Source organism: Musa acuminata, unplaced genomic scaffold (assembly GCF_036884655.1).
Source record: "Musa acuminata AAA Group cultivar baxijiao unplaced genomic scaffold, Cavendish_Baxijiao_AAA HiC_scaffold_1138, whole genome shotgun sequence".
In the NCBI taxonomy this organism is placed as follows: domain Eukaryota; kingdom Viridiplantae; phylum Streptophyta; class Magnoliopsida; order Zingiberales; family Musaceae; genus Musa; species Musa acuminata.
The window spans coordinates 2618845-2690933 of NW_027021350.1; the positions used below are offsets into that span (position 1 = coordinate 2618845).

Below are 72089 nucleotides of genomic sequence, written 5' to 3' on the forward strand. Positions count from 1 at the left end.
CATAAATGCACAAGTCTGCTCTCTGGAGTTTTTCAAACATAGATGAGCAATATCATGAGTGAAGTCCAATGCTAGGTACAAATAAAACTCACCGTTAAAGGGATATTGGTATAAAACATTTCCTAGACCATCCACAATGGTCTTAAAGTTGAGCTCACTTACGGTTGAATTGAGTGCATCATCAAAGAAATTCCTAAGAGCTGGGACAATTGGAGATACATCTACATCACATGTTAGAAAATTCAATGCATAGTAATCACGAGCCATGGCATCATAATCCCGATTAACCATGTGAACTACATGACCAATAATAGCAGATCTTGCTTCCTCTGGTGTTTCGCTCATCATACCAAAATCAATAAAAGCAAGTTTTCCCTCTGGTGTTGCTAGGAGATTACCAGGATGAGGGTCAGCATGAAAGAACCCATATTCAAGCAATTGCCTTAAGCTACATTGGACACCAACATTAACCAAGTCCAACATCTTCAAACCTTGCTTCTCGATGGCTTCTTGCTCACTAAGCTTAACCCCATTCACCCAATCCATCGTCAGCACCTTTGCACTAGTGTAATCCCAATATATATCTGGCACAAGGACTTCTTTCTTGTCAGCATATAACTTCTTAAATCTCCGTGCATTCTGGCCTTCCTGTATAAAACACTACTGTAAAACATTGAGGCATATAGAGTTTCTTATCGACTGGATACACATATTGTAATGGACTCATGAGTTATGTACCTGAACATAATTAAGCTCCTGGTAAACCCTTTTGGCAAACTCATCGATTAGAGCAACGACATTGGTGGAGATGAAATCAACGTACTTATTTATCAGAAAACCTATACCTCTCAGAAGATAAAAATCCAACCCAATTGCTTCTTCAATCCCTGGCCTTTGCACCTTAATGGCGACAACCTGGCCTGAGCACTTAAGCTGAGCCTTGTAGACCTGGCCTAGACTCGCAGCCGCAATCGGCTCTGCCGATATGGCCGAGTAAAGGGAATCGAGAGGCATACCTAGCTCCCTCTCGATGCAAGCAAATGCTTCCTCATTCGGAAACGTCGGGAGCGCATCCTGCTCCAGGTCAATCAAGAACGAACCAGCCGAGAAATTGATTAACGATTACTATCAAGAACAAAGGGGCAATCAGTTAGACCGAGCAGGAGACCTGTAATTCGGCGAGCTCCTCCAGATATTCGGGTGGGCAGATATCCGGTCGGGTGGACAGGCCCTGCCCAATCTTCACGAATGTCGGTCCCAATCGCGTCAGGGTTTTCGTCAGTTCCACCGCCCTCTGCCGCTTCCGCTGGTCGAGCTGCCCTCGCCGCTGGTCCACGGATAGCTTCAACGCGAAGGTTCCCAACGCCGTGATGATCTCCATCATCCTCAATAGCACCTACCACCGACATTACCAACATCAAGAAGCCGGGGGCAGAGGGAAGAAACCCTCGAATTGAGACTTACCTTGAGGGGCCGAGATGCATATTTGGCTGCGAGGACCTGGGGGCTATAGACGGTGGCATTGGCGGCGCGTGCCAAGGCTCGCACCTCAGCTTGCATGTCAACGGTGCGATCTGTGGAAATGATGGAGAGAGGAGCGGCGGGCGCCTGCGTCTCCACCGGGAGCTCCATGGCGTAATGCCCTCTTCCTGCGCTGCCCCCGCCCTTAGTCTTGGCCGCGGGGACGGGCCGGGCCTCGATGAGTGCTGAGCGGAGTCTCTGCCGAGAGGTCCGTTGCGGCCCCGGCAGCGGCCTGCGCCGACGTGCCGGGGACGGGGGTAAGGGGAGGGACAGGGCGACGGCCATTTCGGTGGGCAACGGCCCGAGAGCGGAGGAAGGAGGCAACACCGCGACGTGCTCGATGATATGTCCTATTGTTTTAAATGAAGAGATGAAGAGATTGCCGTCTCAACCCGCCGACTGGTCGACCGGCGAAGTGGGAGGGATGCGTTCTCGGGGCCCCCTCCTCCTTCCGTGGCCGCTGCACGTGAAGTGCACGTGGACCTGGACTCAAGATAGAAGCGATAAGAACCACAACTATTGTAAATATTTTTGCATAATTATAATTCAATAAAGACACCGCACGAATATTTGGGCACTTAACTTTAAATAATACTGTTTTTTAAATATGGGTCAATGCATAGTTATAATATTTTTATAATATATTATAATATTTTTAATAATACTAAAAAATATTATAAAATAAAAAAATATTATGTTACAATATTTTTATACTATATTTATAATATTTTTAGTCATATTAAAAATAAAATATTATAACATATTTTTGAAAATACTATAACATAGTGTATAAACACTAAACACAAAATGTTTATAAAATTTATTAAAAACACTACATTTTTATATTTTTATATGATGTTATAATGCTTTTTTTTATATTGCTGAAAATCCTAAGATAGTATAAAAACATTGTAATTGGATCGATAATGTTGTTTGAAATTTTTATCGATTGTATTGACTCATACGATTGAAAACCTATTGAATAGAATGAGATAAATTTGTCGAAATATGAGTATCATAATATATGATGATTCACGCAAAACTTGCGTTTAATCAAAATGACATCTTTGTTACATTCATCAACGTATGAGTGCAACTTAGAATAATTAACGAGTCTCTACAAGCTTTATCCATCAGTCATATGAAAGGAAGCTCGTAGATAATTTTCTAAAACGGATTGTCACAAAATAAAAACTAAAATCAGAGATCTTTCGAGACAAATCACCTTTAAATACTTGGTATAAGTATTAATATTATTTTTTTTATTTTTAGAAATATTTGATCTATATTTAAAATTTACTTAAATAATTACTTTTTAATTCAAATCGATCACAAATCCATGTAAAAAATTACTCGTACTGTACAATAAGTGTTTCGTATTCCGCGATGCGTTTGGTTTAGAGCCTATGAGATTTATTAAACTCTTAATCTTTTACTTTGATGTTATATTTTTAGAGCAAATGTTTTAAAAAAACTTCTATCTTATAGAGTGTCTTTGATTGTCTAAAAATACTATTTTACCTCTATATCATCAACCTCTATTATGACTGTCATTGTCTTATTTTACCATACTAACATAAGTAAGGGTGTAAACGGTGATAGGATATAAAGTGAAATAAACTTTTGTATATGAATAAATACTAGCGGGCTATAACACACACAAAAATTAAATGAAATCACAATCACATAACACCAAGATATACGTGAAAATCCCTTTCAATATGAAGGGTAAAAATCATGGGACAAACTAGAGATAATCCACTATAAAAATAATGAATATAGAAATCTCAATATCTTACCCAAAACCCTAACAACAATCACAAGAGAATAATTGGGATGGGATACAAGGATCACGTCACTATGCATAATATTTAAATCCTCCATAATTCTCCCCAAGTAAGCATAGTAAAAATCTATTATAGATCTGATCTAACTTGAGATGAAAACACTATTAGATGATTGAGAACAGTCTCTCTGTGTTGTCCTTGTCTTCTTCCCTTTTTTTCTCTTCCTTTTCTGCCTAGTTCTCCTCCTTTTTCTGTCTCTTTTTATAGCCACCACATCCCCCTAATATAAATTAGGGTTAGATTAAGAGGGGGTGAGCTGTGGACTGATAAAGCCCACCTTGGGCTTAATATGGGTTGTCAGCCCAACAACCTCTCCCTTCAGCAATAAGGGAGGCTGTCCTATGACTCCTCAATGTGAAGCCATACCGACCAGCTATCAGCATATTTTCTATCTTTCTTTTGGTAAGATCTTTGTCAACATGTCTGCTCCGTTGTCATTTGTTTGAATTTTCTGAAGCTGCAACTGCTTCCCGTCAAATACATTTCGAATTCAATGGTATCTGACATCTATATGCTTTGACTTGGAATGAAACATTGGGTTCTTACACAAATGGATGTCACTCTGGTTGTCACAATATACCACATAATTTTTCTGTTTCAGCCCTAATTCTTGTAAGAATTTTTTCATCCATAACATTTCTTTGCAAACATATGTAGCAGCAATATATTCTGCCTCTGTGGTGGAGAGAGCAATACACCTTTACAATCTGGATTGTCATGATACAGCTCCCCCTACAAAAGTAAGAACATAACCTGATGTGGACTTCCTCATATATATATCTCTTGCTATATCTACATCTGTGTAACCTGTCAACACAGATGATCCACCTCCAAAGCTTAAACAAATCTTAGAGCTCCCTCTGAGATATCTAAAAATCCACATCACTGTTGTCCAGTGTTCTTTGCCTAGATTTGCAAGAAATCTGCTAGTAACACTAACTGCATATGCGATGTCCGGCCTTGTACATACCATTGGATACATTAAACTTCCGACTGCTGAAGCATAAGGAACCTTTTGCAGTTTCTCCTTCTCCTCATCACTTGATGGACTCTGTTCTGAGCACAACTTGAAGTGACCTGCAAGTGGAGAACCAACTGGTTTTGCATTGCTTATACTGAATTTTTCCAATACCTTCTCGATGTATTTCTCCTATGACAACCAAATCTTCTTATTTTTCCTATCATGAAAAATCTGCATAGCTAGTATTTGCTTTGCTGGCCCCATATCCTTCATTGCAAAAGACTTACTCAGTTCTTTCTTTGACCTGTCAATTATAGACATATCTTTCCTAAGAATAAGCATGTCATCAACATTAAGTAAGAGAATAATAAAATTCTCATCAAACCATTTGATGTACACACAATGATCTGAAGTCACTTTTATATCCATTTTTTGTCATAAATGAATCAAACTTTTTGTATCATTGTCTTGGAGCTTGCTTTAGCCCATACAAACTCTTATTTAACTTATAGACAAAGTTCTATTTATCTTTAACTTTGAAGCCTTCTAGTTGCTCCATATAAATTTCATCCTCCAAATCACCATGAAGAAAAGTTGTCTTTATATCTAACAGCTCAACCTCCAAGTCCTGGCTAGCAGCAATACTAAAAGCAACACGAATAGAAGACATTTTAACAATAAGAGAAAATATCTCTTCAAAGTCAATACCTTTCTTTCAACTAAAGCTGTTTACAACCAATCTAGCTTTGTACTTTGGTTGAAAACAATATTCTTGAGTCTTCAACCTAAAAACACACTTATTCTTCAAGGCCTTCATTTCATTTGGTAGTAGTACCAAATCATAAGTGTAGTTTTTTTGAAGAGCATCCATCTCTTCCTGCATGGCAACTAACCACTTCTCTTTCTGCTCACTTTCAATTGCTTCCTGGTAACTCTCTGGTTCACCTGCATCAGTAAGCATCACAGACTCATATGTAGACTATCTTTTGGAAGGTTAATGTTGTCTAAAAGATCTTCTCAACTGAGGTTCTACGGGAAGTTGCTCTCCAACTTCTTCTTGCTCAATATTTCCTGCAGGTAGATCAACATCATGCTCTACACCATCTTCCTGCACATCTTGTTGAATCTTGTATTTTGATAATGAAACCAATTGATATGTGTTTATGTTTTAATCTGTGTTTTGAGTGACATAGGATGCTTCGATCGGGATGAGATAATTAAAGTAGGAAAAATCATATTGGGCCGGAGGAACATGTCAGAAGATTGGACGTCGGGCCGGTGGATCAGTCGACATATCGACACAAGGCTTCGGGCTAAGAAGAGCAGACATTGCGCCAAGGATATTGAAGTTGTGGAGTCAACTGGCCGATTGGGCAATGAGCCGCAAGAGAGGACGATGCACGAAGAATCACACGAAACGTCGAGGGACCAATGACATGCTTGACAACTTGATTAATGCTTAGTATTAATTGTCTATATCGAAGTATATTTTATATATGCAGGATTAACTATGATAAAAATAAGACATGAAGCAAAATGAATTCCCGAAGTCAAGATCAAGATCATGTTGGGAGTTAGAGAGTTCATTGGAAGTCCGGACGTTTGTCGGAAGTTCTGGAGGAACTAGTCGAGAAGTCTCGGAGCTTGCTAGAGAAGCTCATTGGAACTCGCCAAGAAGATCGTCATGAAGTCCAGGAGCTTGCCGGGAGTCTGTCGGAACATTGCCGAGAGATCGTTGGAAGTTCGCTAGAAGAATAGACATAGGGACTTGTTTAGCTTAGCAAATGTCTTAGGATTTCGTAGTTAGCATGTAATTGGGCTTGAATTTAGGCTAACCCAATTAGGGGCCAGTAGGCCCATATAAGAACTATGTTGGGCCCAACAAGATGCCCAAATAGTGACCCAAGAAGTCTCATCATTGTGGCATAGTCTTCGAGACTATGTCAAGTGGTGGTACCGCTAGTTTGGGCGATTGTACTACCCCTGGCAGGGTGCCAAGCAGTGGTACCACCAGACCTGGGCGGTGGTACCGCCCGTGCCCGGGGAACCCGGGATGAGAAAGTTTTAGGCTCCAAGTTTGAATCAACTTGAAGCCTATCAATACCCCTCTTATCCCTGGTTAAAACATACAAGCACAGAGAGATTAAAAGAGAGAAAACTTTGTTGCAATCTTTAGAAATTCCCTCCATCTCTTAAACTTAGAATTCTGTTTAGAGAGGAGTGTGAGTGATTGTAAGGGTTATCTCCTAAACCCAGTAAAAAGAGAAGACGGGTATAAAAGGTGATTGGCCTTCGCCTATTGAAGGAAGGCCTCTAATAGACGCTGGTGACCTCGTCGAAGGAGGAAGCCGAAAGTGGATGTAGGTCATGTTGACTGAACCATTCTAAAACTCTGGTTTGCATTTCCTTTGTGTAATTTATCTTTACTGCAAACCTCTTTAATAACTTACTACCTTCAATACATTTGCGAACACGTGTTTTAAGTTAAGCATTTCCGAGTTCGGATTTTATCGTATGAAAGGTTTTTTTTTTTTCGAAAAATGACGTTTTTATCCGTTGCACTAATTCACCCCCCCTCTTAGTGCCGACCCTGATCCTAACACATCTACCTCATCACCCTAATATACTAGAGGAGTAATTGAGTCACAATATGCTAATCCTTCTGCATAAGTCTTGGCCGATGTCTTCTTCTTCAAATCTTCAAAGGTTTGATCGTCAAAGAAGACTACATCTCTACTTCTGAACACCTTATGCTTTTCTAGATCCCAACGCCTGTAACCAAACTGATCATGTGAGTAACCATAAAAAATATATTCTTTAGTCTTACCATCCAGCTTGGACCTTTCATTGTCTGGAACATGTGCAAATGCACAACAACCAAACACTCTCAAATGCCTGTAGGAAACATTTTTCCCTGACCATACATGCTCTATAACATTACCATCTAGGGCTGTGAATGGTGACAAGTTGATCATATTAATTGCAGTCCTTAAAGCCTCATCCCAAAACCTTTTGGGTAGCTTAGCCCGTGAAAGCATATATCTGATCTTTTCCATTATGGTGTTGTTCATCCTCTCTGTAATTTGCATTATGGTGAGGTGTACCAAGAACTATCATCTCATGTTGGATCTCATGTGACCTGCAATAATCATTAAATAATCCTATGTACTCACCACCATTATATGATCTTATGCATTTCAATTGCCTTTCTATCTCCCTTTCAACCCTAGCATCAAACTCTTTGAAAACATTAATCACCTGATCTTTGGTCTTCAAAGCATAGGCCCAAACTTTCCTGAAAAAATCATCTATAAAAGTGATAAAATAAAGTGCACCACTTGTACTAGGAATATCAACAAATCCACAAGGAGTTTTTATCCTCAAAGGACCATATAATCTGTATAAACACGGTCTGAGGCATGCATTTTTCTAGACAAAGCAGGACTAGCAAATGAAACTCTTGTTGTTTACTAGCCAAATAATCAATACAAAGGTTCAAATGTGTACCTCTGAGGTCTGGCAATACCTCTATCTTGGAAAGAGCTTGTAACCCCTTCTCTCTCATGTGTCCCAGTTGCTCCATGCTAAAGTCTTTCTTTGTAGCATTTAACTGCTCACTATAAGCTTTAGCCTACAACCTGTATAACGTGTGACATTTCTTTCCACTAGCTATAATAAGAGAACCCTTACCGAGCTTCCATTGCCCTTTGTGAAATCTACTATTATAGTTTTCATTATCTAGTCTTCCAATTGAAATTAAATTCAATCTCAAGTCAACCACATGCCTTATATCTTTAAGCACAAACTTGCGGTTGGTCTTTAAATGGATATCACCCATGATGTCTGCCGTGTCATAGTTGCCCATCTTGACAACACTAAAATTTTTAGACCTATAGGTAGCAAAAAACTTCCTCTGTGGTGTAGCATGATAAGAAGCACCTGTGTCAATCACTCACTCAAGATCCTGACACACACAAGAAAAAATATCATCATCAGAAAGAGACAAAATCAAATAATCACCACCTTGACTCATTCAACAAACTTCTTGTTATTTGACTCATAGTGACAACACTATCTAGCGTAGAATTACTGAGGGAAACCACTAGTGTCTCCTAACTTTCTGGTAATGAATTGGGAAGTAACAATGCATGCAACTCATCATCAAGAGATATTTTCATAGAGGATAACTGGTTAGTAATACTCTATATTTCATTCAAATGCTTAGCAATAGAAGCACCCTCTCTATATTTTAGGTTCACATGTTTTCTGATAAAAAAAGCTTTGTTACCAACTGTTTTTCTTTCATAGAGACATTCCAATTTTTTCCAAAGAGAATATGCAGAACTTTCAGTAGAAACATGGTGAAAGATACTATTATCAAGCTACTGTCAAATAAACCCAACTATTTTTTGATCTAACGTCTTCCACTTATCATATGTCATAGTTGTAGGTTTTGTATTATCCTCTGCAAAGGTTTATACAAATCTTTGCAATACAAAAGATCTTCTATTCTTGGTTTCGATATCATCTAATTATTTCTATTTAAACTAATCATGCGAGAAATATTACTGACCTCTATGGTCAAATACACAAATTAAATCATCACAATCCTGCTTTTATACTAGTTTATGGGGTATAAAGTGAAATAAACTTTTGTATATGAACAAATACTAGCAGACTATAACACGCAGCGGAATTAAATGGAATCACAATCAAATATAATACCAAGATATACGTGGAAAACATCTTCAATGTGAAAGGTAAAAATCACGGGATAAACTAGAGATAATATACTATAAGATAATGAATATATAAATTTCAATCTCCTGCTAAAACCCTAGCAACAATTACAAAAGAATAATTGGGATACAAGGATCACATCACTGTGTACAATATCTAAATCCTCCGTAATTTTTCCTGAATAATCCATAATTCTTTCTTTTCTGTCTTATTCTGTCCAAAATTATCTCGTTATTTACTTTTCACTTAACTATAAATTACCGCGTTATCTTGGTTATTAAAGTTCTTCTGGTTTGTATCTGATTGCCGTATGATATGGGAAACCTTACACGAACTGGAGATAAACCACCCACAGACACTTCTTACTTGTTTTCGTACTACTATTCGTTTGTTGCAGTGGATCCCACAGTTATATTCTATTGTCGTAAGGGTAGATTATGCCGGTGACACGGAATCGGCCGGAAAGCACTGCGGACTTAGGGGTACCATTGGATCCGTGAACTCCCTTTAAACCCTCCCCTTCCACGATCCCCACCCGCGAACTCGTCATTGGTGGGCGGCACTGCGGTTAATCGTTCATCCCTCGTTTCTTCGATCACCACCGCCGCTGATCTCTTCTTCTCCTAGGGTTCGTTTTCTTCCTTTTGTCATCTTCTTTCCGCCGTTGATCTTTTCTCTGTGTGCTATCTTGTAATCCCTTTCTCGATTCGAATCTAGTTTTTCTGCTAGATTTTCTCCTCAAAATTATTGTGTTTTAGTTCACCTCATAACACGGACTAAAGATATCCAGAACTCGTCGATCTTTGGATTGTGATATGTGACAACAAACAATGAATAGTGGGGAAGGCTCGTCGCATTGGCGATGCTTCCTTTGATCTTGCGGATCCATGAATAAACGGTCGGTCGAGTCGAGGGCTTCCTTACGACGATCGTTGAAGATTATGTTTTCTGTTATATATAGACGTTTCATGAATTTAGGAGTGTCGATTTAACACAGAGATGCTTCCTAAACGATGGTACGAGTATAATAGGAACTAGGAGCTACCTTAATGAAGTGGCGTGCAGTTTCATAGAAATCTGTTTTTCTTGATTTGGTTAACATCTAGCATATAACGATAATTGATATAGAAATATGTCACAGAACTAATAAAGACATTGCATTTAGGGCTGATAGTATTCTCGAGTACTTTAGCATATATGATGGGAACAGTAAGTACATATAATTACAGGAAGGAAGCAAGAGGTGAAGGCATGTGATGTGTTCCTGTTGCGACAAGGTGGTCTATGTTTTTATATGATTTTAGTAGTAGGGTCGGGCCAACTTCTGATGATGGTTGTAGTGAGGAATCGGATGACCAGTTTGTCTGATGTTCCATTGTTAGTTGCTGCCTTGTTATATATGATTACAATTGGATTAATATGCTCCAGATGCCAGAATTCTTTAGTTTAAGTGGGATTTGCTTTTTAATTTTGCATCCAAAGTAGTAGTTTCTCATATCATGCTGCATATTCAATTTTTTTTCAACACCTGATAGTTCTTTGTTATAGTAAATGCTTATGCTTTAACATAGCAATATCCTTGACTCCTGTTATGTCTGCATAATAATCCACAATGTTATCTGCCCTTGCTAATAAAAGCTTTTATATCAGTGTCATTATCTGCATTTGTTACAGAGGTAAGTAAAGATGAAAGTAAAATTTTTGATGCAAATGGTATTTGTTCTATTATACAAGTTGTATGCCTTTTCTCAATTTATTTGATTCTTGTAACTTTATAACTAGTCTGAACCTTTCCTTTTCTTTTGCATTTTTTGCAATTTGATTTACTTTTCTCCATCACACATGACTTACATGTGATTATTTGACATCTATTAGCACATAAATCACAAATTATGAGACTTTCATTTTCTAAATATACCGTGACTTCTGTAGTAAATATCCAATGATTCTCTCCGGTGGTCTTTTTAGAAGTGCTTTTGGATAACTTGATTTTTGTATCTGAACCAGTACTTACTTTTGGTTTCTGAAGATCAGCTTATTTGTTTACACTCATATCATTTTCTCTCTAATGATTATCTTGCTTTGCATCGCCATGCTATTGCCAAATTGTTATGTGACATTTGGTGATGTATCTGTGGCATTTCCTTTTTTGGCAGGTTTGTTTTATATCTAATAAACATGGGTATCCTTGAGAGAATCAAGGAGATCGAGGCTGAGATGGCCAGGACTCAAAAGAATAAGGCTACAGGTTCTTTTCTTTCTTGTTGCATGTAAATACCCATAGATTTTTCCACCATACATATTCAACTTGTACTAAAGTAAACACGAATGCTATCAGTTTCACTATTTGTTTAAATCATGATAGTTCTTTGTTGTAGTAAATATGAATGCTATAAGTTTTGCATGTAAATGTTAATCTCTTTTTCTTTCTCATATAGAGTACCACCTTGGGCAGCTAAAGGCAAAGCTAGCAAAATTAAGAACCCAACTTTTAGAGCCTCCCAAGGTTTGTATGTTTTCTCATCCCTCCTATCTACATGTAATTTGTATATGCATGTAAAATTTGAGCATTGTTGATTCATGATTTCTCTGCATAGGCTAGTGCAATGTTCACTTAGGTAAATTTGACATACAATGGACCTTATGTTCACTTAGCCGACCATATGTTCAGTTTGGTTTTGTAAGCCAAGCCTAACTTTTGGGAAAAATAGTCAAAGCTCACAAAGGGATCTTGTTGGGTCAACTTTAGGCCTAGGCTAATTTGATTGAGTTGCTGTTATATATATATATATATATATATATATATATATATATATATATATATATATATATATATACATATACATATATACATACATATACATACATACATACATATACATACATACATACATATACATACATACATACATACATATATATATATATTGGAGGGTCCATGTAGCTAAAGTAAGATATATATATATATATATATATATATATATATATATATATATATATATATATATATATATATATATATATATATATATATATATATATATATATATTGGAGGGTCCATGTAGCTAAAGTAAGATAACTACCACTGGATGGAGTTTTATGTTTTAGTTATGTCAGTGGTTTAAATAGGTGCCCCGGTGCTTGCCTTGGCGCTTGGGTGAGGCAAGGCGAGGCCTGAGTGCCTTAAAGATTGACCAATCGGCGCGCTTCAATGAAGTGCCGTCTGGGTGCTCGCTTGAACCTGGGCACCGGGCGCCTGTAGCGAGCGCCTGGTTGAAACGAAGCAACTGAACTAGACTATCATTGGTTCTATTGAACAGTGGCTTAGTTGGTTCAATTGAACCAACTAAGCTATATGTTACTAAACTAAACACCCTCCCTCGACGTGACCCCGAGCCATAAACCCTAGCGCGGCCGTTGCCTTCGTCATTGACACTTCCTCTACCACTACCTCTACTGCTGATGCATAGGATCGATGCTTCCTTCGTCGTTGTTGCTTCCGTATGTAGCTCCTTCCACTGTCGAGGGAGAGGACCGTAGCTTCCTTTGCCATCGACGAACACGTCTGAAGCTTCCTTCGCCCATGACGTTGTTGTCTATAGTTTCTGCCATCGTCGTTGCCGTCGTCTAAAGCTTTCGCCATCACTGTTGTTGTCGTCCGAAGGTTCCTTCGCCGTTGTTGTTGTCGTCTGCAACTTTTGCCGTTGCTATCGTTGTTGTATGAAAGTTCCTCTGTCACTGTCGCCCTCTCCTTCCCCACTTTCCCACCATCGGTCACTTTTTCTCTCCTCTAACTACTGTTAATAGTAGATTAAATACTGTTAACAGTAGATTATTAACCAAGGATTGAAATATCGTACTGTACCGGAGTTTCGATATTCATTCGGTATGGTACAGTACTGTATACCGAGCGGTATACCGTTCGGTGTATATATATATATATATATATATATATATATATAAGTAAGAAAATAAAATAAATATAAATATATATTTATATATAAAATATTATATATATATTTATAAAAGCGACGTCGCCCCGCATTGTCACGGACTTAGCTGGTTTTGCCTAAGTCGTGCGGCACCCTTGCGTGTCCGTCCGCAAAGGTCAGCCTCCCCGAAGTCTCCAATGTCCCTTAGGACCCACGAAAGAGAGAATGGGTTAGAGAAAACGCCTCAATCGGGATCCACAAGCAAACATCTCCGAAAAACACTTCATAGACAATGCAAATTACAAACATACTTTACAAGCTCTGAACAGTTGCTCAACAAAGGGGTAAAATGGTCCATTACAGACCGAAGATCTCTCGCACGTGTCCACATGACACAACCTTTATTTACAAGCCTAAAGAGGCCACCAACCCAACTAAAATGGGACTATTAAGCCTTCGGCCGTCCCTCTACATGCTGTACAAGGCATGAACATGCCAAAAGACACGGACATACATAAGCATTACATCAAACATCCTGTTTCGAAGTTTGTCCGTGACAGCATGGGAGGAGGGAAAGGCGACGTCGTCGAGGCGATACGATGTCGCCTTTTATAAATAAATAAATAAATAAATAAATAAATAAATAAATAATATATATATATATATATATATATATATATATATATATATATACTGTTCGGTAACATCGGTCTGTTGATGGATCGGTACGTATCGCCCGGTACGGGCGGTATTATTCGAAATTGAAGACCTTGTTATTAACTACAATTATCATATAATAGTCCCCATTTAGATTTTAGCACTGTTAATATATAATTATTTAAAATTATTATTAGGGTTTCACGATTAATGACAAGTGTACAAAGCAATTCAAAAGATTCATAAAAAAATTTAAGGATTCTGTATGGAAATATAATTATCTAAAGGATTCTAATTATTCTAATGCAGTTACTTGCATCTTCTGCGAAAAGATTACTAGAGGTGATATTTTTCATGCAAACAAGTAGGGAACTACAAGAATGTATCATCATGTAAGAAGTATTCACTTGATGTAAAAAAAGAGTTGGCTTATATGACTGAAAAAAATGCAAAGGAATGAATCTTATGAGATTTTACCCGTGGATACTTCTAAGCATATTAGTGATGATGAAGAAGATTATTCAAAAAGTGTCAATGCAAATGAGAAAAAAGTATATGACAGAAAAGGAAAAGAAACCATAGTTATTAAGAAGGGTAAAAAGAGACTAATGGACTTATATATGTATCAAGGATCACAGAAGCAACAAGGTTAAGTAGGAGCAAAATTAAGACAAACAAATATAAGTGATGCTTGTGATAAGGAAATAAAGGAAAGAACGATTTAGCACATTGTTCACTTCTTCTATTAGACTAGCCTTTCTCTTAATACTTGTTGTTTGGATAGTTTTAAAGAGACGATTGAAGTAATTGGAAGATATGGAAAGGGATTAAAACCTCTAAGTTATTATGAGTTGCGAGTTTCATTATTGAAAAAAAAGTTAGATTATATAAATGATTTATTAAAGGGTCACAAAAAACCATGGGTAAAGCATGATTGCTTAATTATGTCAGATGCTTGGGTCAATAGGAGAAATAGGAGTATAATTAATTTTATGGTCATCTTTTATTTGTGAAGTCCATAAATGCATCATCTTTTATGAAATTTAGATAAAAGATATAAGTTGCTTGACAAGTTTGTGGAAGAAATTGGTGAACAAAACATCATCCAAGTTATAACCGACAATGGAAACAATTATGTGTTAGCTAGTTTGATTTATCTTTTTAATTTTTTTTATCTTTTAATTACTCTATGTCTCCAATTTAAATAGAAGAATTTTATGACTCCTAAGTCTTATCAATTTTATTATCTTTTGTTTTAGGTAAATTACTTGAAGCAAAAAGATCATATATATTGGACTCCTTGTGTGGCACATTGCATTGATTTAATGTTAGAGGATGTTGGAAATATTTCTGACATCAAGAAGGCTTTAGAAATGATAATCTTTATTGTTGGATTTCTTTATAATTATATTGGGGCTTTGAATATAATAAGAAAATTCATAGGCAACAAAGAATTGGTGAGATATGGTGTCATCCAATTTGTTACTTCTTTTTTGATATTACAAAGCGTGTAGCGTAAAAAATATAACATGAGAAACATGTTGACCTTGGAGAAATGAGTGATAAGCAAATGGGCAAAATAAGCGAAATGCAAGAGGGCCGATGATATTATCTTAATGCTATCATTTTAAAATTTTATAGTTTATACATTAAAGGTAATCGATCCTCTTGTTCAAGTCCTTTGGTTGACAGATAATAAAAAGAAGCCTACAATGAGATACATTTATGAGGTTATGGATAGAACAAAAGAGACAACTTAAAAGTCTTTTGATGGAATTAAAGAAAAGTATTAGAACATATTTGCAATCATTGATGAAAGATGAAATTGTCAACTTCATTGTCTATTACATGCAGCAGAATATTATTTTAACCCAGAATTCTTTTATAAGAATACTTCCATTGAGTTTGATGCAGAAGTTGTAAATTGGTTATATAAGTGTATTGCAAAATTAGTTTTAAGCCTTGAGGTATAGGATAAGATCATACGTGAATTGTTTTTATATAAGAATACTCACGATCTTTTTGGAATTTCAATGGTAGTTCGATCTAGGACAACTACATCCCTAAGTATTTATAAATTTATGTAATTAATTTCATTTATAGTATGTTATTGTTAATAATAAAGTAAAATTTGCAACTAAATGATGGAGTCTATTTGGAAATTCTATCTTGAACTTGTATTAATTAGTTATCGAAATTCTTAGTTTGACTTGTAGTGCTATGGGTTGTGAGCGAAATTCGAGTGTCTTTGAGCATGTAAGGATCATAAAATATTTTTATTTCAATTAATCTATTCTTTTTTAGATAGATGCATTAATATATTTTTAAATTATGTGATATGATAAATTTACACAAAGAGAAGAAATCAGTTAGAACATCAACGATTACATGATCTAGTTTATATAAAGTATAATTAAGCACTGAAGTTTCATTATGATTTGTGAAATAATATTGATCCAATTTTATTATAAGACATTTATGACTCAAATGAGTGGTTGGTGGGGTAAATGGGTGCGAACTTGTAAGATGCCGAAAATGAGCTTGTATTTGAAGATGACAGCTTGACATGGAGAGATGTGGCAAGAGTCTTAGTTGTTAGAGAATTACGGATATATACAAGACATATGATGAAAGCAAAATGAGTGCAAAAGCCTCAAATTCATCGTTTGCCATTCTTGAAGAGGAAGAAACATATTTTGATGAAGATGGACGAGAGGAAGAGAAAAATGATGAAATGTTTAAAAATGATGATGTTGGTTATGATGATGATTGAATTTGATGTAAACTTTATTGTTTTGAGTCTTTTGACATTTTTGTTTTTAGAAGATGGATAATGCGACTTGGTACTTTAGGTCTTTTTAATTTAATGTCATATTTTTATTTATATAATCATATTTATCAATTATATTATTTTTTATATTTTAATATTTCAGAGAACCTCGCTTCGCTTGGGTGAGCGCCTAGTGCCTCGGGCATTTTGGGACCTTGGTGCCTTTAGGTGCATAGCGCTTTTTAAATCACCGAGTTATATAAATGACATGGATGATATTATTAGGATGTCATGAGAGAGGACTTGGTTTCTTTTTGTAACATGTGATAGGTGGCTGCCTGATGGTCTATAACCCTTCGGACTTGTGCAAAAAATACCTTGACTTATATCTGCACAATGGTGGTTCTTTTAGCTGTGCATAACTTAGTAATAAGTTATTTTTCCTTTTGCGAGAAGTTGTTGCATGAAATCAGTCCTGAACTTTCCTATTCTGCACGAACTCTTTCAGTAGAAAATTACAAATTACTGAAGAAGCCTATATAACCGATAATCCCGTTCTAAAGAGAGCTCATTGTTGTAGTACCTAGCAATAGTTGTGCGCTTTCTTGTTTTTCCTCTTTGTTGGCAAATAGGGAAAGTAATTTTTTGTTAAATCATAATGTCACTATTTTTTGAAGCAACTAACTTGACAAACTCCGCCTGTGCATGCTTATTGTTAAATATTTTCGACTGTGGTCCCAAACCTTAAAAAAGGAGGGACATGTTAATCTGTTGATGACCAATAATTTTCTTTATTCTTATAAACATGGGGGGAATAAGATCCATGAAATTGACCCCAAACAAGTTGGGACAATACAACTTGTTCAATCAGTTAATATCTCTTACATATCTCTTATTCTGTTAGGATCTATTTGTGATAAATGCTTTGGGAATGTTGTAATGTAGTGAAACTGCTCTTTAGGAAGGTGGCCACAAGCTTGCTTCTGGTTTTGCTATATGTGGTTCATGATATTGTAGTCTAAATGTTTTTTCTTCTTATTGTCATTTTATGGATTTTTATAGCCTCAACTGTATTACAAATAGGGTTCTAGTGGAGCTGGAGAGGGTTTTGAAGTTACAAAGTTTGGTCATGGTCGTGTTGCACTGATCGGTTTCCCGAGGTTTTTTCTATCTCCTGTAACTTCTATTTTTCTTTTGATTTTCTTATTGTGAGAAACAATTTTAACTGAACCATGCATGTAAAACTCATTGTTGTTGCTTTGCCTAAGTACCTGAGTGACAACAATATCGGACTAGTTTGCTGTGTCGAGTTATATTTGGATATGCCAATACATACATTGAAAATATGGACTTTTGCTCTCAGAATATGCATGGAAGAAACAATACATATTAACAAAGGTGTATCCAAAAGTGCATACAGACTATAATCATCATATAGTTAGTGGATAGACCTCTCTAGACCAACCTCGGCGACAATGTTAGAGAGAAGGATGATATCGAGGTGATAACTACTAATGACAAAAAGAGGATATGATGGAAGTGAAGAAGAAGCTATTAGCAAAAAGCCCAAGGTAAACAAAATAAGGGCTAATGAATTCATATATATTATTAAATTATATAAATTAACAAATACCTTGAGATTTAGTAGCCTTTGATCGAATTTTCATAGAAATTCTAAAATGGCCCTTGGTATTCTTATATAAAGGTAGTTCATTTGTTTCTTGCAATGTACTATAATAACCCAAATATAACTTCTATAGAGTTCTTATAAAAGAATTTTGGGTTCAAATTGTGCCTCGCTATATGTAATGGATGATGAAGCGATATTTTTATCTTTTATCTATGATTGTAAATTGTAAAGATGTCCTTATGCTTTCTCTTTCCTACCAAAAGATTTTTAGATTTTTTTCTTTGGCTCTATCAATAGCCTAATACCGTACGCTTGAACGTACCGCTTGGTATACTCGTACCGTACCGTACCGTACCGAGCTGAACTCGATAGTCTGGTATGGTATGAAATTATGAACCTTGATACAGAATGTATTTTAAGTTTCTTGCATATGATTCATCTGAGCTACTACCTACAGTTGTCATAATTCAGGTCCCTAAAACTATAGTAATAATCCAAAATACTAGGAGTGACAAATTCAATAGTTAACACATTCAGTTATTAACAAGTGTTAACTTTTATTAACAATAATTAATGAACAAGAGCACCAAAGGAGGTTAGTGGGGTCCTAAGTCCTAACAACAATAGAAGAGGGAGAATGAGGGGGTAGGGTGGTGGCTGTCAGAAGATTTTGAGTCGAGAGAAGAGGGAGAGCAAGAGTCGGAGGTGTCTCGCGAAAGTTGGGAGAAAAAAGAAGAGCGGTGGGAGTGGGGGCTGCACCATCAGGAGAGAGGGAGAGAGAGAGAGAGAGGAAAGTGTCAAAGGGATATAGAGAAGCCAGCCAGCACCACTACTGCAAGGGAGAGCGAGCAAGAAGAGGGGGAGATACTGCTGTCTGTGAGAAGGGAGACATTTTTGAAGAGGGGGGTTGTCTGGTGCACGAATGTTGTTCATAGGTCGGTGCGATGCTTAGGTTTCCTGCGAAGAAGGGTCGCACATCAAGGGGTTGTTGGGGTGGTGGTGAGGTTTAGGGTTTGATTTGATCAGACCAAGTGGCTTGAACCAAGATATAGATTATCCATTGCTAAGACCTAGGTGCTTCGCCTGGTTTATCTTGAGGTGCTTGGGTCTTTAATGCTTAGGTGAGCAGCCATTAACTTCACTTCTTTGTCGCCACTATTGTTGCCTCCTCCGTTGCCTCTGGTGTCGTCATCATCCTCCGGCACTGCCAACTCCTCCCCTCTTCTTCTCCGTTGCTTCCTCCCCACCTCTTCTCTCTGCCGCTGCCTCCCCCTTGTATCGTCGTACAAAATGTACTCAAGGAAAAGTGATTTTTTAGTTGCACTTGTGGCCATGTTAAAAATCTTGATCTTCCTGGTAATTTCAGTCATAACTTGTTGGGAAGAAACTTTAATTCATGGTATAAATGTTAGTATACATACCGATCTGTTTGCAGATGCAAACCGATAAATTCCCTCTAATCTCATTAAAGAACATTGTTTTTATACTTTGGCTTGGGCCCAAACACCCTAAAGTCATTCTTGATGGTTTTGGTTTGTAATAAATGTCACGACTTGTAGCTCGTGAGGCCTCCTCTATTATATCTCTATCAAAGACAGTGAAGGAAGAAGAGGACAATAGAAGAAGAGAAGAGATGAGGGGGCAAGGTCTTAGTGGTGCATCTTTTAAAAACCCTAGATAGCACCGCCAACTGGAGACAAGAGAAAGTGCTCTCTCCCTCTAAGATTTTATCCTGTTTTGCTTGTATTTTTATTATTTTGGTTTTTTCCCTTGATTGTTACCAGATGCTATGCTGTCTAGTATGGTTGGTGCTGATTTTATAAGTGACCTATAGATTCCAGGATTGAGATATAAATTCTTGGTTGTTATTATATTCAATGTGTTTAGGTCTTTTACTACAAGTAGCTTATTTATTATTTCTATGTGGCAGTGTGGGGAAGTCTACACTTCTAACTTTGTTGACTGGAACACATTCAGAAGCTGCATCCTATGAGTTCACAACCCTTACTTGCATACCAGGAATTATCAACTATAATGATGCCAAAATCCAACTTCTAGATCTTCCAGGAATCATTGAAGGTGCTTCAGAAGGAAAGGGGCGTGGTAGGCAGGTGTAGTTACTCACTATAGATTAAATTGCCACTTATTGTTATGTTATCTGTCAAACTGAACTTATTCCTGCATTTGTATGGTTTCCGTACTTATGAACCCAGGAGAATTTTTTTTCCTTTATAGACTGTTTCATCAGGATAAGATTATTTGCACTTGTATCAAAGTTGCATTTTGTTACATGATGGACTATGGGGAATGATAGGCTACATTTCATACTGTTATGCAGCTTGTTTGTTCTATGACTTATTACCGTGTCCTTTTTGTTGGCATGGAATTAATTTTTGAATATGAATCGTATAGTGTTGTTGAATCTTTTAGACCTAAAATTTGCTGTAAACCTACAAAAGGAGATGTCCTAAAGCGTATTCTTATTATAATCAAGAATTGTTGTCATAAAAGCGAAGACCATTTTGTCAGGGTATGATACAATATGATGCTGGTCACAATGCCCCTATGATCAGTAGCATGTGCTAAGAATTAGTCTGGCCACTTCCTACACAGTCAACTTGACATGTGCCAATAATACCTTTTGACTCGTGTTGTTCTGTGCTGCTCAGCACAACAATGCTTGATTAGAATTGCTTGGACCACTATATATATGAGATTGATAATTAAAACAAATTCTGTTTATTTGGGTCATTGATTTTTTTACATCTTTTGGAGCAAACTAACCATCATTGGAGCTAAAGGCTGTTGATTTGAAGTTTTGACCTCTGTTTGCACCTTTTATAGATTTCTTGAGCTGCAAAATGACATGCCATGTGTAGTTGGGTAAAATGAAATTTGACTTTGGTTTTCTTTGTTTCCAGGTTATTGCTGTTGCCAAGTCATCAGACATTGTGTTGATGGTTCTTGATGCCTCAAAAGTAAGTCGGTTTATGTTTTCTTTAGAGCCTCTTTTGTTGGAGGAACTGCCCTTTTATTAATGTTGAATAAAGCATTTCATTGCATGCTTTCATTTGCCTAGTCCTGTTAATAAGTTATTCAGATCTCTTTCGTCCTATTTCCTTGTATTTCATCATATGATAAATAGACATTTCAAATGAGTTAAGCATTGTTGGGTTTGTCTGCCATCAATATATTGAACAAAGTCTTGACTAAGAGATCACTAGCTTTCCAACATGTTGGCTTATTCTTCTGGCAGTTGTTGAAGCATCACTCACTTAAATTCTTAGATAGGGTTTCCTGTACCAATGGCTACTTCATTGAGGAGGCTTTACTGCTAGTAATGAGACACATGTCTTCATTGTTAGATGAATCATCTCAACCTGGGTTGGACTGCTGATATCAAATCACCTACTCAATATCGTAATATTTGATGCCTTCAGTCTCTTCCGTAGCTCTCTTTTAATAATTCTGTAGGCTTCATTCTGGTCTTTAGTTCCTAGCTAATGTCATTCTGTTATAGTAGTTTCTTCTACAATATGGTACAAATTTCATGCCATCATATATATATATATATAGATATATTCCTATGGCTTTGTATAACTCATCTATACTCTATATGCTACATTCTGATCTGTAGTTCCTAGCACATGCAATCTTCCTACACTGCTGGTTTCATCCTACGATAAATTATCAAGCTCGAGGACATGATCCATTTGTAGAATAGCAGCGCGATGACTGTTTGGCGCTGGTTAAGTACTGATATTGACAAGCGGTTGGTTTAGTATGGTACTGTTTGGCGCGATGACTCGGTATTGTATTCATTATCACTCAGACCATCATGAGAGAGAGAGAGAAGAGGGGAGGAACAGGAGAAGGCAGAAATACAGACAAGGCAGCAACACAAATGAGGAGGCAGCAGTTTAGGAGGATGCAAAAGCAGCAGCAATGTGAAGGAGGCATTGGTGGAGGGGGCATAAGACGCGGAGGCAGAGTAAGAGGAGGAGTTGAAGAGGAAAAGACGAAGGCTGTCAATAGTTGTCACAGAGTATAATAACATAAAAAAATAAAAAAAGAATTCTGATGCCAATTGGCTGTCGGACCATCATGGACCTATCACAGGGAAAGAAAATTATAGAAAATGTTTTACTTCTCCAAGGTAATATGAAATGAACTTCTGGTAAATGACTTACATTCCACCTTTATAATTGAGAGTAAAACTCATTTAGTAATAGGAAATGAACCAAACCAAGGATTACTATGGCAATCAGCACAGTTTGAACTTTGAAATATATCAAATGCCAAAAGGGCATCAATAGTTGAGATACTAACCTATGTCGGAGGTGTTGATACATGGCATGACATTTTTTGGCTTGTGTTGGCCAACACGACACTTTATTGTATTGTGCTTGATAAGTATTGACACAGTCTACACGAAATAGCAACCCTTATTGTTGGCGATTATGATGCACACTCACACTTTAAAATGCTTGTCATGTCCATATCATGTTTGTGTGAACATCAATACAGTCAGACATTTAAATTTGTGTCTTCTGTACATGCTTTTTTCGGTGTATATTTAAGGCTTATGAAATGTTGAGTATTGGTGATTTGAATGCAATTTGGACTTTTGACCTGCCCTTTAAAATTTTTTAAAAATACATTTGAAGTATTCTTGTGAAACTTTGCAGTTTAGATGAATAGTTATCTTACAAATTTCATGTCATGGTCATAGATTATTGAACTTGCACAAAATATGAAATTTCAAAATTTATACTCTCATTTCATCATGTTTTCTTGTATTTGTTGCCATCCATCCTATCCTCTAAATGTGTGCATCATTTAAGATGATCTCAGAGTGAGGGGCATCGTCAAATATTAACAAAAGAACTGGAAGCTGTTGGTTTGCGTTTGAACAAGAGACCACCTCAGGTATGTTCTTTGTTTGAGTTTCCTAAGTACTTTGTGTCTTGGCATTTTGATACCTGCATATTTTAAATGTACGCTACTTGTTGGACCTAAAAGGTCTTTTTTTGTGTTGCTCAAGATGCTCTGAGAATTATTTTGCATTACCACCTATTCCTGCTCTGAGAATGATCATGCTTTTACTTTGCATCTGGATCTTGTAGCCTTAAGTTTCTTTTTATTTCTGTTTCAGAAAAAGCACTACAGAGCATAGATTTATCCAGTTTGTTCTAATAATATTTTAGTTGAATTATATTATCTATTTGTCTTTTTAATTTTCTATTGGTTGAATGCCCATTTATAACTTCATCTCTTGCCTTGTTAGACTGTTTGGCTCTTGGGTCATCTTTGACCTTCCATCACCATAGTTGAGTCTTTGATGAAAGAAGACTGCAATTCAAATCAGCCTACGTGCAATATGTTGAGTGAATAGTTATAATCAGCCATGAAGACAGTTGTGTATAGTAATTCTCATTCTTTAACTTTGTTGATCATTTTTATTTCTCATCCGTTAATTGGTAGGCTACTATTCTCCATTGAATATGGATCTGAACCCTGGATTTTCCCATTTGATTTTTTGGTTAACACAGAAGTGACTTCATTAGCACGGAAGAACATTTGGCAGTGAGAATTCTGGGCTGTGGTTGTCCAAAAAAGAAACCGTCTCTTGCTACCGCAATTAACAACTCTATTATAAAATACCATAATTGGAATAGCAGTATAATCTTATATCTGATATGCTGCTGGAACTTTAGGGACTTTAATTGATTTAGAGGTTCCTAATATGTAAAATATCCTTGTAATTGTCTCACCATCTGCTAAGTGTGCACATTATCTAATATTTAACAAGCATAATCAGATTGCCTCCATTCATTGATGTACTTAATTGAAACTTTTCTCTTTGTTCCTGTAGAAATGAAAATAGCTTTTAGCATTTTAATTAATATTTTTATTCTTTACACATGCATGGCCCTTTACATGGAGCTCTTGAAATTTTACTCTCTTAGGAATAAATGAGTGTCCTGGTGTTAAATTACATTTTCTAATGGTTGTAGATATATTTTAAAAAGAAAAAGACTGGAGGCATTTCTTTCAATAGTACGTGTGCTTTGACTCATATTGATGAGAAGCTATGCTATCAAATCCTACACGAGTACAAGATACACAATGCAGAGGTATGATCTTCAAATTACTCTTTGTTTCTTAGTTTCCGAGCACTTATGTACTGGAATTTTTCTTGGAACTTTCAATTGACCTTCTGGAAATGTATCTATATATATGGAATTTACACCAAAATTTCATACTGTAGTTGTTTTACCTTTAGAAATATGAAAGTCATAGTTTTGTTTCATTTTTCTGTTTGTCAAATGATCCACGACATTGAGCAATCTTTTCATTAGTTTGCAAGCTTAAATTTACAGATTTCTCAACAATCTGAATTGTCCCCAGTGCAAAGTTGTGAACAAATATATTTCAATTTATATATGCTTTTACTGCAGATAATTCTTGTATTCATCAATTTTGCAAAGCTTTATCTAATGAAGGATTGCTATAACACCTCAAAATGTATTATTTGAGGGATACATGTAGCATCCCTGTGAACTGTTTCATTCAATGACATCAAGAGGCACTTAGGTGAGGCGGTAAAAATTCCAAGCACCTCAATGGACCTTTGGCAAGGTTCTGGATGTTCCAGGTGCTCATCTGGGTTAGCCCCTAATCTAGTCCAAATCCAAATCTTGCAGCCCTTGCCAGATCAGGATCCAATTCCCTTCCCCCCTCTCGCAAACTCGATTCAGAACTGCACCGAACCGTCTAACATTTGAATGACTCTAAACTTATCTGTTTTATATGCCCAGTATCTTCAGTGTTATTTCTGAACGTAATTTCTTTTTGAAGCGAAGATCTTCATATTTTTATCCGAGGCAGAAATAATGATGTAATGACTATCATGGGTCCTGCCTTCTTTTCATCAACAATATTTTGAAATGATTGATTAGAGTGTTTCTGAAGGTATTAGTGTAATTTTCTTGTTGAGGTAGGAAGCTCTGCAGCTTCTTAACTTGACTCTTTTTAAGCAATGTGTATTTGTTTAGATATTTTCTCCAATTTTTCATAGGAAAAAAAGGGATATTCAGATTCATATATCTTTTGATCAAACGAGTTATCGTCTCCACTGCTGCTTGGTAGTTCAACACTGCATCTTCCCAAGCTTCTATGCTGGGTTATGTTCCTGTTCATTTCATCTTGTCCAGCCATTTCTCCTTGAAGTAGGCATAATAAGATTATTCTAATTTTCACACATAATATGCCATCGAATTTAGCTTAACAAACACCACATGCATAATTCCTGATTTGTTGGACCCCTTAAGTGAAATGGACAAACTCCATGGGTATTGTGGAGCTGTTTGATATTTGTTAGCTTTCTGAAGTCACAAACTCAGGTTAGAGTTTGGCTGTTATAAAACAACTTCTTTTTCACCTCTTCACTTGGTGTTATCTTTATGCTATGAGCTTCCAACATCCAGACAGGGCCTTGCATTTCAACTTAAATTTTAACTGTACGATTCATTTGGAAACCTAGCTCCCATGGATAACTCACAGCCTGTCCATTTTGTCAAGAAGAGGATCCTAATTATGTTCATTCACTCTTATCTGCGGACATGAGCTTCAGATCTTCTGTTCGGTTTTCTTTATTGGTCAGGTCAGTTATCAGATATCATGTGCAACTGCTTTAGGCCATGGTGAAGAACTGTAAAACAGGAACAATAATGCCAAAACTGAGCCATAACCGAGTAGTTTAGACCACCGTATATGAAGGCTATGATTTCTTCCTTGTGGTTAGCAAGGAGATGAATGTATGTTCGAGGGGTCAATTGAGCAGCTGCTACAGCTTGTTGTACTGAGTGCCTTTCATTGATACAAACATCACTTTGTAAGCATTGCTGATTATTCCATATGGTTCTCTTTTGTTTATGGATCTAATTAGACCCAACTTTTTCTTTCTTGTTGAGTTTTCTAATATCGATTTGTGTCCCCGAGCATTATTATGAAATGTTAGTTTATAGCTATTTCTACATGATATATTAATATGCCAACTTCATGGTGTATTTGTTTTTAGGTGCTATTCCGTGAGGATGCTACTGTCGATGACCTTATTGATGTTATCGAGGGGAATCGGAAATACATGAAGTGTGTATATGTCTACAACAAGATTGATGTCATTGGTATTGATGATGTGGACAGACTAGCCCGCCAACCGAATTCAGTAGTCATAAGCTGTAACTTAAAGGCAAGTTCAAATTCAGATTTGATGTGTCATCCTCTATTTATACTTGTTGGCACATATAACACCAAGCAACATGGATATTTTCAACATAATTTTACACTCTTAATTGATTACCATGAGAACTCCATTTCTTTTCGCTAAAACGTTGGTCCTCTTCTCGTACTTCCATTATACAGCTGAACTTGGACAGATTGCTGGCAAGGATGTGGGAAGAAATGGGTCTCGTAAGAGTTTATTCAAAGCCTCAGGGACAACAGCCTGATTTTACAGATCCTTTTGTCCTTTCTACTGTAAGTTGCATTTTTTTTTTAATGCTTTGGAACTACAATGGAACACTTGTTCGTTGAAGTGCCACTGATTCATGATCTAATTATGTGGCTCTCTCAGGATAGAGGTGGATGCACTGTGGAAGACTTCTGTAATCATATACATCGTAGCATAATTAAAGATTTAAAATATGTTCTTGTTTGGGGAACTAGTGCACGGCACTACCCACAACATTGTGGTCTCTCGCACAATCTCCATGACGAGGACGTTGTCCAGATAGTGAAGAAGAAGGTATACCTGCTCTCTGTTTGTGTTCTATCTGGATAATTTATCGTCAATTGTTTGTTTACCATGCTCTTTTTGGCTTGACACGAAAAACACATTCTTCCTTGTTAAGACGAACACTTTATGGTATTTTAGAAGTTTTGGCATTCTTGTCTGACTTTGCTTTTTCTCGACTCTCAGGAAAAGGAGGAAGGGGGGAGAGGTCGGTTTAAATCACATACAACTGGTCCTGCTCGCATATCCGATAGAGAGAAGAAGGCTCCATTGAAGACATGATCATGTTTGTCGCATCTGTCTGGTGATTTGTGTCATATCTAATTATCTGGATACCGAGGAGAGAGTCCATGAGTAGAAGATATGCTCTTCGGACAAAATCATCCTTGAGAAGCTGGATTCTGAAGCATCCACAGTTAGATCATCTCTCAACTAGTTGAATCATCATGAACCTTAATTGTCAACTTTATTTTAAGTTTTGACACACATCATAAAATAATTTATTTACGAGTTTGTGAATCATTTTGGATGAAGATCATGAAAGTTTTAGCATATTTCAAAATAATGCAGGATAAACTCTCATTGATTTCCCACTTAAATCTTAAAGTAAGGTTTACGTATTTTACAAAGCCTTGTAATATTGGATAATTTATCGAGAAAACCCCCTCATTGGAAAAATATCATATGGTTTTGCTTGTTTCATTAATGGTCAAATATGATATTGGTCGAGTGGTTAAGTTGATGTAAACTAAATCTAATGATTTTTTCTCATTAAATTGAACAAAGTATGGTTTGGGTTAATGAATAGATTGGAGTCAAAATTCTTATCTAGCTTTTCTCCTCTTCCGTCACTGTCTTTCCCTACTCTTTCACCACTTCTTTTCCCTCTTCATCTGCCATTACTTCATCTTTCATCTACATGTCTCCTCATCCCTTCCTACCTTAAGATATTTACCACAAGGTAATTTTGACAACCCAACAAGACAATAAAACAAAAAGAATAAAAGCGAGACAACAATACTAGATATACGTGGTTCGATTAATTGACCTACATCCATGGACGAAGGAGGAGCAAATCACTACTGCAAAAGAGGGACAATTACAAATGCCTTAGGAAGATGTTCCTAGGTCATAAAACACCTGAAAATACTAAACAAGAAAAACCCAAACTATAAGCCCAAACTATTTAACTAAGTATGGACTTAAACCCAAAGTAAACACTTAGGTTTTCTTGTGGTGCCACTTGTGGTGCATCTGACTTCAAAGCCCAAGCCCTTATTTATAGTTCCAATAGGAGATAACAAGCCTGATTTTCCCGATGTGAGACTATGAGACTTGCCAAACTAACAAATCTCCACCTTGACATGTCCCAATAAAACTTGCTCCACCTTCTTCATAATAGCCCCAACGGGTAATCACCAACAATGAACACCAACCAAGTCCAAGCACTGCTTGAACTTGTAAACTGGAAGAGGCTTCGTAAACATATCAGCTGGATTGTCCTTCGTATGAATTTTATGAACAAGGACTTTTCCCTCAACAATGATATCCCGAATAAAATGAAATTTCACATCGATGTGTTTTGTCCTCTCATGATACATCTGGTCTTTAGTCAAATGAATAGCACTTTAACTATCACAGTAAATTGTAGTAAAACTTTGATGCAGACATAATTCGCTGAACAATCCTCTTAACCATAAAACTTCTTTGATCACCTTTGTCACTGCCATATATTCTGCCTTTGTAGCTACGACAGGTTGTAAGAAAGCTTTCCAACTAACTGCATAACAGCCAACGCAAAATACATAGCCTGTCAAAGATCTTCGTTTATCAAGATCCACAGCATAATCAGAGTCGACGTAACCAACCAAAGTGTTACAATTTTTCCCAAATTCCAAACAAGCATCTGAAGTCCCTTGCAAGTATCTGAGAATTCACTTCACAGCCTGCCAATGTGTTTTACCCGGGCGAGACATATATCTACTAACCACACTGACTGCTTGTGAAATATCTGGATGAGTACAAACCATTGCATATATAATACTACCGGTGGCACTAGAATATAGAATTTTCAGCATATATTCTTCCTCTTCAACTGACTGTGGTGACTGAGCAGCACATAGCCGAAAATGGCTAGCAAGAGGAGTACTCATTGGCTCAGCATTTTTTATGCCAAACCTCTCCAAGACTTTCTTGAGGTAATTTTTCTGAGTCAAAAATAATTTTCCAACTCCTCGATCTCTTTTGATCTCCATGCCAAGAATTTTCTTAGTTGCTCCAAAATATTTCATTATAAATTCACTACTCAGTTGCATTTTCAAAGTATGAATTTCTGACAAATTCTTAGCTGCAATAAGCATGTCATCAACATAAAGCAACAAATATACAAAAGAGCCATCATTTAACTTCCGGAAGTAGACACAACTATCATACATGCTCCTCGTGTAACCATGACTCAACATAAAAGAATCAAATCTCTTATACCACTGTCTTGGAGACTGCTTCAATCCATACAAGGATTTCTTTAACAAGCAAACATGGTCTTCCTTACCATCAACTTCAAATCCATGAGGTTGTTCCATGTAAATTTGTTCTTCAACTTTACCATGTAAGAAAGCTGTCTTGACATCAAGTTGCTCCAATTCCAAATCATACATGGCAACTAAACAAGCAAAACACGAATAGAGCTATGTTTAACAACAGGTGAAAATACGTCATTAAAATCAACACCATGTACCTGATTATAGCCTTTTGCAACCAATCGTGCTTTGTACCTTGCATCTTCAACCTCTGGAATACCTTCCTTCCTTTTGAAGACCCATTTGCATCCAACAATTTTCTTACCTGAAGGCGGCTTCACAAGATCCCAAGTTCTATTCTGATGGAGAGATTCAATTTATTCATTCATCGCAATCAACCACTTAGCGGAATTATCATAAGAAACTGTATCTGAGTAGGAAGTAGGCTCACCAACTTCACTTGTCTCTTCTGCAACAGACAAAGCATATGCAACCAAATTTGCATATCTTTGTGGTGGTCGAATATCTCTCCGTGGTCTATCCTTGGCTATGGAATATTGCTCTTCCTCTGGATCATCTGCGTCAGTAGACTCGGGACCACCTACTAGCATTCTTTGAGTAGAATAGTTCGACTTAAAAGAATCTGAACTACCAATCTCAAGCTCCACCTGCTTCTGCGCACTATCATTTGTACAACTAGTAGAATCCTCTTTAGAAGATAACATAGATAATTCATCAAAAGTAACATCTCTACTGATTACAAATTTTGGGGATTTAGGATCAGAACACCATAATCTGTATCCTTTCACCCTAAAAGCATACCCAAGGAAAATGCACTTTTTAGCCCGAGGCTCTAATTTTCCTTCATTTCAATGCATGTATGCTGAACACCCAAAAATTTTAAAATCAGAGTAATCAGCAGGAGTACCTGACCAAACAACCTCCGGAGTTTTAAAGTCAAGTGCTACAGAATGAGCACGGTTGACAACGTAACAGGCCATATTAATCGCCTCTGCCCAAAAGTCCTTTGTCAACCCTGCATTTGAGATTATACACCTTGCTCTCTCCAAGAGTGTTCTGTTCATACGTTCGGTCACACCATTTTGTTGAGGCGTCATCCTAACAGTGCGATGCCGAGCAATTCCTTCATTTTTGCAGAATTCTTCAAAGTCACCTTCACAAAATTCCATGCCATTATCTGTTCGAAGCCGCTTAATCTGTTTACCTGTTTGTTTCTCATTCAAAGCCTTCCATTGTTTAAAGGTTAGAAAAACATTATTTTTATGCTTCAAAAAATAAACCCAAATTTTCCTGGAATAATCGTCAATGAAAGTCAACATATACCTAGCACCACCCTTAGATTGAACATGAGCTGGACCCCAAAGGTCTGAATGAATATAGTCAAGAGTACCTTTCGTTTTGTGAACTGCCGGAGAAGTGAAGCTGACTTTTTTCTGCTTTCCAAAAATGCAGTGTTCACAAAAATCAAGTGGCCCAGTACTCTGTCCGCAAAGTAGATCCCTTTTGCTCAATATGATCAAACATTTTTCGCTCATATGACCCAAACACATATGCCATAATTTGGTGATGTCAGAATCAGACAATGATGATGACGAGACTACAACTGAGCCTGTGACAGTGGTTCCCTGCAAAATATACAAGCTACCAGACCTACAAGCTTTCATAATAATAAGGGCACTTCTAGAAACTTTCATAACTCCACCTTTAGCGGTGTATTTACACCCAAGAGCCTCTAGGGTGCCTAAAGAGATGAGATTCTTTTTTAAATCAGGAACATGTCTAACATTAGTGAGCGTCCTCACAATACCATCATGCATTTTAATTCGGATTGTTCCTCTACCAACAACATCACATGCGGCATTATTGCCCATCAAAACAATTCCACCATTACAAGATTCATATGTGGAAAACAAATCTCTACTAGGACACATGTGATAAGAACAACCTGAATCTAAAATCCATTCATTTTTAGACATCGTCCTGTCATCAATAGCAAAGAAAATATTTTCAACATTCTCATCAGATGCTACACTAGCTTTAGCGGACTCAGTAGTTTTCTCAACAAGTTTTTCTTTTTGCTTTAAATTATTTTTCAATTTAAAGCAATCAGCCTTAATGTGCCCCATTTTATGACAATATCTGTATTTCAAATTTCTATATCTGTATTTAGATATACTACTGTCAAATTCTCTTTTATCCATTCTACCCCTGACAACCAGACCCTCAGCCTGATTCTCTCTACTTTTCCCAGTGATATTCCTGTCTATCTGCTCCTTAGATTTCAGTGTAGATTTAATTTCTTGATACGAAACTGTTTCTTTTTCATAAATTAAAGTATCACGAAAATACTTAAAAGATTGGGGAAGAGAACACAAGAGTAATAGGGCCTTATCCTCGTCATCAATTTTTGTATATATATTCTCCAAATCCATAATCAAAGAATCAAATTTATCAAGATGCGAGAGTATAGATGTACCTTCAATCATCCGAAGCATATACAGTCTCTGCTTCAAGTAGAGACGATTCTCCGCTATCCTCTTCATGTACAAGGTCTTAAGCTTGTCCCACATTCTCTTAGCCGTAGTCTCCGTAGCTACCTCCCGTAAAACCTCGTTAGAGAGATTTAGAATGATGCTTGATCGGGCCTTCTTATCCATACCCGCAAGCTCTTCTTTTGACATATCATCTGGAATGTTCTCGGCTCCCTGTAGTACCAAATCAACTCTGTCTTGAACCAGAATGACCTTCATCTTGAGTTGCCACAAGCCGAAGTTGACATTTCTGTCGAATTTCTCGACAACGATCTTTGTTATTGTCATTGTTGCCAGAAGATCCAGAAACCAAGCTTTGATACCAGTTTGTTAGAGCTGACCTCAGGATATTTACCACAAGATAATTTTGGCAACCCAACAAGACAATAAAACGAAAAGAATAAAAGCGAGACAAGAACACCAGAATACCAGAACACCAGATATACATGGTTCGGTCAATTGACCTACATCCACGGACGAAGGAGGAGCAAATCACTACTGCAAAAGAGGGACAATTACAAATGCCTTAGGAAGATGTTCCTAGGCTATAAAACACATGAAAATACTAAAAAAGAAAAACCCAAACTATAAGCCCAAACTATTTAACTAAGTATGGACTTAAACCCAAAGCAAACATTTAGTTTTTCTTGTGGTGCCACTTGTGGTGCATCTGACTTCAAAGCCCAGACCCTTATTTATAGTTCCAATAGGAGATAACAAGCCTGATTTTTCCGATGTGAGAATATGAAACTTGCTAAAGTAACACATCTACATCTCTCCTCCTTCCTCATCTTCTCCTCTCCCTCCTCTCTCCTTCTTCTGTCATCTATCTCTCCCCTCTTTTCCTTATCTACCTGTGTTCTCCTCCCCCCTCTTTTTCTCATCTACGTCTGTTCTCCTCTCTCTCCTTCTTTTATCGTCTACCTCTCTCCTCCTTTCCTCATCTACCTCAGTTCTCTCCCCCCCCTCTTTTTCTTTTCTATCTCCGTTTTGTCCTTCCTCTCCATTTTTTTTCTAAAAAAAATTCGTAAGCTCAAAAAATAATAGTTTATAAACACGTGAGTGTGGATGTATACATTTAAAGTATTCTATATAAATTTTACCAAAATATTTCTAAAAATACTGTATCTCCTCCAAAAATATTTTTTTTTAAAAAAATTCTCCGAAGAAAACAACTATGAATTTAGTGTTGCAATTATGCGTAGGTCTGGATGTATCGATTTTGAATATAATACATTCGACTCGAGAAGCTCATTGAGATATGTTAAATAAATTCAAGAAATAATTCTTCTAAAATAGGTCTAACTTGGTCGATCATGTTATCGTTATATGACTGGCGTTGTCAACATATAGTTAAATATGACAAAGAATCGGTTTTAGCTGAATTAATTCACTTACCCATCGAAGCAACATGACCTCTGGTTTACCTCTCCACCATCGAGCATTTCTATTCCAAACCCTAGTTTATAGATCAAGCGTTGACTTCTTAGTTCTTAGTGCAATGTATTTTAGTGACAAATATACAGTTTTAGCTCCAAAAGTGTTTCTTTTTGGAGAGCCCCTCTCTCCATGTGAAGTCTAAAGTGTTCTCTAGTCTTGGGTTGCCTCATATAGCGAAATCTCAGGTTGAAATCATCACTTGGTGGTTGACCTCAGGTCAATCAAATTTAATGTGTTTACATACAGTTGTTGGGTTGAAATAATGAAATTGTATAGGGATTTTATGCTCAAACAATTTTCAGCTTGATAATTTGGGACACTCTATGATGGTTTCATGTTGAGTTATACTTTTTTTTGGCTCTTATTTAGAAATAATGTATGCTTAATGGCTCAATAAAAGACACCCTGGAAATAAATTGATAAGCACCCAATGACCACCTTTAAAAAAAAAAATCATACTTAAATCGCCTATTTTGAGTCAATTCAACCGCTTAATGGGCTAATTTTTTTCATTTTGACTTTTTTTTAGTGTATATTATCAAAGAAGTCATTTTGACTTTTTTTTCTGGAAGAAAATTACAAATTTCTAACAAGATTACACTATTTTTTGGGTTTGAAATAGTGTAACTCAATTGACACATATTGACTTTACTAGACTCCTTTGAAATAAATTGAGAAGCACATATTGACCACTTTTTCTAATTTTGGAGTTTTAAATGACCTATTTTTAGATGATTGAGCCTTTTAGTGGGTTGTAATTTATAATAATTGAGTAGATTTGGATCTTCTATCTCCTATTTGGTTACACATTCAAAGGTGGATTATGAAAGTAGCATCTATGAACGTTTTTAAGAAAAGTTGCATATCTTTAGAACTGAGTTACACTATTTTTGGGATCCTATTCAAAAATAGTGTAACCCATTTAAAAAACCTTTGCTTTCTATTTATGTGCTATCTGATAATTTATCCAATTGTCTGTTTACCATGCTCTTATAGGTTTGACATGAAAAACAATTTCTTCCTTATCAAGACAACACTTTATAGTGTTTTACAAGTTTGGCATTCTTGTCCGACTTTGTTTATAACTGATATTTGTTATTTATATATAGTGACTATACCAAACAAAAGTTACAGTGAAAGAATTAAATCGATTTATAATGATTTGGTGTGTAAGTCCACTCTCAATTTCTATTCCGTACATATCATCGATTTTTACTATCGATCTTTTTTCTATAATATTTCTTCTTATTATAAGCTTAGAAGGGAACCACCACACTCACTCTTTTATAAGAGATCTCTTTTGCATAACTTAGTGTTACAACTAAATTCAAAAGGGAGGAAGTGACTCTAATGCTCAGAGCTACGATACTTCACAAACTCAGGAATCGATGCTCCATCAACCAAGCCTAAGTGGGGTATTTATAACCCCCAAAAGACTTTAAGAATAGAATCAAAAAATTTAAATACTCAAAATTTTGAGGTACAAGTGATACTACCATCGACATTGCGATACTACCGTCGTAACTTTTGATGCTATAATTTTGGACACTAATAGTACTACCATCGTAAAATTTGAATTATGAATGATACCATCATCGCCCTAGGCGGTACTATCGTCATTATGGACAGTACCAGTGCCGCTATAGGCTAATAAGTAACAGTGCTTCTAATGGGCTTAATTCAACTTAGCTTGAAGCCCCATGGCTTTCTTGATAAGTTGATATTGTTTTGATAAATGACTAAAATAATATTGATCAAGACTTTGATAAATCAACCACATTTGATACATTTATGAAGCTTTGGCAATTCATTCAATTTTTCGACACTTCATCCTGTTAGGATCAAGAGCACTAAGAGGGGGGGGGGGGGTGAATTAGTGCAGCGAAAATCTTTCGACGATAAAAACGAAACTACGATAAAAATAATTTCAGTGTGAAAGCCGATTCTAAGATTACTTTAACTTAAGATCAAGCGAGATGACGTTAAAGTCAATCTATGAAGGCAGTTTACAGTTATGATGAAAACCAGAATATAAGCGCAAACTGAAATATGACGTTCGTACGAAGAAGCTGATTTACGTCTAAATGCTGATTTGTAAATCACTTGATTAGGCGAGATGCAGCTTAAGCAAGGATATAAAAGCAGTTTGTAGTTAAGATAGAAATCAAAACGTAAATGCAAACTGAAATATGATGATCGTACGAAAAAACAGATTTACGTCTAAATGCTGATTCAGAAAGTGCAAAGCTTGAAACCCGATCGTATATGCGCAGAAAGCAGTAAGCATTAGAGGAGGTTTGCAGTAAAGATAATATGCTCAAACTAAATGCAAACCGAGATTTAGAGTGGTTCGGTCAATCTTGACCTACTCCACTTTTGGCTTCCTCCATCGACGAGGTTACCGAAGTAAACTAGAGGCCTTCCTTCAATAGGCGAAGGCCAATCACCCTTTTACAATTTCACTCCTTTTGACGGGCTTAGGAGACAACCCTTACATAATTTTCTCTCCTCTCTTTACAACTCAGAATTTGGAAGAACAGAGGGAGAAGAACTTTTGGCCTTTACAACAATTTTGAGCTCTAAGAATCACAGAAAAGGATCAAGATTTCGGTGTAAGTTCATACCCTTTCAATGCTGAATGGGTGGGGTATTTATAGGCCCCAACCCAGTTCAAATTTGGAGCTCAGAACTGTCAATTCCCGGAATTCCGGGATTAGGCGGTTGCACCTCCTGACTAGAGCGGTTGCATCGCCTGGCAGAGCTCGAAGACTAAGCCTCTGGGCGGTGCTACCTCCTGTTAGGGGCGGTTGCACCTCCTGACTGAGGCGGTTGCACCGCCTGGCAGAGCTCGAAGACTGAGCTCAAGCGGTGCCACCTCTTGTCAAGGGAGGTTGCACCGCCCAATCTCGCTCGGAGACTGAGCCCCAGGTGGTGCCACCGCCTGGCTAGAGCGGTTGCACCTCCCAGTCTCGCTCGGAGACTGAGCCCAGGCGGTGCAACCTCCTGCCTTGGGCGGTTCAACCGCCTGGCAGAAATCAGGGTCCGAATGGGTTGATCCATTTGGCCCAATTTGGGTTTTTCAGGGGCCCAATTGCCTCAAGATTAAGTTAATGGGATCACCTCCCATTTCCAACTTAATCAATGTGCTAACTACGAGTTTTCCTAAGACATTTACTGCAACTTGCTCCGGTGCGTCAATCGCTTCTTCCAGCGAGCTTCCGGCGAACTTCTGTCGATCATCCGATGAACCCTCGGTGATGCTCCTGCGGACTTCCGGCAAACTCCTGGACTTGCGACGATTCACTTGGCGAGTTCCGATGAGCTTCTTTGGCAAGCTTATGGACTTCTCGGATTTGTTCCCGCAGAACTTTCGACGACTGTCCGAACTTCTGTCGAACTCTCGAACTCCCAACGTGATCATTATCTTGACTCCGGCGCAACTCCTGCTGCATGTCTCACTTTCATCATAGTTTATCCTGCACACTTATCTCAACATATAGATTAGATAACAAATGACAATTGACTTCATCATCAAAATCCGAGATTCAACACATCCAAACCTTGGACACGTCGCCCTTTCTTTCAACATATTGCCCATTCCAATGACACTTCAACTTTTCTACGATATCTAATCTTCCGATGAAATATCCGATCGTTTTGACACGATATCCAAACATGTAACTCAAAGTTCGATCTTTGGCACATTGATCAATCCATTAGCTTAATATCCAATTTTTTATGTGATAATGTCCCAACGCAATGTCTGACTCTCCTACTCGATAGTTGGCTTATTGGTGGTCTAAGTTCATAATCAAAGTATTTCCTTTGTCACTTATCTCAAAAGTATATAGTTGAATCTTAGATTTTGATGATGAAACCAATTGATGGTGTTTATGATTTGATCTACGTTTTGAGTGACATAGAAAGCTTCACCCATTGAAGGAAGATCGATAGTGGATGCCGGTGACCTCGACGGAGGAGGAATCCGAAAATGGATGTAGGTCACAATGACCGAACTACTTTAAATTCTGGTTTGCATTTCATCTTGAGTAATTTATCTTTATTGCAAGCTGTTTTACCTTGTTACTACTTTCTCTACGCTCCCATTCGCTTTCAAGTCAAGCACATTTCCGAAATCAGTTTCTAATCGAAACAAAATTTTCAAACCGACGTTTTTTGCCGCTGCACTAATTCACCCTCCCTCTTAGTGCCAACTCGTTCCTAACATATATTAGTCAAACAAACTCATTAATTGATTTATCATCAAAATATGAAATTCAACAATATTCCCCTATTTGATAATGACAACCAATTAATGATGAGGTTTTAATATGGCTCTCATGTCATAGTCAACACCTTGCTTTTGATGATACCCCTTTACCACTAATCATGCTATATAGGTCTCCACTTGTAACCAATGAGTACTATACCATCAGGTGCATTAACTAAGTTCCAAACCTTGTTGGAGTACATTATGTCCATCTAAGAATTCATGGCTTCTTGCCACTTCCCGAAGTCTATACTCGTAATAGCCTCCTTGTAAATCTAAGAATTAATATCCTCAACATCATTTCCTCTGATATGTCCCACATATTTCTCATGAGGATGTGGTACTTTGCTAGACCTATGCGAAGTTAAAACTTGTGTGCTAGGTACCTGAACAGACTCAGGTTGCAGAATAATACTTGAGTTAGGTTCTCTAACTTCACTGAACTCTATCATGCTTCCATTGTCGCCACCAAGAATATGTTCCTTCTCAAGGGACATCGCCCTCTTGGCAACAAAGACTTTTTGGTCCTCAAGATGATGGAAATAATACCCATAAGTTTTCTTAGAGTATCCCATGAACTTACATCATTCCATCATGGATTCCAACTTGTCAAGGTTGTGTCTCCTAATATGTGCAAGGTAGCCCTAAAATTTAACAATCTTAAGATCGGGCTTCTTCCATTTTCATATCTCATATAGTATATATACTACCGACTTAGTTGGAACTTTGTTCAGAAGGTAAGCTGCGGACTTTAGGGCGTATCCCCAAAATGAGACAAATAGGTGGGAGAAACTCATCATAGACTACACCATGTCTAACAATGTACGATTCCTCTTTTTTGATACACCATTGAGCTTAGGTGTATAAGGAGGGGTCCATTGGGATATAATCTCATTGTCTTTGAGTTATTGGGTGAACTCTATACTTAAGTATTCACCTCATTGATCTGATCGAAAAGTCTTGATACTCTTTCTAGTATGGTTTTTTACCTCATTATTATATTTCCTGATTTTCTCAAAAGCCTCGGGCTTGTACTTCATCAAGTATATATGTCCATACCTAAAGAAATCATCAATGAAAACAATGAAGTATGAGTAACCACATATAACTTGAGTTGATATAGGACCACATACATCATTATGTATGAGTTTCAATAACTTAGTGGCTCTCTTTCTAGTTCCGTTAAATGGAGAGTTGATCAACTTTTCATGAAAGCAAGACTCACAAGTTGCATATGACTCATAGTCAAATGAATTAAGGTATCCATCATTCAGAAACTTTTTTATTCTTTCTTCGTAGATGTGACCTAGCCTACAATGCTACAGGTATACACTGTTCACCTCATCTCATTTCCTTTTGAATGCATTTACATTCATGATATGTGGAGCAATGTCTAGCATAAATAAACTATTATGCAATGTTTCTCTAGTGATGATCTTATCATCCAATATTATTGAATAACAATTGTTCTCAGAAACTAATTTATATATACTAATTGTCAAACATGAAATAGAAATAATATTTTTGATAATAGAATGAACTAAATAACATGCATCCAATGTAACAGTAGCTTAATCAGGCAGATATAGGGTGACCTCGCGAATAGCCACCATAGTAACTTTTGCTCCATTGTCTATCTTGAGGTCCATCTTGCCTCTTGCTAATCTCCTAAGAGTTGCCAAAACTTGCAATGAATTGTAGATATGATAAGTATCATAAAAATATGATAAATGAAGATTGATCATAAATATACCTGAAGCTTCTCCAAGCTTCTATTTCGCCTTCTCTGCAATGTACTCTTTTCGGTTCCTCTTCCAATGCCCATCTTTGCCACAGTGGAAGCACTAACCTTTGTTCTTTACTGGGTCCTTCTTTGCAGCCTTTATTTTGCCTGATTTGCCCTTGCCCTTGCCATTCTTAAGGGATTTCTCTACCTTCGTTTTCTTTTTGGTCTCATCAGCATAGAGAACTAGCTTCTCTTTCTTGATGGTGCTCTTGGGCTCCTTCAACATATTGAGGAGCTCAAGGAGAGTCACCTCAAGCTTGTTCAAGTAAAAATTCATAATGAATTAAGAAAAGTAGTTTGGTAGGGACTGAAGCACAAGATCCACACACAAGACCATTTCTAGACCCGTGAACTTCTTTATCCACTCAATCATCTTAAGGACATGGTTCTGAACTAATGTCACCTTAGTCATCCTAGCGCGGAAGAGACTCTAGAATATCTCAAATCGTTGAGTTCTTCTTTGTTCCTTAAACATCAAGCTTGTGGAGATATAGGAGGATGGATCTGATATTCATTTTTTTATATTGCCACTATAACTTAGGAGTCATGGAGCCCAACATGTAACACTGAGCAAGGGTAGAATTGTCTAAGTACTTCATGTAGCGAGCAATCTCATCCTCACTTGCTCCTTCCTCAAGCATGGGTATCATTGTGTCAAGGACATATACGATTTTCTCCACCATGAGAATGATTCTTAGGTTACGGAGCTAATCCGTGTAGTTTGGACCAGTGAGGTGGTTGACATCAAGTACACCACGTAAGGGATTTTAAAGCAATATTTTTCTAACAAACAAAAGATGTAGCAGAAATAAATTACAAATAGATTTTGTATAAAAAGTAAACAATCAAGATATGTACTTCTATCTTAATCAACTCATACTATTTTCTAGTGAAACACACAACTCCCTTTAGTATATGAATCGGAGACCCCCGATGGATCTCTAGTGGGGACCAATCGATATCTTGGTGTAACCTCAAGAGACTCGACCAATCACACTAAGCCCGAAAAAGTAGGCAACTCTTGCCGATCACAACTCCTTATGATTCTCATTCTATTCGGCCTTTGAATCATCATGGTCTCGAAGGACTCGACTAACCATGATGTTTGGTTAAGTCATCACCATCATTACAAGATGAGTCTGATTTGATTATATGCCCTCGAGGGACTCAACCAAGCATATCATGTCCTTCGGTCACTGGCGACAACTCTCTATCGTAGGCAAAATCTTGAATCGTAATATAGGTGAGCCTCGAGGGACTCGACTAACTCAATTTACATTGGAATTCGATTTCTCCCTATAGTGATGGAAGGCCACGTGGGTCAATCTAATTGCCTCATACTTACTGACTTAATATTATCATGAGAGGGGATTTTGATTCGGTTTCCTAATATGACATGTCACACACATACATATTATATATATATATATATATATATATATATATATATATATATATATATATATATATATATATATATATATATATATATATATATATATATATATATATATATATATATATACATCACATGAAAATATATATACATATCCAGTAGGTGTATAAGCAATCACATATCACATATGAGCAATTATACCGGATGATCACAGACCGTAACCTAATGTGATCAGGCTCGAGCCAATAGGCCCAATCACTTGCATCACGATTTGTGTGCATCGGTGCATCTCCACGCCCTATGATTGTGCTTATTGTCCTCATCGGTTCTATCGATATCTTGGTGCATCTCCATGCACCGCGATCATCCGTCTCGGCCTCGTGGGTCCTATTGTCAGCTCCACGCTCCCCCCACGTCTCCTCGTATAATTACAATATAATCACAAGCATGCAGACCCGATAATAAATGAGAAAAAAAAAATGGAGGCTCATAGGCCCCAATAATAACAATAATCATATCACATACACACATACATCACATCATATGATCCATCTCGGCCTCTTAGGGAACCCTACACTTAGGTGTCCCATGCGGCCAAGAAACCCTAATTGCTAGGGTTACTTGCAGCCAGGAATCCCTGGCCATAGGATAGCCTTGGGCATCCAGGAAACACTATCCCCCAAGGTCCCCTTTGCAGCTAGGAAACACTGGCTGTAAGGTGTCCATGGGCGGCCAGGAAACCCTGGCCGCCTACTTGCTCCATGTGGCCAGGAGTCCCTTGTTGTAGGGTCACCTAGGCGGTTAGGAAACCCTAACCGTTAGGGTTCCCTATGTAGCCAAGACTCCTAGCTGCATGGGAGACCTCTGCCATGGCCAAGAGCTTGTTGCTCTAAGCTAGATAGCCTTTGGCCAGGCCAAGAGCAACAAGTTATGCTTTCGACCAAGGTTGCTTGTAGCCTTCGACCAATCTATAGGGTAGCAATAGTTGCTCCCTTTTCTCCCTCTTTTGCGTCAACAATTTTGACATCAAAAGACTTTTATGAAACAACTCTCAACAGTGAGAAATAGTGATATCCAAATCTAAAAACTACAATAAAAAAAATCACAGCAACAATGTATAAAACTATTCTACGCGATTCTGATAGCACTGTTGAGAAATTTGATCAAAGCATCACATGCATAGTGAAAGAACATAAAACAAAAATCTAGATTTTTCAAAAAAAAAATATCTTGTTGTCGTGCAATGATTAGTATGCAAAAATCGTAAAACCAAAAACCACACGTATCTTGTAAGATGTGTTACCTAGGGAGATTGTATATCCCTAAAAAATCTCATATTAATAGGAGAGAATGAAAGAGGTCAACTATCCTCTCTAGTAATGATCCACATGGTATATAGGGCGACAACGCTCTTCAAATCGCAACACAATCTTCCTCTCCACGTGTACCATAAGATTATACCATGATTAAGAAGGGGCCGACCCTTCTTATTATCCATAAGTCCCAAACTAGAACCGTCGACTGAAGGGGAGAGGAGAGAGAGGAGAATAAGAGGGGCAATCAAGAGAAGATTAGCCTATGTCACCTTTTGGCCTCTCCTATTTATAGAGGTTCCTACAATTTAATCATAATTGATCTTGCCCTATTGAGTATTAGATCTTTATCCAATTACTTAAACATATTAGATTAGTGGATCTGTATCCAATAATCTCTTAGTGGGTCTTACTCAAAATCTCCAATAATTCAAAAATTTATTGGATATGTAATAAGATCACACCTTTAAAAATATGTTTAGTTTTCAAAAGTTTGCAGCAGCACATCACAAGTAAAATTACCAAATGAATGAAATAAGAGTAAAAAAAAATCTAACACGGAATGTAATTCTATTGTCAGCAGAGACGTATCCAACACTCCAAGCTAAAGAAGCAGCAGTTGTTGCAGCTCCATAGGGTTTACATTACAAATCTCTATTGCGAATTGCAATAAACATGACAATTCTAACATTAGTTCAAGTATAAAATACATTATCGATATGTAAGAAATTTTATATATTGATAATTATTGCAGTATTAATATCATGAATATTATATATTAAAATATCTTATGAGATATCCGTAGATGCACTTAACGTCTTATTTGAGTTTTTAATCTCTGAGAAGGTGACGCTAAGAGCCAGTCACTCCGATGATCGGAGTTTTTATTTTCTATCCCGACAAACAACACAGTCTCATCGGAGATCCCTCCATCGATGCTGTCACTTTCCTCTGCTCTTTCCTGTAGTTGGAGGGCAAGCTCAAGGTTCCGAACCACATCAACCATGGATGGTCGTTCCTTCCCAGTATCAGCCAAACATTTCACTGCAGTCTGTACAAACCACTTGAAACTCAGTGGAGCAATCTTATCCTTCAAGTAGGGATCAATGATCATGTCGAGCATGCCATTCTTTTGGCAGTGCAGTGCCCACTCCGACAAGCTCACCTTTTCATCTGAAAGCATGGGGTTAAGAGCTGGCCGAGCACACAGGACCTCAAACAGCACGACCCCAAAAGAGTAGACATCAGATTTCTCTGTGAGCTGCATCTTTCTAAAGTACTCTGGATCGAAGTAACCAAAGCTTCCCTTCACCACCGTGCTGACATGGGACTCGTCGGCGTTCGGACCAATCTTCGAGAGCCCGAAATCTGAAACTTTTGCAACCCTTTTGTCATCTAACAGTATGTTTGTTGCCTTCACATCTCGATGTATGATGGTATGCTTGGCACCGGTGTGAAGGTAATGCAGACCAAGTGCAGCCCCGATGCAGATCTCAAGCCGCTGTTTCCATGGAAGAGGCGGCTTCTGTGTCTTGCAGAGATGCTCGCGGAGGGTCCCCTGGGCCATGTAATCGTAGACTAGGATCATCTCACAGTTCTCCTCACAGTAACCGATCAAAGAGACAAGGTGGTGGTGTCGGAGCTTGGAAAGCATCTCAATCTCAGTCCGGAATTGATGGACACCTTGCTCGGACATCGGGTTAGCACGCTTGATGGCTACCTTTGTGATCCCACCATCTATCTCCCCACGGTAGACCTTTCCGAACCCACCAACTCCAATAAGAAGGGACTCATCGAAGTCATTTGTGGCAGCTTTTATCTCTGCAATGGAGAAGTAGCGGCAGCGGTTGGACTCAGCCGACGCAGCGGAACGTGTGTTGCCATAGAGGGAGAGATGCGACAAACCATAAGGCCCATTGCTTGTAGCTGCACCCTTCCCTTCCTTCATCATCATCTTCTTCTGGCATTTGCACATTCCAATCAGGCAAAAACCAGCGAGTAAAACAGCAAAACCTCCGACCACGCCACCAACAATAACAGGAACGTCACTCTTATGTTTCGCACTCCCCTTCCTGAGATCTCTAGGATCATCGTAGAGCTGCGAGCGTGCTCCTGGATTAAGACCAGCCAGGCTGTTATTACTGTTCTGCAGCTTGAACACCTCAAGCCCATTCAAGATGGCATCATAATACTCTGGTTTGGAGAGTGTATCTGGATGAAGCGCAACCCACAGATCCATCTGCCCTCTTCCCATTGTCCTCACCACATAGTCCTTGAACACAGGGATACCGATCCCGCCACTCCAACCAATGACATCAGCTTCTTCTGTTGCAGTCTGGTTATTAAGGTAGATGTCAAAGACTCTGGTTTTTCTTCACTATCGGAGACTGGATTTCACAGAAATGTAGCCGGACAAGGTAATAGAAGCCAGCATCCACAGGGAGAATCCAGGTTAAATTGTAGTTCAAGTTCACCTGTGCATTTGGACCCATTGATCTTGCTGTGGAGTAGACATCCGGTGGTGCAATGTAACTTGGAACACTGGTCGGGTATGTGATGGTAACATTCGGATCATTAGAGTAGGTCACACCAAATGCAGCCCCATAAATGTAAGGCGAGTCGTCGTCCCAAGAGCGGAACAAGCCGGAGTCTTCGATGGGGGGAATTGCTTGCCCACCTACATTGAGCCAGTAAACTGTCTCCAGAGCTTGGTCGGGATCGATAGTGTAAACAATATGACCATCATCTCCATCGACAAGCAAAGGTGTTGCTGAGCTAAACAAGTCGGGGATTGATACAATCTCGATACCGTTAATGAAGGCATAGGAGTTGGGATGGGCGGTTGATGGAATGAAACTGAGGTTTAGGCCGCCGGTAGAGACGTTTACGGAGTATTCACGGATTAGATACGCGAAATTTAGGGCATCAGCAGTTAGGTAGGAGCTGAAGTTGTGAAGAAGGGTGTAAGGGCCAGATGTGACGGAGAAGAAGGCATCGGAAACGGCATGGTTGGAGTAATCGGAAGGGTAGAAATGGAGGCGGATAAATTTCCGGCCGGCGCTGAGAGGGAAGCGGTAGGTGAAGGGAGAAGTGAAGACCCGAGCGGTCGAGTACGGGACCGTGGAGACTGATGGATCTTGATGTAGAGCATCGAAGCTGCCGCCGCCGTTCAAGGAGGGGGCGTACCTGGTTCCGGTGTCGCCGGTCCAGGATCGTCCGTCGAAGCTAGATGCCTGGCCGGAGGCGCCGCAGTTGAGGAGGATGTCGTCTCTTGGCACGTAATAGGTGGTGTTGTCGACAGCAACGACGACCAAAGTAGCCGCCAATAGCGAGAAGGCGAAGGAGGCACAGAGAAAGGAACGGAGCTGCATCAGAGACCATGACTGATCCAGGAAAAGGAACCCTAAATCCATCAAAAATCGGATTTTTAACGAAGAAATCGATTGGCCTCACTCTACTCTCCCGAACTCAGCAGGGAAAATTAGCATTCAACATCTAAATCTTCAACTCTCGGCCTCACGTTCAGCTAAAAGCAGAGGAAAACCAGCTGATATTGCATCAAAATCAACCCTAGAAACAAGGGAGAAATCAGGCGGTAGAGAGAGTTACCACGAAGAACCGCGAGAGAGTTGAAATGGGAGTCGCGGAGGGAGGCGTTCACGATATGCGTCTGCGCCACGAACGTCGCAAGCAAGAGATTGCAGGAGTCCAGATTTTTCGAGTGAATAGGATGAAGTCTGCGTCAACACCAACTCATCCACGGAGTCAACATAAAGACTAGCGTCGACTCGAATTTGTTATTCATATGCAATTAATCGACCAAAGAGTTGACTTCAGTGGGGGATGTTTGGACTAATGAAGTATAATGAGGTTAAATTATATATATAATTATAAAAAATTTTTATTAGATATATTTTCTCTCTTAGCATCTTCATTTCCAAAACTTTTTGCTTGCCGCCTTTGCCCTTTCATTTGTGGACGCTATTTTTTTTAATCAAATCAATATTTTTTGGATTGTAAATTCATTAAGGGTTCACTATTAGTTTATCATATTTACTATATATTTAATAGGATTGAGGATGATAGAAGATTATGATTGAGGATCAATGATAAAAGTAAATCTGGTTAAGTTTATTATATTTCAAATACGATCCGCAATTAACCAATATTTGAGGATCAATTAATATGATTCATGTGTATGATTAAAGGATAATCAATCCCTCCTCAAATATGTATAAATATATAATATGAATGAAATCATCTTTTTCATAACTTGAGCAAGGCTTCCTCTTCCTTGCTCTTGATAATAGTTATTCATTTTCTTTATTGATGTTACTAGCAATAGTGATTCATCTGCCTCCTAATTCTAGTCACAACAACGTAAATTGCACATTGCATGTGTCTCCTTACTCCTACACCGACATCTCCTCCTCCCACTTAGATGCTTCCTCTTCCTTGCTACTTGATAATAGCGAATCCTTTTTTCTGTTGATGTGCCCAGCAATAGTGATTCCTCTTCCTCGCAACTTTTTTCTACTCACCATTCTTCACTCGTCTCTTTCTCACCACAACACAAGCTGCACGCTACATGTATCTCCTTACTCCCACACCGGTGTTTCCTCCTCCCACTACAGGTGACTCTCCCACTATAGATAGCCCCCCATCGGTGACTCTTCATCGACCACCTTCTCGCACCACAAACGGTGTTCCCTCCTCTCCAACTTTTGGCCAACAGTGTGTTCCTCACTATTGGCCATTAGCAACATAATATATCACAACATCGGGGCATATCACAGGCCCCCATAGATCTACTCGTGTCTGTTCATAGTAAACATCTGACCTTTTCTTATAGTATAACCTATCTTCCATCCAATGTTGACTTTTTTTTTTTCAATGCTGCATCGACATTAAACAATGTTGATCTAATTTGATATTATCTCTTCTCCCTCGATAATATTGCATCCAATTACATCATTTGAGAAATTTAAAACTTCATAACTATAATACTCATGTACATATATTAATAACATAAAAAATTTATTTTTAAATAATATTTTGAGCTTTCACATATTGCTTTAGAAGTTTTAGATTATATATATGACTTATTTTTTATAATGATGATGCATATTTATTATGCAAATATCCTAGTACTTTGATAATAACAACATTTATTTTGCCAATTGCATGACAGAGATTGAGGTGGTTCTTGCATTAGTTGAGAATATATATTATTGAATATAAAATTTAACAATTATTAGTGATTAAAATCTAAAAATTCTTTCATTTATGAAGGAGATATGTTTAGAAGCAATTCATGATTGTTGCATGATTTATCTATCGAAAAATCTTATTATCGATAAAATGTTACAAAGTTATTTTGGGCTGTTGCTAGAGCTCCAATTTTATATAAGTTTAATGAATCCATTGCAAAAGTTAAGAAAAAAAAATCTAATGAAAGAAAAAAATAAATACAATATTATCATACCCCATAAATTAACACATTCAAGATGTGTGAACCTATCTTAAATCAAGAAAATTTATAATTCATCAATAATCTAATCTAGGATCCAAACTAACATTTGGGGATATTAAAAATAATTCTAACATTATTCACATATATAAAACCTATGCAGTTTATAATCATACACCGTATCACTTGAAATACTTTAGAAATATTTTAGAAATATTTTTGAGCATATCAATGATATATGAAATATTTCAAAGTATATTAATATTGTATGAAATATTTTGAAGCATATCAATGGTATATAAAATATTTTAGAATATATCAATGACATATAAATTATTTCGGAGCATATCAATAGTATATAAAATATTTTGGAGTACATCAAAAAAACAAATAAGAAACATAAGTTCAAATATCACATTTGATGTTACATTCATTTTATTCTTATCCAAAGCTCACGTAGAAACTCATAAGCAATGCTTTAGATATCATATAAAAAATATAGAGGGTGAAATGTGATCATAATATAATATTATCCATCCATTTCTATTTGATTACCAAATATAAGTCTTCCACGTTTGGAAACTCCATCCACCCACATCTGGATGAAGTCAAAAGGGGGCTAGTAGAGCATCGCGAGCTCTAAATATAACTCTCTTTTTTTACTTCTAGTAAAGGTTTATATTATTCCACAAATACTAGAGTATAAAAAGGATATTATGAACAATAAATTTAGCATGTATCGATGTTGAATCTCAGATTTTGATGATGAAACCAATTGATAAGTGTTTATGATTTAATCTGTGTTTTGAGTGACGTAGGATGCTTCGATCAAGATAAGACAATTAAAGCAGGAAGAATCATGTTGGGCTAGTGGAACATGTCAGAAGATTGGACGCCGAGCCGGAGGATCGGTCGACGTATCGATAGAAGGCTTCGGGCCATGGATTCGGGCTTCGGGCCAAGAAAAGCGAATATTGCGCCAAGGATATCGGAGTTGCGGAGTCAACTGGTTGATTGGGCAATAGGCCGCAAGAGAGGACGATACGCCGAAGAATCGGACGAAGCGTCAATGGACCAATGACATGCCGGACAACATGATTCATGCTTAGTATTAATTGTCTAGATCGAAGTGTGTTTTTACATGTGTAGGATTAACTACAATAGCAAGGTATAAAGCAAAATAAAGTTCCGGAGTCAAGGACGTGATTTCGTTGGGAGTTTGAGAGTTCGTCGGAAGTTCGTCGGAAGGTTTACCGAGAAGTCCAGGAGCTTGCCAAAGAAGCTCGTCAGAACTCGTTAAGAAGATCATCATAAAGTCCAAGAGCTTGCCGGGAGTCCGCCGGAACATTACCGAGAGATCGTCAAAAGTTCGGCGGAAGCTCGTCGGAAAAAACCAAGACTTACGGACTTGTTTAGCTTAAGTATATCTTAGAATTCGTAGTTAGCACATAATTGAGATTAAATTTGGGCCAACCAATTAGGGGTTAGTTGGGCCCATGTAAGCATTGTGTTGGGCCCAATGAGAGTCCCAAACAGTGACCCAAGAAGTGGCACCGTCGTGGCACAGTCTCTGAGACTATGTCAGGCGGTGGTACCGCTAGCTTGGGCGGTGGTAACGCCCAACATAGTGTCAGTGTCAGACTGACACTAGCGGTGGTACCGCCTGTACCCAGAAGACCCGGGATGAGATGTTTTTAGGCTCCAAGTTTGAATCAACTTAAGGCCTATAAATGCCCCTCCTATCCTTGGTTAACTAACATAAGCACAGAGAGTTTTAAAGTGAGAAAACACTGTAGAAATCACTTGAGAAATCCCTCCTCTAGCTTAAACTTAGAATTCTATTTAGAGAGGAGTGTGAGTGATTGTAAGGGTTATCTCCTAAATCCAGTAAAAGGAGAAGAGGGGTGTAAAAGGTGGTTAGTCTTCGCTTACTGAAGGAAGACTGATAATGGATGCCGGTGGCCTCGATGGAAGAGGAATCGTTGAAGTGGATGTAGGTCATGATGACCGAACCACTCTAAAATCTAGTTTGCATTTACTTTGAGTAATTTACTTTCATAGCAAACTGCCTCACCTTCTTGCTTTACATCCACTACGTTTTTCCGTATGCTTTCAAAGTTAAGATCTTTACAAAATGATTTTCGATGGAATCAATTTTAATCTAAATAAAAAGTTTTGAAGACATAGTTTACCGTTGTACTAATTCACCCCTCACTCTTAGTGTCAACTGCTTTCCTAGCAATTGGAAGCACATAACAAATAATAAAAATATACATATGTTTATAGAAACAGTACGATGCAAACATAAACTTTTACGCAATACATTCAGATATAATACGAATCAATGATAAAGGCTACAACAGTTTAAAACAATCACATAAGGCTTAATTGTGGGAAGAATTCTAGATAAATTTGATTTCAAAGATATGAAATAAGAATAGGCAAAATATGCAAAAATTCTGTTCTGACAAAATCTATAAGGCACATTATATAAATTCTTTGAAAAATAATTATACTCTAATTTGCTCAAGAAAGGGTTATTTGAAACTATATCAGTCTACTTTCAAATGAATCAAGTTTTGTAAAATATAGAGTTTTTAACAGAGAGTTACAAGTAATTTAATATAGAAAGATAAAAAATTATCTTTCTCATTTTATAAAATATATAGGGTCAATTTAAATAGATGTTTTGGTAGGCATTTATACTTCAAATATTTCAAATAAGATATGAAAGAAAGATTTATAAGTTTAGTTTTCAATAAATCAAGTTTTGTAGAATTATAGTTCATAACAGAAAGTTATAAACAATTTAGTAATAAAAGATAAAAAACTATGGTATTTGTTTTGTAGAATCTATAGGGCCAATTAAAATAGATGTTTGGATAGGTATTTAAACTCAAAATCTTTTAATCGAACTATAAAAAATGATCTATGAATCTACTTTCAGATAAAATAAGTTTTGTCTAAATCTAAATTTGGTTTAGAGAGTTATAGTTAAAACAAAGCAGAAAGATTATAATCATGAAAAATTTCAGATTTACAGTTTTATATCTAAATAAGAGGGATATCATGTTCTAGGCCAAAACCCTTCAAATTATTCATAATTAAGATGGAAATAGAGGTTAAAATCATATAGGAAAGGGTTGGTATAAAATATGTAATATGGTATATGTAATTCGAAAAAACTTCGATTGAAATCAAATAATAATATATTGGATTTACGATACGTTCCTTTCGATGTCATTTGAAAAGAACTTTATTAAATCTACAAGGGCACCATCTTCGATCTAAAGATCATAGTGATATCAATGTGCAAGAAGAACTATACTCTCCTTCTCCTCTCTTCATGTTTTTTCACAAGACCACTTAGATTGATATATTAAGGACAATATATCAATTACTATCACGTATCCACGTCCATCATATTGTGATGTATCATACTTTGTTTAGTCCCTAAAAGGTGCTATCTATATATAAGGGAGAACAGAGTGTCTAGGATAAATAATTATGAGAGTTCCTCCCATCAAGAGCATCTCCTAAGGAATCCTATTATAATATGAACTTCCTTTTAATTGGTTAAAATCATCATCGGAATTCAATCAATTTTATAATATATCATATTCAATTAGAAAGGATAATCTAATAGAAGATTAACATTCCAATAAGGAATACTTTGAAGGTATGGTTTTAATAGGTTTTATAAGATAATAATGTGTGTAGGATATAGAATGTCTAAATTTAATTTCTTTAATTTTGTAAAGGATCGAGAAAGATAAAGTTTTTACAAAGGAAGAAGAAACATTAATCGTATGCATGTTAAACATATTATCGTGAGTTAGATGATAAATTTGATGAATTGTTTGATTATGTGTAATAAGTTTAATATATGTGTAATAATTTTATACAAGAAGAAGATAATATATATATTTTTTGACGTTATAGTTTATTAACCCAAACCATTTGAAAAGACAACCAACAACACCTATTTTTTGTACTGCAATACACTATGGATGATTTATTGAGCTTATTGGATTGGAACAACATGTGTGATGGAGAAATAGTAAATGTGTATTGCAGTACTCTATTTTAGAAGGCATGTGCACTATTAGCATTGTCAAATAATTCTTGTGTTTCATCGATATTCATATTTTTTTTTTGGATATGAGGTATATGTCTTTTGTTGTTTGTTGGAATACTATAAAATTTTGAGGTTATTAATAGGTGTCATATTGTTTCAAGGATACCTCGAGGGCACTGACAGCTCATTATTTAGACTTAGCAACAAACACATGATGATGATCTAATTAAATACATCTTTGTGCCACTACATGAGATATTATAATGATTGTCAATCTAAAGATCATGATTTGAGAGAATTACAATTCAATGTCAAATAACTAAGGATTATTAACAAAATATTATAATATGATAATAATGAGGTAGAATTGTATATCCTTATTATTATTATTATTATTATTATTATTATAATATATATATATATATATATATATATATATATATATATATATATATATATATATATATATATATATTGTAAGGTCATACTTGTTAAAAAAAGTCATGAGCTGTTTATTGTTAAATATTTTATATTAATGATTTTAAAATGTTATATACATAACAAGATACATGCTCACATAAATAAAACTATAAATATTTATACTTATTGAGTGATTATTTATTATAGATCATATTTTATAAGTAAGAATACTAGTATCCTACCTAAGTGATTAGGTAGGAAAATGAGTATGTGTAAGTCCATGCAGATATAGACGATAACTTATGAGTATTTTATTTGTATAAATTTTAAATATGTTATATTTATAATTTTTTTTAGTCAGAGGTTATAATTATGCACAGATGTTAAAAATATTATGTATAGGAAGAACTCTATTATTTTATTTAGTAAGTTAGCATATTTTAATTTTAAGGGTATCTACTTTTCATTTTATTCCAATCGATAGTAGTAATATAACATTATACTTTAGTCATGTATATATGGTATGTGTGGAACTAGAGTAAGATGAATAATATTTACAATGTTATAGATAAAGATATTCAAAGCAATGAATAATATGCAACTAGAGTTGCTGCATCCTGTGATTGCATAAATTGTCAAATCTAAGGGATGGACATACAAATATCAACTTTATTCTAAGCAAATTTTGTCGTAAGGTACCATATTTGAAGAGAATATATCATACACATTGTGTTTTCGATCAATTTTTTAATAAATATTTTTTGTATTCCGGGAATGATTATGCTATATTCCTTATGAAGTATATGAAACATTTGCTCTTCGGATATCCCTTTTATATTCTTATAATCGCACATGAAGTGGTTTCGATCGGACATTTAAGGAACAATGATGGAGGACCAGCATTTTTGTGAAAAATTCAATGATTGTTAGTGTGCACAGATAGTTGTACGGAGCTATAACTGATTGTAACTGTTTTTTACTTTCAACTACTAAGGGCCAAACATTGTACAAATGACATCAGGCTAATATGAAGATATTGATATTGATATCAAATTCAATTTGTACCATATATTTACGAGTGTTATATGTTATAAAACCCCTCGGGTTCAATTGTTTGGGTCCATAGTGAGAGTGTGTACCCATTTTTAATTACTTAGATCGTTGCTGTGTTGTTAAATAAAGCATGTAAAAGAATTTGATTACTTTGAAAAGGGTCCGAGATTGACAAAATGACATGATTTCCTATTTTTTGGGGAATTTATTTGATAATTTCTGGTATTTTCAGCGTGTTAATACTTTAAATTTCCCAAATTCCTTTATAATTTGAAGCTTCCATATAATGTTTTTTTTTTTTATCATTTAAGCTTCTAAATAGGTTTAAAACCTATTCTGAATGTATGCTCCAAAAATACTAGCATTTAGACCTACTTACATTGTTTTTAGGGGTAATTTTAAAAATTATATTACTCGGTGGAAACTTGGTCAAAACAAATTTAAACTTTCGATAAATCTTTAAATTACTATGGACGATAAGGAATGAGAAGTTTAACATAGAAAAACTATTGCATAGAAGATGGATGAAGATAAATTTGCATGAGCATATTTCTGATGAAACCATAGCTGATTTTGTTTCACAAAGATTAAAAAACCACTTTGCGAAAAAGACAATGGGAAATAGAATTTCTCTCCTTAGAAGACTTGTAAATTTGAAGTATAAAGATGGTGATAATATTGTTGAGCACATAAGCTTATTTCAGAGTCTTGCAAACAAGCTGGTTGCTATAAAAATGAATATAGATGATAAGATGCAAGGATTATTACTTCTCAACTCTTTACCAGAAAGTTGAAAATCGTATGTGGTGACAATTTGTAACTCCATGTCAGAGGAGACTCTAACTATAAATATAGTTAAAGACAGTTTGCTAAATGAAGATGCTAAAAGGAAATAATAGGGTGAATCTTCTTCTGGTGTATTTGTTACTAAAAAATAAGAAAGACGTGGAAGAAGTCATAGCAGAAATCTACATGGTTATAGAGGAAGATCCAAGTCTAGAAGAGATATCAAATATTTCCACTATAATATGCCAGGTCACATAAAGAAATAGTGTAGGTTTTGGAAGCGAGAATAAAATGAAATGAAGAAAAATGATAAATAGACAAATGCAGTTGCTGTTGAAGGTGATATCATTATTGTTTATGATGACGGTTGTATTAGTCTTACAGCTTAGGACAGTAACTAGGTAATTGACTCTGGTGCTTCATTTTATATTACGTGATTTCTTTAGATCTTACACTGCTGGTGATTTTGGTAATGTCAGAATGGGAAACGATGGTACATCTAAGATTGTGGGTATTTGAGATATTTGCTTGGAGACCAGTATTGGGAGCAAATTGATACTCAAATATACTAGACATATTCTAAATATTCGTCTTAACTTAATATCTACAGGTAGACTTGATGATGAGAGATTTACATATTATTTTGGTGAAAGCAAATGAAAACTCATTAAAGGTTCTCTAATTATGGCAAGAGGAAAGAAGCTTAACTCTTTTTATATCATGGAAGCTAAGCTACACAAAGGAGAGATTAATGCAATTCAGAAGGGTGAAAGTATAGATCTTTAGCACAAGAGGCTTGGTTATATCAATGAGAAAAGACTTCAAACTCTTGCTAGAAAGTAGTTCTTACCAGAGTTGCAAGGTATATCTATTAAATCTTATGATCATTACTTAACTGGAAAAACATAGAGAGTTGCATTTCATATATATTCATCATCTAGAAGATTATATGTTATTGATTTGATTTATACTTATATCCGTGCTATACAAACTAGAACTCTTGGAGGTACTCTTTATTTTGTTACTTTTATTAATGATCATTCTAGAAAAGTTTGGGCTTTTGCCTTGAAATATAAAGACTAGGTACTTGATGTTTTCAAAAGAGATTCATGTCAGTGTTGAAAGAGAAACTAGAAAAATGTTAAATTATATTCGAGCAGATAATGGTGGTGAGTGGGTCTTTTTGAGAATTATTGCATGTTTCATGATATCAGGCTTGAGAAAATAGTTCCTAAAACTCCTTAGCAGAATGGTGTGACAGAAAGAATGAACAGAACTATTGAAGAAAGGATTAGGTGTATGCTTTTCCACGCTAAGTTACCGAAATCATTTTGGGGGGAGGCTATGAGAACTACAGTTGACCTGATAAATCTTTCTCCATCAGTTCCTCTGAAAGGTGATGTTCCAGAGAGAGTATAAAAAGGAAAAGATATATTTTATAATCACTCGAGAGTCTTTGGGTGTAAAGCATTTGTTTATATTCCCAAAGATGAGAAATCCATGCTTGATAATTAGGCAAAAGCATATATCTTCTTGGGATATGGTCATGAAGAGTTTGGGTATAGATTATAAGATCCAGTGAACAAAAAGATTATTAGAAGCAGAGATGTTGTATTTCTTGAAGACCAATTGTTTGATAATGGTGATAATGTTGAGAAGTCAAAAACCTTTGTTTATATTCCTTGAAGTTTGGGTCCAGTTCCTTCACTTGTAGTTCATGATGATCATGGGGGAGATAAACAAGAAGATTATAGTAAGAATACTAGTGATCATACTCTTACAGTTGATGATGTTAAACCAACTGAACAAACACCTCCACCACTAGTTGAGATTCCATTGAGAATATCCACGAGAAAGCGACAACCATCTACCAGATATTCTCCACATGAATATGTTATTATTACTAATGCGAAAGAGCCAAAAACTTTCTAAGAAGCTATTCTACATAAGCATAAGAATGAGTGGGTTAAAGCTATGCAATAAGAGATGAGATCCTTGTTTGAGAACCACACCTATTATTTGGTAAAGTTGCCCAAATAAAAGAAAGCTCTCAAGAATAAATGAGTTTACAAATTGAAGATTGAAAATAATGTTGGGAAATCATGGGGGGCGACATCATATGCGCAGCGGAAGAACAAGAAAACAAAAATCCCCGATTCCCAAAAAGATGTTCGTCGTCGTGCGAAGATTGGTGCGCAAAATCCGCAAAACACAAAACTGCGTATAGAGATTGTGTTACCTAGGGAGATCGTATATCCCTGTTTCCTTGCAGATCCTCAGGAGAGGGTGAAGGAGGTCAAGCGTCCTCCTCTCTAGCGGTGATCCACACAGCAGGGTTGCGACGACGCTCCTCAAAACTCCAGGCCTACTCTGAGGTGGAGAGGGAGAGGAGAATAGGAAGGGCAAGCAAAGACTCTCGCCTATGAGGCTGTGAATCCCTCCTATTTATAGAGATCCCGTGTCAAAACCCTAATGGGTCCTTTTCCCTAGTGGGTATTGGATCTGCATCCAATAAGACAAGGGCTCCGTCGGATATCTCATATCCGAACCTCTACTCATCGCAATGCCTACCATATGTGTGTGACCCTCTAGGCCCAATATCGAGCTGGCCGTGAGTCATACCTGTCAGAACTCCTTCTAACTAAGTGAATTATTATCTCTGTAATAATTCACTCGACTCATCGACTACGGAAGTACTAGGCCACTACGCCGTAGTCCCCAGACGATACAGGGGAATCCAATCCGTTGGACCTGTCTGTCCTCAGTTACCATGTACCTATAGTCCCTCATCCATCTAATATCCCAGAGACCGTATATCGAGCATGGTGCTGTCAGACCCATACGGTTTCTACTTGAGTCTCGCTCTAATCGGATTCTCCCGGAGAACTCTTTCTCTCTCAACCCGAATGACCCTGGCCAGGGATTTGTCTGAGCAAGAACACATGGGATATTCCTCTCATGATACCGAGAGTGGATGATCCTCTATCGACACTCAATAGCCCTCGTAAGGTCGACTACCACTCCCAATGACCAGCTGTACTAGATCTGGGAACAGCCAAACCTATAAGTCTGGTATCAAAGAGTGGAGCACTCATACAGGACATCCTTGGTGTCTCAAGTCTAAGAACCAGATACACCACTAGGACTACGGAATCGTTGTCTGACAATAAGGCATCATCAACCATCCAGCATTCCGTAAGCGGATCAATCAGTGAACTCATTCTCCAATGAGCACCTGTACTGTATCCCTAGTGTCCCTACACGAGCAGCTATGAGACCAGCTGCATCCATCATATGGACGGGTATACAGCACACCAGTCTATCCGGTTATCACGATGTCCCTCTCGAGTAACCTATGACCGGGATTATTTAGGATATGTGTTTAAAGGTGAATCGATCTCATTATCGTGATCTCATCACGATCCGATTCCCATTGCACAAATCCAAGGACATCACTATACATATGCATTTATGCAATAGTTATAAAGTGATATACGCCAAAAATATAATAAGCAAAAAGATTCTGTATCAAGTCACACGTGCCATCACTCACGTGATTGGCTTGCTGGGCACTTATGACTAGCAATCTCCCACTTGACCTAAAGCCAATCACCTATGTGTCTGATCCCCATCAGACCCCTGTGACGCTCAAAGACAATCTGAGACAATGGCTTTGTTAGTGGATCTGCAATGTTATCTTCTGATGGAACTCTTTCCACTGCTACATCTCCTCGGGTCACGATCTCTCTGATAAGGTGGAACCTCCTCAGAACATGCTTAGATTTCTGATGAGACCTAGGTTCCTTCGCTTGAGCAATTGCCCCGTTGTTGTCGCAATATAGGGAAATCGGCTCCTCACTATCCGGCACGACTCCCAAATCTGTGATGAACTTCTTCAACCAGACTCCCTCCTTTGCTGCATCTGATGCAGCAATGTACTCCGCCTCTGTGGTCGAGTCAGCAGTGGTATCTTGCTTGGAACTCTTCCAGCACACTGCTCCTCCATTCAAGGTGTACACATACCCTGAATTCGACTTGCTATCATCGACATCAGACTGAAAACTTGAGTCAGTGTAGCCTTCAACCTTAAGGCTATTACCTCCATATACTAGTAAAAGATCCTTAGTCCTTCTCAAGTACTTATGGATACACTTTACTGCTTTCCAGTGCTCCAAGCCTGGATCTGCCTGATACCTGCTCGTGACACTCAGAGCATGCGCTATATCAGGCCTAGTACATAGCATGGCATACATGATAGACCCTATTGCTGAGGCATAAGGTATCATATCCATGTTCGCCCTTTCGTCTGGAGTCTTTGGGGACATACTCGTAGAAAGCGATATCCCATGTCTCATCGGTATGAGACCTCTTTTGGAATTTTCCATGCCAAACCTTTTGACAATAGTTTCTATGTACCTGGACTGGGACAAGCCAAGCATCCTTTTGGATCTATCTCTATAGATTCTAATCCCCAAGATATAAGATGCTTCTCCTAAGTCCTTCATGGAGAAGTGTCTAGATAACCAAGCCTTTATTGTGGATAGCATTCCTATGTCATTCCCAATGATGAGGATGTCATCCACATATAACACCAAAAAGCTAATAGCGCTCCCACTTACCTTTCTGTATACACAAGGCTCATCTTCGTTCTTAACGAAGTCATAAGATCTGATTGCCTCATCAAATCTTATGTTCCAACTTCGGGAAGCTTGCTTTAGTCCATAAATGGATCTAAGCAACCTACACACCTTATCTGGGCAGTTCTTGGACACGAATCCCTCAGGTTGCATCATATATACCTCCTCTTCGAGGTTCCCGTTGAGGAATGCGGTTTTCACATCCATCTGCCAGATCTCATAATCATAGTGTGCTGCAATAGCCAATAGAATTCTGATGGATTTTAGCATTGCTACGGGTGAGAAAGTTTCGTCGTAGTCAACACCTTGCCTTTGACGATACCCCTTAGCCACTAGCCTTGCTTTATAGGTCTCTACCTTTCCATCTACTCCGATCTTTTTCTTAAAGATCCACTTGCAACCGATGGGTACAATACCTTCGGGCGCATCAACTAGGTTCCAAACCTTATTGGAGTATATAGAATCCATCTCAGAATTCATGGCTTCTTTCCACTTCCCGGAGTCTATACTCATAATAGCCTCCTCGTAGGTCTGAGGATCAATATCCTCTACATCCTCTGCTCTAATATGTCCCACATATCTCTCAGGAGGATGGGATACTCTATCAGACCTGCGTAAAGTTGAAACTTGTGTATTAGATACCTGAACAGACTCGGGCTGTAGAGTGGTGCTTGAGCTTGGTTCTCCAACCTCGCTCAATTCTATCATTCTCCCACTGTCTCCGTCAAGAATGTGTTCCTTCTCAAGGAACACTGCTCTCTTAGCTACAAAGACCTTTTGGTCCTCGAGATGATAGAAGTAATACCCACAAGTTTCCTTGGGGTATCCCACAAATTTACATCGCCCTGTCCTTGATTCTAACTTATCGGGGTTGTGTCTTTTAACATGGGCAGAGCAGCCCCAAATCTTAACTACTTTAAGATCAGGCTTCTTCCCTTTCCATATCTCATATGGTGTAGACACCACCGACTTAGTTGGAACTCTGTTCAGAAGGTAAGCTGCGGTTTCTAGGGCATATCCCTAGAATGAGATGGGTAGGTCAGCGAAACTCATCATGGACCGTACCATATCTAATAATGTACGATTTCTCCTTTCAGAGACACCATTGAGCTGAGGTGTATAAGGAGGTGTCCATTGGGATAATATCCCATGGTCCTTGAGGAAGTGAGTAAACTCTGTACTTAAGTACTCACCTCCTCGATCTGATCGAAGAGTTTTGATACTCTTTCCAGTCTGGTTCTCCACCTCATTCTTATACTCTCTGAATTTCTCAAAGGCCTCGGACTTGTACTTCATTAAGTACACATATCCATACCTTGAGAAATCATCAGTAAATGTAATGAAGTAGGAGTAACCTCCAATGGCATGAGTTGACATGGGTCCACATACATCACTATGTATGAGTTCCAACAACTCAGTGGCTCTCTCTCTAGTTCCACTAAATGGAGAGTTGGTCAGTTTTCCACGAATGCAAGGCTCACAAGTTGCATATGACACATAGTCGAATGGATCTAGATATCCATCATTTAGCAACTTTTGAATCCTTCTTTCATGGATGTGACCTAGCCTACAATGCCACAGGTATGCACTGTTCAACTCATCTCGTTTCCTTTTGGACATATTTATATTCATGATATGTGGAGTGGTGTCTAACATAAATAAACCATTATGCAATGTTCCTTTCGTGATGATCTTATCATCTAATAATATCGAACAACCATTGTTCTCAAAAACAAATTTATATCCACTAATTGTTAAACATGAAATGGAGATAATGTTTTTGATAATAGAAGGAACAAAATAACATGCATCTAATGCAATAAAAGCTCCACTAGGCAGATGTAGGGCGACCTCGCCAACAGCTAAAACAGCAACTTTTGCTCCATTACCCATCTTGAGGTCCATCTCGCCTCTCTCTAGTCTCCTAGGTCTTGCCAGAACCTGCAACGAATTACATATATGATAAGCACTACCGGTATCTAATACCCATGTGTTATCATAAGAGTCTGACAAATGGAGACCGATCATGAATGTACCTGAAGCTTCATCAAGCTTTTGTTTCGCCCTTTCTGCAAGGTACTCTTTGCAGTTTCTCTTCCAGTGCCCATCTTTACCACAGTGAAAGCACTGGCCTTTGTCCTTTGTTGGGTCTTTCTTAGCAACCTTTGCTTTACCTTGTTTGCCCTTGCCCTTTCCCTTCTTAAGGGACCTTTCTGCTTTCCTTTTCTTTCTGGTCTCACCAGTGTAGAGAACTGGCTTCTCTTTCTTAATAGTACTCTCTGCCTCCCTCAACATATTAAGGAGCTCTGGGAGAGTCACCTCAAGCTTGTTCATATTAAAGTTCATTATGAACTGTGAAAAGGAATCTGGTAGGGACTGAAGCACAATGTCCACACACAAGTTATCCTCTAGGACCATTCCTAGACCTGTGAGTTTCTCTATCCACTCAATCATCTTTAGGACATGGTTCTGAACCGGTGTCCCCTCAGTCATCCTAGCGCGGAAAAGGCTCTTGGATATCTCATATCGTTGAGTCCTTCCCTGTTCCTCAAACAATTTACGGACATGTAGGAGAATGGATCTGGCATCCATCTTTTCATGTTGTCTCTGTAACTCTGGAGTCATAGAGCCCAACATATAGCACTGAGCAAGAGTGGAGTCATCAATGTACTTCACGTAGCGAGCGATCTCATCCTCGCTTGCCCCTTCTTCGGGTGTAGGCATCACTGTATCAAGGACGTACACGATTTTCTCCGCTGTGAGAACAATTCTCAAGTTACGGAGCCAGTCCGTATAATTTGGACCAGTGAGGCGGTTGACATCAAGTATGCCACGTAAGGGATTTGAAAGCGACATTTTCTGAAAATAAAGATGTAGCAAAAATGAATAACATGCAGATTTTGCAAGAAATCAACAATCAAGATATGGACTTCTATCTTAATATGCTCCCACTATTTTACTAACGAGTCACGCGACACCCTCAGCACGTGAAACGGAAGTCTCCGGCAGACTTCTAGTGGGGATCAGGATCCAATCAGCGTCTTAGTGTAACCTCGAGGGACTCGACCAATTACACTAAGCCTAAAAGGTAGGCAACTCTTGCCGATCACAACTCCTTGTGATTCCCGTCCTGTTCGGCCTCCGAATCACCATGGCCTCGAGGGACTCCACCAACCATGATGCTCAGTTAAGTCAACACCTTCGTTACAAGATGAGTCTGATTTGATGATATACCCTCGAGGGACTCGACCAAGCATATCATGCCCTCAGGTCACCGGTGACATCTCTATGTCGTAAGCAAGATAGCGAATCGCGATATAGGTGAGTCTCGAGGGACTCGACCAACTCAACCTACACCGGGATTCGGTTCCTACTCATAACGATGGAAGGCCACGTGGGTCAATCTAATTGCCTCACATTTACCGACTTAATATTATCGAGAGATGTTTCTATGATTTGGTCTCCTATTATGACATGTCACACATGTACATATTTAATATATATCTACATCGCATGCAAATATATATACATATCTAGTATGTGTATAAGCAATCACACCAGATGATCATGGACCACAACCTAATATGATTAGGCCCGAGCCAGTAGGCCTAATCACTCACATCAAGATCTATGTGTGCAACGGTGCATCTCCATGCCTTGTGATCGTCCATCTCGTCCTCGTTGGTTCCGTCGACATCTTGATGCATCTTCATGCATCACGATCGTCCGTCTCGTGGGTCCCGCTATGGCTTCCACGCTCCCGCTGCGCCTCCTCATGTGATTACAACTTAATCATAGGCACGCAGGCCCGACAATAAACGAGAAATATAATGGAGGTTCGCAGACCTCAATAATAATAATCACAAGTACACACATCACACGGTCCATGATCATCCGTCCACTCATCATACATCACATGTATAAATAATCGTCATTATGTAGGACTACTAGATAATAAAAATAATAATCAACTAAACCTTTTAATTAATTAATATTTTCTGAAATCAGGGATATATAGGGAATTTCTCAATTCCTAAGGGTATTTTCATAATTTGGACAAAAGATAGAAACTGGAATTTCTCAAATTCCGAGGGGCAAAACTATCTTTTGCGCAGAAAACCCTAATACCCTTTCCCCTTTTCGCTGCTGCGCCGCCGCCGCCGCCACCCTGCTGGCGGCGGCCTGTGCGGCGAGGGCGAGGGCACTGCCCTCGCCTGCAGGTGGCACGCCCGCTGGGGTCGCTGCCGCTGCAGGTGGGCGCCCTTGCGGGCGCCGCCGCCTTCGCGGGCGGTTCTGCCCGCCAGTCAGCGCCCGCAGGTGGTGCTGTCTCGCTGGCGGCCGCCCCTGCGGGGTTTTTGCCCGTGGGAGCAGCGGCCACAGGCGCCGCTGCCCTGCGGTGCCTCAGCCCGCGCTGCTGCCCCGCGGCGCCTCTGCCCGCGGGCTCAGTGGCCGCAGGCGCTTCTACCGAGCGGGCTCCCAGCCCCGCCGGCCGCAAGCCTGCTGCAAGCAGATCGCCGGCCGGCTACTGCAGGCACAGCGCTTGCGCATGCGCCGGCGCTGTGCTGCCTGGCTGCGGCTGCGGCTGGCTGCAGGCATGCAGATCGAGGGCAGCAACTGTTGCTGCCCTTCCTTGCTTTTGCGTCAACGATTTTGACGTCAATATTCTTCCTAAACACAACACACGCAGTTCAAAAACCAATCATTCGCACGAACAACCTGGCTCTGATACCACTGTTGGGAAATCATGGGGGGCGACATCATATGCGCAGCGGAAGAACAAGAAAACAAAAATCCCCGATTCCCAAAAAGATGTTCGTCGTCGTGCGAAGATTGGTGCGCAAAATCCGCAAAACACAAAACTGCGTATAGAGATTGTGTTACCTAGGGAGATCGTATATCCCTGTTTCCTTGCAGATCCTCAGGAGAGGGTGAAGGAGGTCAAGCGTCCTCCTCTCTAGCGGTGATCCACACAGCAGGGTTGCGACGACGCTCCTCAAAACTCCAGGCCTACTCTGAGGTGGAGAGGGAGAGGAGAATAGGAAGGGCAAGCAAAGACTCTCGCCTATGAGGCTGTGAATCCCTCCTATTTATAGAGATCCCGTGTCAAAACCCTAATGGGTCCTTTTCCCTAGTGGGTATTGGATCTGCATCCAATAAGACAAGGGCTTCGTCGGATATCTCATATCCGAACCTCTACTCATCGCAATGCCTACCATATGTGTGTGACCCTCTAGGCCCAATATCGAGCTGGCCGTGAGTCATACCTGTCAGAACTCCTTCTAACTAAGTGAATTATTATCTCTGTAATAATTCACTCGACTCATCGACTACGGAAGTACTAGGCCACTACGCCGTAGTCCCCAGACGATACAGGGGAATCCAATCCATTGGACCTGTCTGTCCTCAGTTACCATGTACCTATAGTCCCTCATCCATCTAATATCCCAGAGACCGTATATCGAGCATGGTGCTGTCAGACCCATACGGTTTCTACTTGAGTCTCGCTCTAATCGGATTCTCCCGGAGAACTCTTTCTCTCTCAACCCGAATGACCCTGGCCAGGGATTTGTCTGAGCAAGAACACATGGGATATTCCTCTCATGATACCGAGAGTGGATGATCCTCTATCGACACTCAATAGCCCTCGTAAGGTCGACTACCACTCCCAATGACCAGCTGTACTAGATCTGGGAACAGCCAAACCTATAAGTCTGGTATCAAAGAGTGGAGCACTCATACAGGACATCCTTGGTGTCTCAAGTCTAAGAACCAGATACACCACTAGGACTACGGAATCGTTGTCTGACAATAAGGCATCATCAACCATCCAGCATTCCGTAAGCGGATCAATCAGTGAACTCATTCTCCAATGAGCACCTGTACTGTATCCCTAGTGTCCCTACACGAGCAGCTATGAGACCAGCTGCATCCATCATATGGACGGGTATACAGCACACCAGTCTATCCGGTTATCACGATGTCCCTCTCGAGTAACCTATGACCGGGATTATTTAGGATATGTGTTTAAAGGTGAATCGATCTCATTATCGTGATCTCATCACGATCCGATTCCCATTGCACAAATCCAAGGACATCACTATACATATGCATTTATGCAATAGTTATAAAGTGATATACGCCAAAAATATAATAAGCAAAAAGATTCTGTATCAAGTCACACGTGCCATCACTCACGTGATTGGCTTGCTGGGCACTTATGACTAGCAAATAATAGCTCACAACAAAAATACAAGGCACGACTAGTTGTGAAAGGATTCAGTTAGAAGAAAGGTATTGACTTTGAAGAAATATTTTCTCCTGTGGTAAAAATGTCTTCTATCCGAGTTGTTCTTGGTTTGGTTGCTCGCTTGAATTTAGAGGTTGAACAACTTGATGTGAAAATAGCATTTCTTCATGGTGACGTAGAAGAAGAAATTTACATGGAGCAACAAGAATGTTTCAAAGTTAAGAGAAAAGAAAATCTGATATATAAGCTTAGGAAAAACTTATATGGACTCAAACAGGCACCTAGACAGTAGTACAAGAAGTTTAATTCATTTATGATGAGCCAAGGGTATAATAGAACCACATCTGATCATTGTGTGTTTATGAAAAAAAATTCAAATGATGATTTCATTATTCTCCTACTATATGTTGATGATATGTTGATTGTTGACCATGATGTTGGTAAAATTAAAAAGCTTTAAAGAGAGCTAAGTAAGTCTTTTGCCATGAAAGACTTGGGATTGGTAAAACAAATACTAGGTATGAAGATTTTTCATGATAGGAAGAAAAGGAATATTTGGTTATCTTAGGAGACTTACATTGAAAAAGTTCTTGAAAGATTCAACATGAGTAAAGCTAAAGCGGTTTGTTCTCTAGGTCATTTCAAGCTTAGTTCAAAACAATGTCCTACAAGTGAGAAAGAAAAAGAAGAAATGTTCGAAGTGCCTTACTCATCTGTAGTAGGCAATTTGATATATGCTATGGTTTGTACTAGACCAGATATAACTCATGCGGTTGGAGTTGTCAACCGATTTCTCTCTAATCCTGGTAAGGAACATTGGGCAGCAGTGAAATAGATATTAAGATATCTAAGAGGTACTTCCAGGTTGTGTTTATGTTTTGGCAGTGATTAACTTGTGTTAGAAGGGCACATAGATGCAAACATGGCAGGTGATACTGATTCCAGGAAATCCACTTCGGGGTTCTTGATAATATTTGTATAGGGAGTAGTCTCTTGGCAGTCTAAGTTATAGAATTGTGTTGCTTTATCAACCACAGAAACATAATACATAGTAATTACTGAAGCTTACAAGGAAGCTTTTTGGATGAAAAAGTTTCTATATGAATTAAGCTTGAAACAGGAAGGATATACTATTTACTGTGACAGTTAGAGCGCCATTCACTTCTCCAAGAATTCAATGTACCATTCTATATCCAAACATATTGATGTGAGATATCACTGGATTCGTGATGTACTTTAGATGAAAGAATTGCACATGAAAAAAATACATACCAAAGAGAATGGATCAAATATATTGCCAAATTCTTTACCTAAGGAGAAGCTTAAAGCATGTAGATGAAAAAAAATGCATGTACAGTGCGGGCAACCAACGAGGGTTTTGTGTGTGCAGCGTACAGAATAGTGGCGGTATCCAGCGAGAGGAAAAAGAACAGAGAGAGAGAGAGAAAGAGAGAGAAGAAATAGGATTTTGAGTTTTTGTGGTCGACTATAAGTGGCCAAATGTTATCAATTTTGACCCAAATTATATATGGAGAATCTTTGTAGCAAATTCTATAACCCTAACGGTACTGATTTAAAGTTTACTCTCTTTAAAGTATTTTCTTATTATACTCATTTTGTAAGATCTAAAATTTTTTTATCATAAGATTATCTATATGAAGAAGATATTGAGCCAAGATATATAATTAGTGGAAGATTGAGATAGTCCCGTAGTTTTTTTGGGTTTTATATATTAAAAATTTGGTCTGCGTTCATATTTGTTTTTGATAACATATTGATATTTTGATAGAAAAAAATTATTCCGTTTTTTCCCAACACCTTCCTTCGTTCTGGCATTTGCACATTCCAATCAGGCAAAAACCAGCGAGCAAAACAGCAAAACAGCAAAACCTCCGACCACGCCACCAACAATAACAGGAACGTCACTCTTATGTTTCGCACTCCCCTTCCTGAGATCTCTAGGATCATCGTAGAGCTGCGAGCATGCTCCTGGATTAAGACCAGCCAGGCTGTTATTACTGTTCTGCAGCTTGAACACCTCAAGCCCATTCAAGATGGCATCATAATACTCTGGTTTGGAGAGTGTATCTGGATGAAGCGCAACCCACAGATCCATCTGCCCTCTTCCCATTGTCCTCACCACATAGTCCTTGTACACAGGGATACCGATCCCGCCACTCCAACCAATGACATCAGCTTCTTCTGTTGCAGTCTGGTTATTAAGGTAGATGTCAAAGACTCTCTGGTTTTTCTTCACTATCGGATACTGGATTTCACAGAAATGTAGCCGGACAAGGTAATAGAAGCCAGCATCCACAGGGAGAATCCAGGTTAAATTGTAGTTCAAGTTCACCTGTGCATTTGGACCCATTGATCTTGCTGTGGAGTAGACATCCGGTGGTGCAATGTAATTTGGAACACTGGTCGGGTATGTGATGGTAACATTCGGATCATTGGAGTAGGACACACCAAATGCAGCCCCATAAATGTAAGGCGAGTCGTCGTCCCAAGAGCGGAACAAACCGGAGTCTTCGATGGGGGAAATTGCTTGCCCACCCACATTGAGCCGGTAAACTGTCTCCAGAGCTTGGTCGGGATCGATAGTGTAAACATTATGATCATCATCTCCATCGACAAGCAAAGGTGTTGCTGAGCTAAACAAGTCAGGGATTGATAGAATCTCGATACCGTTAATGAAAGCATAGGAGTTGGGATGGGTGGTCGATGGGGTGAAAGTGAGGTTCAGGCCGCCGGTGGAGACGTTTACGGAGTACTCACGGATTAGATAGGCAGAATTTAGGGCATCGGCAGTTAGGAAGGCGCTGAAGTTGTGAAGAAGGGTGTAAGGGCCAGTTGTGATGGAGAAGAAGGCATCGGAAGCGGCATGGTTGGAGTAATCGGAAGGGTAGAAATGGAGGCGGATAAATATCCGGCCGGCGCTGAGAGGGAAGCGGTAGGTGAAGGGAGAAGTGAAGACCCGAGCGGTGGAGTACGGGACAGTGGAGACCGATGGATCTTTCCGTAGAGCATCGAAGCCGTCGCCGTTCAAGGAGGGGGCGTACCTGGTTCCGGTGTCGCCGGTCCAGGATCGTCCGTCGAAGCTAGATGCCTGGCCGGAGGCGCCGCAGTTGAGGAGGATGTCGTCTCTTGGCACGTAATAGGTGGAGTTGTCTACAGCAACGACGACCAAAGTAGTCGCCAGTAGCAAGAAGGCGAAGGAGGCACAGAGAAAGGAACGGAGCTGCATCAGAGACCATGACTGATCCAGGAAAAGGAACCCTAAATCCATCAAAAATCGGATCTTTAACGAAGAAATCGATTGGCCTCACTCTACTCTCCGGAATTCAGCAGGGAAAATTAGCATTCAACATCTAAATCTTCAACTCCCGCGCTCACGTTCAGCTAAAAGCAGAGGAAAACCAGCTAATATTGCATCAAAATCAACCTTGGAAACAAGGGAGAAATCAGGCGGTAGAGAGAGAGTTACCACGAAGAACTGCGAGAGAGTTGAATTGGGAGTCGCGGAGGGGAGGCGTTCATAATATGAGTCGGCGCCACAATCGTCGCAAGCAATAGATTGCAAGAGTCCGAGATGTTTAAGTGAATAGGATGAAGTCTTCGTCAACAACGACTTACACACGGAGTCAACATAAAGACTGGCATCCACTCGAGTTTGTTATTCATATGCAATTAGTCGACCAAAGACTTGACTAATGAATTATATGGTGGGATCTTTTTCTCATGTCACCTCAACAATTATAGAGGTTAAATTGTATATATAATTATAGAAATTTTCTTATTAGATATATTTTTATATAGGATAAAGTTTTAGAAAAAATATAAAATTCAAACAACATCATTTGCTTCCCACCTTTGCGCTTTTATCCATGGATGCTCTTTTTATTTTTTCTCAAATCAATATCTTTTGGATTGTCAATTCACTAAGGATTCATTATTAATTTACTATGATATGATTCACTATAGATTTAATAGGGATGAGGATGGTAGAAGATTATGATTGAGGATCAATGATAGAAGATTATAGTTGAGTTTATTGTATTCCTAATATGTCATGATCCTTAATTAATCATGATTTGAGGATCAATTAATATGATTCATGATTCGAGGACAATCAATCTCTCCTTTATAAATATACAATACTTCGTATAAATGAAATTTACCGTTTTCATAACTTCTCTTGCTTGGAACGTTTCCAGCAATTTTGATTCCTCTTTCTCGCAACTCTATTTTACATAGTCATTCTCCACTCATCTCTTTTTCACAACAACGTAAACCGCACGTTGCAAGTGAATTTTTTTCTCTGTTGCTGTGTCCAGCAATAGTGATTCCTCTTCCTTGTAACTTTGTTCTACTCGCCATTCTCCACTTATCTCTTTCACACCACAACGCAAGCTACACGCTACATGTATCTCCTTACTCTCACACCGGTGTTTCCTCCTTCTCCCACTACAGGTGACTCTCCCGGTATAGATGACCCTCCATCGGTGACTCTCCATCGTCCACCTTCTCACACCACAGGCGACGCTCCCTCCTCTCCAACTTTTGGCCAATAGTGTGTTCCTCACTATAGGCCATTAGCGACATTGTATATCACAACATCGGGGCAAATCACAGGCCCCTAGATCTGCTCGTGTCCACTGCTCTTGCTCCAGCGACACCTCTTGGGTGTTGAGCCACTGTTCACATCATCAAACATCTTACCTTTTCTTGTAGTACAACCTGTCTTCCATCCAATGTTGACTTTTTTTTTCAACGCTGCATCGGCATTAAACAATGTTGATCTAATTTGATCTCATCTCTTCTCCCTCAACAACATGATATTGCATCCAACCACATCATTTGAGAAATTTAAAACTTCATAACTATAATACTCATGTTCATATCTTAATAACATAAAAAAAAATTTTAAATAATATTTTGAGCTTTCACAGAAGTTTTAAATTATATATATATATATGACTTATTTTTATAATGACGATGCATATTTATTAGGCAAATATCCTAGTACTTGGATAATAACAACATCTATTGATAGTTATAATTTTATATTGTTAAATATAAAATTTAATAATTATTAGTGATTGAAATACAAAAATTCTTTCACCTATGAAGGAGATCTTCTCCGAAGCAAATCATGGTTATTGTCTGATTTATCTATCAAAAAATCTTGTGATCGATATATGAGATAAAATATTACAAAGTTATTTTGAGCTATTGCTAGAGCTCCAATTTTATATAAGTTTAATGAATCGATTGGGAAAGTTAAGAAAAAAACTAATGAAAGAAAAACATAAATATAATATTGTCACTCCCTCCAAATTAACACATTCAAGAGGTGTCAACCTATCTTAAATCAAGAAATTTTATAATTCATTAATAATCCAATCTAGGATTCAAACTAACATTTGAGAATACTAAAAATAATTTCAATATTATTCACATATATAAAACTTATGTAGTTTATAATCATACACCTCATCACTTGAAATATTTTAAAAATATTTTGAAGTATATCAATGGTGTATAAAATATTTCAGAGTATATCAATCACGTATGAAATATTTTAGACATATGAAATATTTTAAAATATATCAATGGTATATGAAATATTTTGGAGCATATCAATAGTGTATAAAATATTTTGGATTATATCAAAAGAAAAAATAAGAAACTTAAGCTAAAATAGTATATTTAACGACATTCATTTCATTTTTATCCAAAGCTCACATAGAAACTCATAAGAAATACTTTGAATATCATATCAAAAATATAAAAGGTGAAATAAGATCATAATATAATATAGTCCATCCATTTCTAGTTGACCACCCGATATAAGTCTTACACATTTGGGAACTCCATCCACCCACATTTGGATGAAGTCAAAGGAGGCTAGTAGAGTATCACAAGCTCTAAATAAAACTCCCCTTTTTATTTCTAGTAAAGATTTATATTATTCCACAAACAATATAGTATAAAAGGACATTATAAATAATAAATTTAGCATGTATTAGAAAGCACAAACTAAATAATAAAAATATATATGTGTTTATATGAAACAATATGACGTAAACATAAACTTTTATGTAATACATTCAAATATGATGCAATACATGACAGAAATTGAAGTAAAGTGGTTCTTGCATTAGTTGAGAATATATATTATTAAATATTAATTTTAACAATTATTAGTGATTTAAATCCAAAAATTCTTTCACCTATAAAGGAGATCTTCTGATAAGCAAATCATAGTTATTGCATGATTATCTATCAAAAAATCTTGTGATCGATATATGAGATAAAATATTAGAAAGTTATTTTGGGCTATTGCTAGAGCTTCAATTTTATATAAGTTTAATGAATCCATTGGAAAAGTTAAGAAAAAAATCAATGAAAGAAAAATATAAATATAATATTATCACACTCTCTAAATTAACACATTCAAGAGGCGTGAACCTATCTTAAATCAAGAAAATTTATAATTTATCAACAATCTAATCTAAGATTCAAACATTCGGGGATACTAAAAACAATTCCAACATTATTCACATATATAAAATATATGTAGTTTATAATCATACACCACATCACTTGAAATATTTTAGAAATATTTTGAAGCATATCAATAGTATATGAAATATTTCGGAGTATATCAATCACGTATGAAATATTTTGGAGCATATCAATTACATATAAAATATTTTATAATATATCAATGGTATATAAAATATTTTGGAGCATATCAATAGCGTATAAAATATTTTGGAGTATATCAAAAGAACTAATAAGAGACATAAGCTAAAATAATATATTTAACGTTATATTCATTTCATTTTTATCCAAAGCTCACATAGAAACTTATAAGAAATACTTTGAATATTATATCAAAAATATAGAGGGTGAAATAAGATCATAATATAATATAGTCCATCTATTTCTGATTGACCACCAGATATAAGTCTTACACATTTGGGAACTCCATCCACCCATATCTGGATAAAGTCAAAGGGGGCTAGTAGAGTATCACGAGCTCTAAATATAACTCTTTTTTTTATTTCTAGTAAATATTTATATTATTCCACAAATACTAAAGTATAAAAGGATATTGTAAATAATAAATTTAGCATATATCATAAGTAGATACCAAATAATAAAAATATATATGTGTTTATATGAAATAATATGATGCAAATATAAACTTTTACGCAATACATTCAAATATAATAAGAATTAATGATAAAGGCTATA

At 37.7% G+C, this 72089-nt stretch overlaps 3 protein-coding genes and 1 pseudogene across 4 annotated transcripts in view; 1 reads left to right on the forward strand and 3 right to left on the reverse strand.

The window, feature by feature from the left end:
* LOC135671223 (protein ACTIVITY OF BC1 COMPLEX KINASE 3, chloroplastic-like) overlaps positions 1-1976 on the reverse strand; it is a 7679-nt gene extending 5703 nt beyond the window's left edge. The window contains exons 1-4 of the mRNA XM_065179214.1: positions 1465-1976; positions 1169-1396; positions 739-1074; positions 93-648 (exon numbers count right to left, since the gene is read on the reverse strand). Of these exons, the coding sequence (XP_065035286.1) occupies positions 93-648; positions 739-1074; positions 1169-1396; positions 1465-1806 (1462 nt within the window). The 5' untranslated portion in view covers positions 1807-1976. The remainder of the gene's footprint in view (positions 1-92; positions 649-738; positions 1075-1168; positions 1397-1464) is intronic.
* Positions 1977-9541: 7565 nt separating this feature from the next.
* Positions 9542-27363, forward strand: LOC135671112 (developmentally-regulated G-protein 2). Its single transcript, XM_065179055.1, has 12 exons — positions 9542-9697; positions 11226-11317; positions 11508-11575; positions 17513-17589; positions 19990-20170; positions 20981-21037; positions 22914-22988; positions 24077-24196; positions 26143-26313; positions 26487-26600; positions 26698-26868; positions 27043-27363. Exons 2-12 carry the CDS (start codon positions 11248-11250, stop codon positions 27136-27138), a joined length of 1200 nt encoding a protein of 399 aa, XP_065035127.1. The 5' UTR covers positions 9542-9697; positions 11226-11247; the 3' UTR covers positions 27139-27363.
* Positions 27364-42685: 15322 nt separating this feature from the next.
* Positions 42686-45837, reverse strand: LOC135671282 (receptor-like protein kinase FERONIA; annotated as a pseudogene).
* Positions 45838-66519: 20682 nt separating this feature from the next.
* On the reverse strand, positions 66520-68443 carry LOC135671283 (receptor-like protein kinase FERONIA). Of its 2 annotated transcripts, none has more exons than XM_065179323.1 (2): positions 68311-68443; positions 66520-68225 (listed from the first exon to the last, which is right to left on the reverse strand). In XM_065179323.1, the coding sequence occupies exon 2, from the start codon at positions 68110-68112 to the stop codon at positions 66673-66675; it is 1440 nt and encodes a 479-aa protein (XP_065035395.1). In that variant the 5' UTR covers positions 68113-68225; positions 68311-68443; the 3' UTR covers positions 66520-66672. The 2 variants fall into 2 exon arrangements, with proteins under 2 accessions (XP_065035395.1, XP_065035396.1); XM_065179324.1 differs by having other exon boundaries at positions 66520-68102; positions 68311-68357.
* Positions 68444-72089: the final 3646 nt, after the last annotated feature.

Excerpts from the sequence above, each read along its gene's own strand:
- LOC135671112 (XM_065179055.1), top strand. The coding sequence starts at position 11,248 with ATGGGTATCCTTGAGAGAATCAAGGAGATCGAGGCTGAGATGGCCAGG. Across the intron at positions 11,318-11,507 it reads TCAAAAGAATAAGGCTACAG|AGTACCACCTTGGGCAGCTA; the intron begins GTTCTTTTCTTT and ends TTTCTCATATAG. Across the intron at positions 26,869-27,042 it reads TCCAGATAGTGAAGAAGAAG|GAAAAGGAGGAAGGGGGGAG; the intron begins GTATACCTGCTC and ends CTCGACTCTCAG.
- LOC135671283 (XM_065179323.1), bottom strand. The coding sequence starts at position 68,112 with ATGGATTTAGGGTTCCTTTTCCTGGATCAGTCATGGTCTCTGATGCAG.